Source organism: Paroedura picta, chromosome 1 (assembly GCF_049243985.1).
Source record: "Paroedura picta isolate Pp20150507F chromosome 1, Ppicta_v3.0, whole genome shotgun sequence".
Classification (NCBI taxonomy): domain Eukaryota; kingdom Metazoa; phylum Chordata; class Lepidosauria; order Squamata; family Gekkonidae; genus Paroedura; species Paroedura picta.
Genome location: NC_135369.1, coordinates 8,624,548 through 8,696,636, shown reverse-complemented (window position 1 = coordinate 8,696,636; position 72,089 = coordinate 8,624,548). Strand labels below are relative to the sequence as shown.

General features: G+C 46.0%; 1 long non-coding RNA gene across 1 annotated transcript; it reads right to left on the bottom strand.

The window, feature by feature from the left end:
• Positions 1-29,116: 29,116 nt before the first annotated feature.
• Positions 29,117-49,140, bottom strand: LOC143830630 (uncharacterized). The gene is made up of 3 exons (XR_013228559.1): positions 48,900-49,140; positions 31,800-32,059; positions 29,117-29,657 (listed from the first exon to the last, which is right to left on the bottom strand). It is a non-coding gene; the product is annotated as an uncharacterized LOC143830630 (long non-coding RNA).
• Between the last annotated feature and the right edge of the window lie 22,949 nt (positions 49,141-72,089).

Here is a 72,089-nt window from a genome sequence, read left to right as displayed (position 1 = left end):
GGCTGGAGGCCCCCAGGAAGGGAACTCTCCGGCAGGGGCAGCTCTCACACAGCAGGGATCTGCAGCCTCCGAGCCTCGGAGGGAAGTGGAAGGACGAAGGGGTGGGCAGGGGTGCGGTACAGAAGAATTGTCACCATTTTCAGAAACTTTTCCAGGGTGATCAAGAAACCTGAGGGTTTCATAACACCCTGGTTGAGAAAGCCTGCCAGTGATGTTCAAACTAATTCTTGGAAACGGTGGGAAAAAACCTAGGTAATTTTTTGCATTTGGGTATATTGAAACCCCAAAATATCAGTATTTCCTGATTTTTTAAAATCTGAAAACCCATACTGGTATGGTATTCAGATCCAATAATATTCAGAAATGTTGATTTTTTTTCAGCTCCTTATAGTTTATGGGGGAGAATTCATCTGGGGGCACCTGGGTCTTGTAGGATTATTTTTTTGCATAGCCTTCTGCAAGCTACAGCAGAGCAAGGGGATTCAAAAGACATTTAAAGGTCTCTGGCCATTTAAATGCCTTCTCCAAACAGTGAGTTCACCCTTAAGGGACAGAGAACTCTTTAAACGAACTCAAAACATGTTCAGGATGTTTCAGGCTGGCTATTTGGTTAGCTGGGGGAAAAAAACAATTAATCGGATACAGACCCGTACTACTTTTTCCCCTCACGTAACACACAAATCAGAATGAGTGACTTCATTGTTAGTAACTTTAGGACCTTGTTTCCTCATGTTTCATGGTAAGCAGAACTTGCCTAGGGCTCAAGTGAAGTTTGCCCTCTGGTTTTCTTGTTTGAACTCTATCACTACCTTCTTCTCCTCCCAATTCGATCCAATGATCCCATCCAAGATGTTGAGAATTTTTGAGATATTCTTCTTGATAAAAATCAGTTTTGGAATGCCTACATGGCATCCAGCTTGGAGTAATGGTAAGGTGAGCTGGATTTGAAATCCGTGCTCCCCGACATGCAACCAGGTGGGTGACCTTGGGCTTGCCACAGCACTGACAGAGCTGTTCTGATGAGCATCAGGGCTCTCTCGGCCTCACCCACCTCACAGGGTGTCTGTTGTGGGAAGAGGAAAGGGAAGGCGAATGTAAGCTGCTTTGAGACTCCTTCGGGTACAGAAAAGTGGCATATAAGAACAAACTCTTCTTCTTCTTCAGTGATATCAGGGCTCTCTCAGCCTCACCCACCTCACAGGGTGTCTGTTGTGGGGAGAGGAAAGGGAAGGCATCTGTAAGCCACTTTGAGACTCCTTCGGGCAGGGAAAAGTGGCATATAAGAACCAACTGTTCTTCTTCCAGTGTTTATACTGTTGCTATCACTGATTCCAGAGTGCTGACAGTGGAAAGGGAGGAGGTGACAGGAATGTCTTGCACTGAATGGCACCTCCCTCACCTCTCCTGTTTCCACCCAAGTGGATTAGTATGAGGTTTAGAGTACAGCTAATGCAAGCTGGTCCTTACCTTGAATGTGGCCAATGACAGCTTTTGAGGTGTTGGTAAAACATGGTGAGCCATCCTTGCCTACCTTGGGTGGACCAGTATATATATATATATGTGTGTATATATTTAAAAAAAAAACATAAAACATGCAAGTGAAGGTGCCTCTCCTCAAGTTAAGTGCCCCAGTCGGTCACGTGGATTCAGTGTCACTAAATTCATCTTGTTCTTTCTTGCTGGAGGAAATACCTTTCAGCAGCGTGTTACCAAAACTCATGGCATGACTCAAAGGTTCCGGAAATGTTCCTTCAGTCCATGTTTTATTTTATATTTTATGCGTATGAAACAAAAGAACATTCTTTAAAAAGAAATATTTTATATCACTAAAAAAAGAAAAAAAGGAAGGAAGAAAAGTTGAAACAATAGAATACACCAGGGTTTCACAACCAGGGTTTTTCTGAAACTCTGAGGTTTCTTGAAGACCCTGGAAGGGTTTCCAAAAAGGGTGGGAATTATTGCAGCAAAATAATTGCTAAACATCTGTCAGGTGATATGGTCATATATGGACATATTTTCCCTCACCCCCCACCCAATTGGCCACTGATGGGCCTAATCCCATTAGATTTCAAGAAGGACGTAGATAAAATTGAAAGGGTACAGAGGAGAGCGACGGAGATGATCTGGGGCCAAGGGACCAAGCGCTATGAAGACAGGTTGAGGGACTTGGGAATGTTCAGCCTGGAGAAAAGGAGGTTGAGAGGGGACATGATAGCCCTCTTTAAGTATTTGAAAGGTTGTCACTTGGAGGAGGGCAGGATGCTGTTCCCATTGGCTGCAGAGGAAAGGACACGCAGTAATGGGTTTAAACTTCAAGTACAACGATATAGGCTAGATATCAGGAAAAAAATTTTCACCGTCAGAGTACTTCAGCAGTGGAATAGGCTGCCTAAGGAGGTGGTGAGCTCCCCCTCACTGGCAGTCTTCAAGCAAAGGTTGGATACACACTTTTCGTGGATGCTTTAGGATGCTTACGGCTGATCTTGCGTTGAGCAGGGGGTTGGACTAGATGGCCTGTGTGGCCCCTTCCAGCTCTATGATTCTGTGATTCTATGATTCTGTGAGATCTCAGAACCTCAGCAGGGCTGTCCCGGGATTTGGATCCTGCATTGAGATAGTTGAGGCTGAGAGGCAGTGATCATAGAATTCTAGTGCTGGAAGCAAATTACGCGGTCATCTAATCCAGCCCCCTGCTGAATGCAGGAAACTCACAACTCCCTGCCCACCAGCAGTGTCCCAAATTCCATGCCAAGATGATGCCCCCCCCCCAAAGAAAGACCAGAAACCCAGGCCAGTGTGGCCTGAACGAAATTCTCCTTCTGACCCCAAAGTGGCAATCGAAATTTCTCTGGGCATGCGAGAGAGGGCCACAAGAGCCAGGCTGGGCCATAATCCCTCCTGCCCACCCACTTAAAGGTAAAGGTATCCCCTGTGCAAGCACCGGGTCATGTCTGACCCTTGGGGTGACGCCCTCCAGCGTTTTCATGGCAGACTCAATATGGGGTGGTTTGCCAGTGCCTTCCCCAGTCATTACCGTTTACCCCCCAGCAAACTGGGTATTCATTTTACCGACCTCGGAAGGATGGAAGGCTGAGCCAGCCTTGAGCCGGCTGTTGGGATTGAACCCCCAGCCTCATGGGCAGAGCTTTCAGACTGCATGTCTGCTGCCTTACAACTCTGCTCCACGAGAGGCTTTTCGCTCACCCACTTACAATCTGCCTAAATTCACAGAAGCACCGCGAGAAGAAAATGCACGATCCCAATAACACAACAAGAGAGAGAAAAAGAATCTGTCCAGTGGCTTAATCAAATAATATTCAAAATATAAGTGTCTCTGTTATCTATTATAATTTCCACCTGGAGTCAGCCCAAACTTTCTGTTTTCAGTTCAATATCTTTCATCAGTGGCAGTAATGAGTCCTCCACAAAGTAATATTAATAAATTCAAAGCAATCACAATGTATTCTATCATCTTGCTTATCTTTCTGAGTGTATAATTAGGCCGTAAAAAGCTCACATGGTATGGAGAGCCAAGGGTGTAAGTGAAGTTTGCAGAAACAGCATTTTTGTCAGATTACTATCTAGCCTCTGCTTTAAAACTTGCAAAGTAGGGAAACTGTCCTAATTATCAGGAACTATAAGGAATGCCATTAATTCAAAAGAAATTTCATATCAGCCTCTGGAAGAAGTTCCTGACAGTTAGAGCGGTTCCTCAGTGGAACAGGCTTCCTCGGGAGGTGGTGGGTTCTCCATCTTTGGAGATTTTTAAGCAGAGGCTGGAGAGCCATCTGATGGAGAGGCTGATTCTGTGAAGGCTCAAGGGGATGGCAGGTGACAGTGGATGAGCGAGAAGGTTGTGAGTGTCCTGCATAATGCAGGGGGTTGGACTAGATGGCCCAGGAGGTCCCTTCCAACTCTATGATTCTATGATTCCACCTCTATGATTATTCTGCACTAGTCCAATGTTGCCCCAATATGCTTTATGGTCAAGCAGGCATTATTTATTTATTTGTTTGTAACCTGCAAAAACTATTTTGTCTAACAACACAACCCTGGTATTTTTTTGCCATGCCAAGCCTGGCAACCAGCAAGAGGGTTGGGAGGCCAGGACATGGGGTACATGACATGACCAACATGGCCAACATCATTTCTGGGTGCAACCTGGAAGTAACAGTGAGTAGCTCTAGGAATTAGTGGAAACTCTATGGTAAAAACTCTCGGAGGGGCAGGAAGCGACAGCAGCTCTTATAAGGGCCCTCTGGCCATAATGGGAGCTTGTAAACTCTACATACCGAACAGATACAATCTTCCTGTCTCAAAGATCTCTAGTGCACTAAGCACCAAGCCTCTGGAAGAGCACTAGCATCACTACACCCTTCGAAGTACTACACCCTTCAAAGTTAATTGAAGTCACCAGGAACAGTAGGGTGTAACTTGACTTTCCATTATATTCTTAGGCACCAGTCAATTAAAATCCAGCATAATGTTCTATATGAACAAAAAGCTCTCTCTGTCTGTCACTCCTTGGACTACGTAACTTCACAGAGAATGAAACTTGGACTCTCTACATTGGTCAGTAGCTTCAGGATGGTCATGGAAGGTGCTGGGCCAAACTTGAAGGGATTTCTGGCTCTTCTGCCAGGTCTATGGTTGAGGCCAGAATGGCAAGGAAGATCTGATGGGGCCCTCCCAGTGTTAAGAGCGTAAATATTCGCCGTGTAATCTGCACTCCCTCCCCCCACTCCTGTGCTAGATTTTTTGGGGAGTTAGTGGGTTGTAGTCCGCTATGGTTTTTTAAATGTTTTTAGGAGTCTGTATACGGACGGATGTTTGGAATGGTTTTAATGGGGTTTTAATGGGGCTTTTAACACAGACAAATTGTGGCGGGCAATAAGTCCAAAAAACAATCAATCAAACAATAAATAATTCCAAAGTAATTTCAGAGTTTTGTAGTGGAATCATAGAATCATAGAATCATAGAGTTGGAAGGGGCCATACAGGCCATCAACCCCCTGCTCAACGCAGGATCAGCCCTAAGGATCCTAAAGCATCCAAGAAAAGTGTGTATCCAACCTTTGCTTGAAGACTGCCAGTGAGGGGGAGCTCACCACCTCCTTAGGCAGCCTATTCCACTGCTGAACTACTCTGACTGTGAAAAGTTTTTTCCTGATATCTAGCCTATATCGTTGTACTTGAAGTTTAAACCCGTTACTGCGTGCCCTCTCCTCTGCAGCCAACAGAAATAGCATCCTGCCCTCCTCCAAGTGACAACCTTTCAAATACTTAAAGAGGGCTATCATGTCCCCTCTCAACCTCCTTTTCTCCAGGCTGAACATTCCCAAGTCCCTCAACCTATCTTCATAGGGCTTGGTCCTTTGGCCCCAGATCATCTTCGTCGCTCTCCTCTGAACCCTTTCAATTTTATCTACGTCCTTCTTGAAGTGAGGCCTCCAGAACTCCAGAATGTTCCCTATGGCAACAGTCCTCACCACTGGACTAGTCTGTCACCCCAGTGCTTCTACTATCAAGTCACTCCCGGAACCTGTTTTAGCCCAGGCAAAACCAAGTCAAGCCAATAGCACAACCTGTTATCCAAAATGCTCTGATCAAAAAATGGGAAATCAGCTATGCCAGAGGATATGACCAGCTGGGATCTGTTTTGCACAATTTACAAGGTCATTAAGCCCTTTAGGAACACAAGGCAGACAACAAATGCTCTTAAAAATAAGGTTTGTGGCTATATTTAAGAAATGAGACATACACAAGCATTAAACAATCACACTGCACATGTGACAGGGTCTTGTTTCCATGATTTCCCTTTCCCCCTCTCTTTCTTGTGTCTAGTTCCCAGCACTCATCTATACACTGTAGTCTATTCCCAGGAATAGAATCATAGAAGCATAGAATCATAGAGTTGGAAGGGGCCATACAGGCCATAGAATCATAGAATCACAGAATCATAGAGTTGGAAGGGGCCATACAGGCCATCTAGTCCAACCCCCTGCTCAACGCAGGATCAGCCCAAAGCATCCTAAAGGAAGAAGAAGCCCTTTACAAAGCTATCCCTTCCTCTGCATGTTATGGCTGTTCCACAATGGTTCTCAACCTTCCTAATGCTGCAGCCCTTTAATGCAGTTCCTCATGTTGTGGTGACCCCCAACCAGAAAATGATGCAAGTGTTCTTTCAGAGAAATTAAACCGAAACTGACCAATGACTTTTAGATCCATTGTTTATGATTGTATATAAATTGGGTTTTTCCCCCGGGGTTTCTCAGTTCAGTTCTGCCTCTTGTCCCACCATGCCGATCTCGCTCTTTTCCTCTGCTCCAGACAGACGAACGCTCTATCTCGATCTACCCTGCAAGGCTGTTGTGTAGATGGCGTCCCCCCCCCCAGCCAAGCTGCTTGCCCTGCCATGACCCCTCTGAAAGGGTTGTTTGCCCCCAAAGTGGTCCCGACCCCCAGCTTGAGAACCACTGCTCTAACAAATAGTTTTTGGCCACTAGGTGGAAAACGGTAGGTTTCACTTTATTCTAGCCGTCCTTTGAAGATAAAAGCCTTTCTGCAGTGGGAATAGTGAGGGGAAATGGTGCATTGGTAGAGGAAGGAAGGATGTCTATAAGTACCCCAAGACTGGCCAAGTCTGTTGCTCTTATCATGGGACTTTCATCTGTAACCACTTGGATTTAATAAAATGACTCTGAACTCTTTTCTATATAGAATGTCGCAGTTGCCTTGCCTCTTATTGTCAGAACCCTCTGGTTTCTGCCATGAGTTTTATGAGCTGGGTCCATCAGACTGCTTTTAGCCTTCCTGAAACCATGTTGGAATTTATAACCATTTTTCTATTCTGTCTTTTTGTTAGATTAGGCACCTACCTCAAGGTCAGTGCTTCCTGCCCAGTTATCTGTGCTGGTAGGGTTCCCGGACCTGGGTGTCATAGTATTATGTCTTGCTTGCTTGTTGTTGTAAGGTGTGAAGTCGTGTCCGACCCATCGCGACCCCATGGACAATGATCCTCCAGGCCTTCCTGTCCTCTCCCATTCCCCGGAGTCCATTTAAGTTTGCAGTCTTGCTTGCTATTGTGTATCTAATGGCTGCTGGAGGGCGGGAAACTGGAGATCTTTCTGTACTTTCGTGTTCTGAATTTGCCAGAACTGTCTATGAAGTCCAAAGTGACACAGCTTGAATAAACTTCCATCTTGAAACAAAGTGGGGTCTTATTTACAAATCTGAGATCTTGACACTTATGAGAGAGTAGCCTTGGTTCATGACAGTGGATCAGGCTTCCACGGGAGGTGGTGGATTCTCCATCTTTGGAGATTTTGAAACAGAGGCTGGATAGCCATCTGATGGAGAGGCTGATCCTGTGAAGGCTCAAGGGGGTGTCAGGTGACAGTGGGTGAGTGATAGGGCTGTGAGTGTCCTGCATGGTGCAGGGTGTTGGATTAGATGACCCAAGAGGTGCCTTCCAACTCTATGATTCTATGATTCAGTTTGTTTCTCCTGAGGGAGAATTTTCTCCCTACTCTTCCTGACAGGGCTAATCCTGCGTAGAGCAGGGGGTTGGACTAGATGGCCTGTATGGCCCCTTCCAACTCTATGATTCTATGATTCTATTCTATGACAGTGCTTCCTGCTATTGCTGGCTTCACATGAGGAAATCTTTGCATCTATTGCAAATATCAGAAAAATAACTTTGTATATATTAACTTTATATATATATATAGTGGATTACATACACCTTTCCCCACCTCTCCCCACAATGGATACCCTGTGAGGTAGGTGGAGCTGGGAGAGATCTAGGAGAAACACTCTTCAAGAACACCTCTAAGAACTTTTGTGAATAGACCAAGGTCACCCACCTGGCTGCAAGAGGAGGAGCATGGAATCAAACCCAGTCTCCAGATTAGAGTCTGCCATTCTTAACCGCTATTCCTAAAGGTGCAAAACCAGCCTGGAAGTGTTCCAAGAAAAGATGGAGGTGTAAAGAAATCCATCCATCTTGAAGGGTGCGGGTGGGGGAGAATGGTCCTTGATGCTGATGAGAAAGTTAGAATCATAGAATCATAGAGTTGGAAGGGGCCACACAGGACATCTAGTCCAGCCCCCTGCTCAACGCAGGATCAGCCCTAAGCATCCTAAAGCATCCAAGAAAAGTGTGTATCCAGCCTTTGCTTGAAGATTGCCAGTGAGGGGGAGCTCACCACCTCTTTAGGCAGCCTATTCCACTGCTGAACTACTCTGACTGTGAAAACTTTTTTCCTGATAGCTAGCCTATATCGTTGTACTTGTAGTTTAAACCCATTACTGCGTGTACTTTCCTCTGCAGCCAATTGGAACAGCATCCTGCCCTCCTCCAAGTGACACCCTTTCAAATACTTAAAGAGGGCTATCATGTCCCCTCTCAACCTCCTTTTCTCCAGGCTGAACATTTCCGAGTCCCTCAACCTATCTTCACGGGGCTTGGTCCCTTGGCCCCAGATCATCCTCATCACTCTCCTCTGTACCCTTTCAATTTTATCCACGTCCTTCTTGAAGTGAGGCCTCCAGAACTGCACACAGTACTCCAGGTGTGGTCTGACCAGTGCCGTATACAATGGGACTATGACATCTTGTGATTTTGATGTGATGTCCCTGTTGATACAGCCCAAAATGGTATTCGCCTTTTTTACCGCTGCATCACCGGTAAAAGTTAGACTAAGTTAGACTTAGGCTGTTCAAATAACTGCATAAGCCAACATGGCTCTAGCAACCATTCTCTCAGTCTAAACTACCTCCCAACTGGGTTCCACGGAGGAAGGATGGGATAGAACAGAGATGAATGAATGAATGACTCAGAGGCCAATCAGAGTGGCTCCAGGCCAAGGCAATTCAGAAGAAGGCTTCTTGGATGCTCGTTCTTTGTCCGCCTTCAGGGCGTGACGAAGCCTATGCGTGAGAAGCATTAATTAACGGCCAGCATCACAAGGGTCATTTAAAGTGTTTGAAATTAATGAAGTACTATTCCATAGTGTTCTCGGTAACAAGTCCTTTCCTGTTGATGTTTGGGGAATCAAACGATGTGACACCCCAAGGAATCATTTCCTTTTCGGTCAATTTCGGTCTTCTCGGTTGGCCTGCATCAAAATGTACTCTAGATCAGTGGTCCCCAACCTTTTTATCACCAGGGACCACTCAACGCTTGACAATTTTACTGAGGCCCGGTGTGGGGGGGGGGGTAGTTTACTCCTCTACTCTCAACCACTGCCCTAACGCTCTCTGATCGCTATGGTGATGTTTAAACGTCCCTTCAAAATAAGATACAGACACACCACAACAATGAACATAAGGAACAATTTATTTTCATGGAAATTTTAACTCAGGACAATGACAAATCAATGGGAACCCTGAGCTTGTTTCTCTGCAATGAGATAGTCCCATCTGGGAGTGATGGGAAGCAATGACACCCAAAGTGTGTTGTAAAGGGCCGGGGGGATGAAGTAAAGGGCCGGGGGGGGGAGAAGGTGTCCTTTGGGACCCACCTCCAATTAGTCGATGGACCACATGTGGTCCGCAGCCCACAGGTTGGGAATCGCTACTCTAAATATCCTAAGATTCTCTGTGTTGTGGCTCTTTCCTGAGAAGGAGCTCAGGAAAGGATGAGTCAGTGCTTGACTCTTATAGCTGTTTCCAGAAGTGGTTTATACAAGTAGCAAATTTGACAGGCCCCGCAATTTTGAAAAGAGGGGTATAAAAACCAAACTCCTCCTACTCCTCCTTTTTCTTCTTCTTTCTTCTTCTTGTTCTTCTCATTCTTGTTCTTGAAAGTTGAATAGATGAGTTGGTTCTTATATGCCGCTTTGGAAAATTCGCTTCCGTAATGTTGACAATAAGAAGAAGAGCTGGGTGGTTGATGTTTTTTTAACTCCGCTTTTCAATTCTTGAGGGAGTCTCAATGCTGCTTACAAACACCGTTCCCTTCCTCTCCTCACAAGAGGTGAGGTAGATGAGCCTAAGAGAGACTTGAGATTACTGAAGAAGAAGAAGGGTTGGTTATTCTATGCCACTTTTCTCTACCCGAAGGAGTATCAAAGTGGCTGACATTCACCTTCCCTTTCTGCTCTGCACAATAGACACCCTGTAAGGTAGGGGAGGCTGAGAGAGCCCTGAGATTACTGAAGAAGAAGAGTTGGTTCTTATATGCCACTTTTCTCTACCCAAAGGGGTCTCAAAGCACCTTCCCTTTCCTCTCCTCACAACAGACACCCTGTGAGGGAGGTGAGGCTGAGAGAGCCCTGAGATTGCTGAAGAAGAAGAAGAAGAAGAAGAAGAAGAAGAAGAAGAAGAAGAAGAAGAAGAAGAAGAAGAAGAAGAAGAATTGGTTCTTATATGCTGGTTTTCTCTACCCAAAGGGTCTCAAAGTGGCTTACAATCGCCTTCACTTTCCTCTCTCCTCAACAGACCCCCTGTGAGGTAGGTGAGGCGGAGAGAACCCTGATATCACTGCTCAATCAGAACAGCTTTATCAGTGCTGTGACTAGCCCAAGGTCACCCGGGGGGGGGGTGCGGAATCACTCAGCTCGCCAGATTAGAAGTCCGCACTCCTAACCACTACACCAAACTGGCTTCACCAATAGCAGATGCATTTGTCATTTCCAGAATTTCCCTGAGGTGGCTTAGTGGCCTACTCTACTTGACAGCTAATTTGGCCACCCTGAACTGGCATGTCAGATCCAGATCCTAATGAAGTTTGGAAGGGCTGGGTTCCAATGAAAGAATTTCACCTTGCTTAGTCATGGGTCCTTGACGTGTTCCTTTCGTCTTGCTGTTCTCTGTGAATCGTCAAACCAGAACTAACAGATTTTCTATTCCCATGGAGCCCTGGGACAGAGGTGTTGAGAGCACATGTCCCTGGAGAGACAAGGGAGGGATGCATAGCAGGGTGTGCATGGGCCAGCTGTTGAAGAGAATCATGGGAGTGTGCAATAGCCTCCTTTGATTTAAGATTGACACATGGTTGCAAGAAGGTATCTTACACCGAATCTGACCCCTGGCCCAATATGGGAAGCAGTGTCTATTTTTCCTAACCAGGATTTCGAAAAAAATCCTGGGTTTTCTTGATGGCCTCGGATTAGTTTCTTGAATGGGTGGGATGTAATTTATTTTATATAACATATATTTTTTGTTGTTGTTAGGGGCGAAGTCGTGTCCGACCCATCGCGACCCCATGGACAATGATCCTCCAGGTCTTCCTGTCCTCTACCATTCCCCGGAGTCCATTTAAGTTTGCACCTACTGCTTCAGTGACTCCATCCAGCCACCTCATTCTCTGTCGTCCCCTTCTTCTTTTGCCCTCGATCGCTCCCAGCATTAGGCTCTTCTCCAGGGAGTCCTTTCCTTCTCATGAGGTGGCCAAAGTATTTGAGTTTCATCTTCAGGATCTGGACTTCTAAGGAGCAGTCAGGGCTGATCTCCTCCAGGACTGACTGGTTTGTTCACCTTGCAGTCCAAGGGACTTGCAAGAGTCTTCTCCAGCACCAGAGTTATAATATGTATATACTAGTAGTAAAGCCCACTGTGTGCTGTAATGCAACAGGAGCTAGTTGTTTGTTTGGTGTGGTTTTTGTGCTTCACCTGGAAGCTGGGAACCCTAAGAGAAGGTCTCTGGGTGCAAAGCCATCCTGAGCCAAGTCAGGTTCAAGCACACCTAGGAAGTGTGGAAGTCCAGAACATGAACCTACATCTACCTGGAAACCTTGCCTCCTCCTCTCTGCAATGTTTTCTTGACCTGAAATAGGCAAGGACATGCTATGTGGCTGGTTGGGTCGCCGTGGAGGCATTATTGAGGCCCCACTTTCAAAGTTCAGGGAATATTTCTAACCCAATGGTAGCCAACCTCCAGGTTGGCCCTGGAGATCTCCTGCAATTACTGCTCATCTACAGAATATAAAGATCAGCTCTCCAGGCAAAAATGGTTGCTTTGAAGGCTAGACTCTGATGCATTTTATCCTTTTGAGGCCCTACTTCCAAACCCGGCTTTTAGACTGAAGGGAAAGATCTTCCCCCTCACATGCACCCCTTCCAAAGGATTTCACGTGGCCAGAGACACCCCTTGGCTAGCACAGTCTGTTGCTTGGCTGGTGATGTCTGTCTTTCTGAATCCTGAGACCTACTGCTGGCAATTGAATTTCCTGTTGGCATCCACAAAGCCAAATCGTTGCCTAATAAAACTGGAAAAACTAGTTCCCCCCAAAGTCACACTGTTTACTTTCCTGTAAACCTGTCTACTTTCTTGTAAAGGTATACAAACTACCAAGTTAATTGCACTTGAAATTCTGGGCCAAGGATGCCTTTTATTTCATATTCTATTTCTCTCCAGCCAGTTGCTTGTTCACCATTTATGGTTACAGGATCTAAATATTCCTTATTTAATGCTTCCTGCACTTTCCAAACTCGCAGGACCTTTGGTGTAGTGATTAGGAGTACGGACTTCTAATTTGCTTTGATTCCCCGCTCCTCCACATGCAGACAGCTGGGTGACCTTGGGCTCCCCACAACCCTGATAAAGCTGTTCTGACCGAGCAGGAATCTCAAGGCTCTCTCAGCCTCACCTGCTTCACATCTACCTCTTCCTCACCCTGCATCAGGCACCCTGAGTTGTAGGCAGGGCTGAGAGAGCTCTAGCAGTTCTAACAGGACTGTGACTAGCCCAAGGTGACCTAGTAGGCTGCATGTTGAGGAACGTGGAATGAAACCCAGCTCTCCAGATTGGAGGTTGCCATTCTTAACCACGACACCCATCTGACTCCCACGGGGCATTCCTCGCTCAAGGACTGCCAATGAGGTACATTCAAACACAGTTGGCAGAGAAGACCATTTAATGGCTATTGTCTAACTGGAATCCAACACCCATCTTCCACATGGTTTCCTCCCACCCCAGCAAGTTGAATGGGGTGGACTGGGATATATCAGCTGGGAAGCGATACTCAGTTTGGTTGTAATGGTTAGGAGTGCCAACTTCTAATCGGACGAACCAGGTTTGATTCCCTGCTCCCCCACATGCAGCCAGTTGGATGACGTTGGGCTAACCTCATCGCTGATAAAGCTGTTCTGACCGAGCAGTGATATCAGGGCTCTCTCAGCCTCACCCACCCCACAGGGTGTCTGTTATGGGGAGAGGAATGGGAAGGCGACTGTAAGCCTCTTTGAGACTCCTTCGGGTAGGGAAAAGCGGCATCTAAGAACCAACTCTTCTCCTTCTTCAGTAATCTCAGGGCTCTCTCAGCCTCTCCTCCCTCACAGGGTGTCTGTTGTGGGGAGAGGAAAGGGAAAGGGACTGTGTTAGTTTTATCAGTACTCTCAGGTCCTCCGTGAGCTTATTCCACTGGCAGGGGCCAGGACCGAAATGGCCCTAGCCCTGGTTGAGGCCAGCCTTAGTTCATAAGGCCAAGGGATCACCAACCCATTAGGTCCATTATTGTTGGTTTTATATTATTATTATTATTATTATTATTATTATTATTATTATTATTATTATTATTATTATTATTATTATTATTATCAGCCCACCTCTCTCCCGTACTGGATATGCATTTAAAGTTTTATGGGCATACAAAGTACCCCAGTACATCAGAGGGTTTACAGTGACAAGAGTAAATTCCCAGCACCACGGAAACTGCCTCTGATGACTCTTTCTTGTAACTTAGCAGGATGTAACTCTGCATAGGATTGCTTGTTAGGTGAATCACCCGCTCTGAGATGATAACTGGTTATGTTACATTAGCTGTCGCTCGAGCATCTCTCTCCCCTTCCCTCCCTCCCTGGATCTCAGCCAACAGAACAGCGACAAACATCTTTCTTGGCATATCAAATATCTACAAAATATGTAAAAAGCCAAATCAAGAGGGATTCGAGGGCCCAGTAATATTGTATCTCAATATTGATTGCCAATTAGTAGCAATGCCCATTTTTAAAATGGGCCATAGAAGGGCGGGAGGGTGGAAGGGTCCCAGTCAAGCAAGGCAGCTGAGCTCACAGGCTGGGTTGCTGTACTCTGTAGGAGTCCTGTTGTCCTTTGCCCCCTGTTCTTGTGATCTTTCACTTGAAGAGCCAGGATGGTGTCGGCTGGATGCCCCTTCCAGCTCTCCCAGAAACTAGGAGCCTCGGGTACACAGTGAGGCCACTTTGGAGTATGGCTGAGGGCCTGGCAGTGTGTTGGGTTGGATGCCCACACCCAACCTTCCCCCATGGTCAGGAGGCTTGGGTGCATAGTACAGCCAACACAGAGCATGGTCAAACATACTTCCCTTCCCTCCTGGCAGCCAGGGGGCGAAAAGCATAAGACTGTCATGGCACATCATGGCAGGGCTCAGCTGGACAGCAGTCCTCAGCTTCTGGGCTTATCACCTGGCTGCTCTTCCTCCTAACACCAAGTGTCAGGAAGCGGTATGGGAAAGAAGGAAGAGGAGCAGGGTAGCAGGAAAGAGTCTCTGATTGTCAGGGACTGCCATCATCCTACTGTGGGGCTGTCACCCAGTGAGGGCCAATCAGAGACTTGGGATGTCGTTGGAAGGATGGTGAGTTTTGTATGTGGTATGATGAATTAAAAACACATACAGGGTCAAATGTCTTTTGATCATACGACTTCTTCATTGGTCAAGCCCTTATTTGGGCAATGAACAATGAGTAAGTAAATTCAACTTTCTTGCATACGATCATAGGTCATTGTGAATGCAAAAACCACCAGTAGAAAAGGTGAGCATGTTTTTTTCCTGGGAGGGATGTTTTAACTGCCCTCTCCCAAAGCTGTGGTCCACAAAGAAGAAGAAGAAGAAGAAGAGTTGGTTCTTATATGCCACTTTTCCCTACCCGGAGGAGGCTCAAAGCGGCTTACAGTCGCCTTCCCTTTCCTCTCCCCACAACAAACACCCTGTGGGGTGGGTGAGGCTGAGAGAGCCCTGATATCACTGCCCGGTCAGAACAGTTTTATCAGTGCCGTAGCGAGCCCAAGGTCACCCAGCTGGTTGCATGTGGGGGAGCGCAGAATCGAACCCGGCATGCCAAAGTCCACGCTCCTAACCACTACACCAAACTAGCTCTCCAAAAACCAAAAATACTTCATGCAGCCTTAAACAGAAACAGAAAATTATCCGTGTAAAAAAGGATACTTAGTCCAAAAGCAAAATAATAGTCACCAAAGGGAATTGAAATAAAAGGGCCCAAAGGGAAAGCAAATAGACCACTAAGCATTGTTCACAGAGATGTTTCATTTAAGAACTTAATACGGGTCTTGCCGGGTCTTCCTAGTCAGTGGTCCCCAACCTTTTTGAGGCTGGGGACAGGCAGGGCAACTGCCCGCCTGCGCATGCCGTGCATGCCCACCTGCGCATGCTGTGCATGCACGCCCGCGCATCGCGCATGCGTGGCACTTTCACATATGCACGCATGCATGAAAGTGCCGCACATGTGCGATTTCGGCCATGCATGGCACACGTGCGCATGCACGGCCTGGCCGTGCTTGCGCGATGCGCAAGCGCGGCCCTGATTCCCTCTCCCCCCCTCCCACAGTAAGAAGCTTCCTGGGCCACAAGCTTGCGGCCTGGGAAGTTTTTTACTGTGGGGGGCGGGGAGAGGGAGCCGCGGCCCAGCGCCATGGCCTCCGCGGCCTGGTGCCACGGGTTGGGGACCACTGTTCCTAGTGATATATCAGAATATAAGTAGCATCTGGGAGAACATACAGTAGCCAGCTGGTTCCCCTGGACAACCAAGCAGACAGGATACAAAGGTCAAGGGCTTTCCCTGATGCTGCCTCCTTGCACTAGAATCCAGAAGTTCAAGGTTTTGCATACTGTAGACCAGCCTTTCCCATTGAGAAACATTCTTCAGGCTTCCAGAAACCCCCAAACTGGCGCCGTCATGCAGAATATGGTTGGGAAGCAGAGCTGTGGACATCCCCAACCCTTCCCACCTCCTCCAGGCCCATCACAGGCCTTTTTGGGAGGGGTGGCTGGGTGGACATGATGCTATATGGCCATATCACCCAATAAACGTTTAACAAATTTAACACATGTGAAACAATTAATTAAATCGCACCCACCCGGGAAATCCTTCTAGGACAACCAAAGTACCCTGGGGTTTCATGAAAGCCTGGCTGAGAAAGGTTGCTGTAGATCAGGGGTAGTCAAACTGCGGCCCTCCAGATGTCCATGGACTACAATTCCCAGGAGCTCCCTGCCAGCATTCCCAACTACAGGGAATTGTAGTCCATGGACATCTGGAGGGCCGCAGTTTGACTACCCCTGCTGTAGATCCACTTCCAGTTTCCCAAAGAGGGTCACAGTTGGTGACCATTGTCACTCCCAGATGGTACATTCACGATTTCTCCCCTAGCTCTTTCCTCAAGTATGACTCTAAGGGAAGGACCCTTCAATCACCTTTGGGTTTTGTTTCAGGCGTGTGCCCCAAAACATGTCGAAAGAAAGCAAACCGCCCGCCGAATGACAAATGAGCAAGTCGGGAAGCAGAATTACTAATAGTCCCATCACTCGTGGAAGGAATTTGGGTGTTACAGAAGGGATAACGTTTGCCGAGAGTTAATTAGGATCTTGTGAAAACAAAAGGGTGTCACACGTTCTGGTGGATGGGGCACCTGTATAAAAACCCCAGCCTGCAGAGGCAACACTATCTGCTCTCCACACAGAGAATCTTCACCTGAGTTCCTTTTGTTGGAAAATCGGGTAAGTTTTTTCTTAAGGTACATGTTTTACTATCGGTGGTGGACCAAGGCTTGGGGATTTGTTTCCTTGGCAGTTCTTGGCTCACTAACTAGGCAGATGGTGAAGTTCTCATCCCCAACCTGTTACCTCTTAAACATAGTGCCAAAGCAAAAGATTTTTGTTTGTTTGTTTTGCTCTTGGTACGCATTTTGACGGTGCAGGCCACAAATGACAAAAATGTCATGAAATATTGGGGAATGCTTTGGGAAAATTTGCTCCCGTAATGTTGACAATGAGAAGAACTGGGTGGTTGTTTTTTTAACCCCGCTTTTCATTTCTTGAGGGAGTCTGAAAGCTGCTTACAAACACCTTTCCCTGCCTTTCCTCACAACAGGTGAGGTAGGTGAGGCTGAGAGAGCCCTGAGATTAATGAAGAAGAGTTGGTTCTTATATGCCGCTTTTCTCTACCTGAAGGAGTCTCAAAGCAGCTTACAATTACCTTCCCTTTCCTCTCCCTACAACAGACACCTTATGAGGCGGGTGAGGATGAGAAAACCTTGAGATTTCTGAAGAAGTAGAAGATTTGGTTCTTAGATGCCACTTTTCTCTACCTGAAGAAGTTTTAAAGCCACTCACAAACACCTTTCCCTTCCTCTCCTCCCCACAGACACCCTGTGAGGGAGGTGAGGCTGAGAGAACTCGAACAGAACTGCTCTGCAAAAGCAGAATTGTGAGTAACCCAAAGTCACCCAACAGGCTGCAAGCAGAGGAGTGGGGAACCAAAATCAGTTCTCCAGATTAGAGGCTGCCACCCATGACTACTATGCTAAACTGGCTCTCAAGAAAGATGGTGAGAAGAGCCCATCTCAGGGAGATGTTCCCAACCTCTTTGGACAAGGAGTCTTTGTGGAGAGGAAGACACTTTCCCTGAGAACAAATATAAGTTTTCAAGAGTCACAGGTCCATCATACCAGTTGTGAAGGGAACTTTGACTGTGAATAGCTCATGCCGTGAACTTCGGGCTCCTTTCTATGGTACATGCAGAAGTGGTTAAGAATGGCAGCCTCTAATCTGGAGATCTGGGTTTGTTTCCCCCCTCCTCTATGCACAGCCAGCTGGGGGGCCTTGAGCTGGTCACAGTCCTGTTAGGGCTGTTCTCTCAGAGCTCGCTCAGACCTACCTACCTCACAGAGTGACTGTTGTGAGGAGAGGAAGGGAAGGTGATTTTAAGCTCCTTTTTATGGTGAAACCACTACTACTACTACTAAACTACTACTAAACTTGAATTCAGTCATAAGTATAACAATTTAAAAAAAAACTGTAACTAATTCCAGCAGCAGACAAACCATTGAGACCAGTGGCACCTTTAAGACAAACCACACTGGCCTGAATGTTGTAATTCAGCAATTTCCCATCCTAGTCTGTCCTTCAAACAACTACTTCAAAATTCCTCATTGAATGCCCTGGGAGGCTGGAATATTCTCCTCCAGGTTTCTAAGCCTCGTGATTTCTTGATGTCAGATTTTTGTCCAGTAACATTTCAAAGGTGAACAAGAGATTCAGGCCTTCAGCTTCGAAGTATCCTTTGTCAGTGACTTATGACTCTCAAAAGCTTAAAAGGTAAAGGTATCCCCTGTGCAAGCACTGGGTCATGTCTGACCCTCTAGCGTTTTCATGGCAGACTCAATACAGGGTGGTTTGCCAGTGCTGTCCCCAAAAGCGCACACTTCCCAAAATCTGTGGCTTTCTAAATTGCTATTAGGATCTAGTTGTAAGTTGCCAAACCACCAATGAATATTTTCTGTATCGTTCAGCGCTTCCTCTACACCTCCTGATGACTATTGGCTCGGAAACAGCTGTTGGGAGATGGATCCCGGGTTCTTTAGAGATTCATACTGAAATGATCGTTTTGCACTGTATCTATTCCCCAACCTGCTGTGTTCCTTTAGATATACACCAGCCGGAAAGATGTCTCAGGCACCCAGCCAGTGCTTTGCAAGCTGTCCCCCCATGACCGTGACGATTCAGCCGCCGCCCTTCACGCTAAGCATCCCGGGACCGACCCTCTGCTGCCCTGACCAACCTCTCTGCATTGAGCAGTACAACCCCTGTGCTCCAGCCCCCCAGGCAATCACCAGTGGCAGCTCTGTGTTCCACTCTGCAGGGGGAGTCTCCAATTCCAAGGTGACCCGAGTTTATTCTCAGGCCATGCAAAGAAGCGGGCGTGACTTCAACGGCTACTGAGGCGGAAGAGAACCGTCCACACACGGGCCAACGAAGAGTGGGAAATCAGACAGCAAAGTCCATTCTAGAAACACATTCTTAAAAAGTCCACGATTCGGGTCATAGAGAAAGCCAGCGCTTTCTCAAAAATCTTTCTTACTTTCTTTGTGACCTCAAGCTGTGGAATTGTGCCCATCTTCTGTTGCAAGAATAAAACCTAAACTTCATCAAAGTCTTTGTTTCCTCTTCATGTTATCGAGGGATGAGTCAAGGAAAGTAACCAGATATAAATTAAATACGGTCAAAGGGAGGAGAAGTTCTGCCCTAGAACAGCTTTCGTCAACATTCATTCATTCATTCATTCATTCATTCATTCATTCATTCATTCATTCATTCATTCATTCATTCATTCATTCATTCATTCATTACTGCCCGCCATTTCCAAACTGGTTTGTGGCAGGTTACAATTGTCCGTATGAAAAACCCCATTAAAACCCCATTAAAACAATTTCGGACATCCATCCTTATACAGTAACAGACTTGTAAAAACTTTAAGAAAACGATGATGGTCTACAAAACTCTACGACCCACCCACAGAAATCTAGTACAGGAGTTGAGAAACCAGTAAAATATTCATCAGCATTCTAGAACCCCCGGAAGTGGAGTGGTCATGCAAGATATGGCCAGGAAGCATAGTTGTGTACATGCCCACCAAGGGCCCCTTCCCTTCCCATCCCCTCCAGGCCCATCATAGACAATTGAGGAGGGGAGAGTCAACATGGTCATAGCATCATGGAATCATAGAGTTGGAAGGGACCTCCTGGGCCATCTAGTCAAACACTCTGTACCATACAGCAGTGGTCCCCAACTCCCGGTCTGGAGACTGGTCCCGGTCCGTAGATCAGTTGGTACTGGGCTGCGGCTACTCCTCGTCCTCCTCCCTGGCTGCTGCCTCGGGGGCTGCCCTGCCATTCTGCCACCAGCTCACCTTAGGTGCTCTCCAGCGGCCAGCATGGCTGGGGCTTCCTCTCATCATGGCACTATGCAGCTGCTGCTGGCAGTGCCCCCCAGCGGGCAGTGGGAAGTCAGGGGCGCTGACGGGAAAGCAAGTGGAGCAGGCAGAGGCAACGTCCATTGGCAAAAGACTACCCCCCCTCCCCGGGCCTCAGTAAAATTGTCAAGAGTTGACCGATCCCCAGTGATAAAAAGGTTGGGGACTACTGCCATACAGGACACTCACAACCCTATCGCTCATCCACTGTCACCTGCCAACCCCTTGAACCCACCACCTCCCGAGGAAGCCTGTTCCACTGAGAAACTGCTCTGTCAGGAACCTCTTCCTGAGGTTAAGAGGGAATTTCCTTTGCATTAATTTCATCCCATTGGTTCTGGTCTGTCCCTCTGGGGCAAGAGAGAACAACTCTGCTCCATCCTCCATATGGCAGCCTTTTAAATACTTGAAGATGGTTATCAGATCCCTTCTCAGTTGTCTCCTCTCCAGGCTAAACAGACCAAGCTCTGGCAACCTAAACATCTATATGTTTAACAAATAACTCCCACCCTTGTGGGAAACCCTTCCAAGGCCATCAAGAAGCCCTGGTTGAGAAAGGCTAATTACACTTTCATGTACAAGTGGCCTTACAAACAGCAGGCAGTTCTTGTCAGGGAGAAAGAGAAGGAATTTTGTTTTTTAATTAAACTTAGGACTTAATGAATCCTATACACCCCCCCCCCCCGCTATACACTCCCTGGAAAACCCAACCAGTATCCACCTGGATCTACAGGGGGTTGACCCATAGAGTGTGTGCCTGTGATGCCTAAGGAGGTGTGGACCTCCCTTGGCCCACCCCAGGTCACCCACTCTTCGGGCCCCAGATTGCTACCCACCTGGGTAAGCTGAACCCTATTTTTGCCCCTCAATCCTGAGGCAGCATCCCATTCTGGGAGTCCCTTCCTCCATCCGGACTCCCTGAACCTTCTATAGCCTCCATCCCCTTGTTATCCCCATAAGCTGTGACAAATATGTAATACCCCGCCCATAACTGCCAACATGGCATACCACCAAAAACCCACAGAAGTAAGGTGGGCAGGTGCTCACTCTGCCACCGGGAGAGAAAGGCCGGGCTCGAGGCACATGGTGCTTATAAAGGCGCCACATGCCCGCATCTCCCATGTGATGTGGCTCCTCCAAGCCACGCATGCTCTCCCCTCTACCCAATGCTATCCTGGGAGTGTCCTCCTTTCTGCCCGCTGTGCTACCACATCAATGGTGGCTTCTGGTGAGACTTTGGCTCCTCTATATCAAGGTCTGTCTTTTTTTATTCCAGCTCCTAATGGGCAAAGAGGAGCAAGGCCCAAGCTAGATAGTAGATCTGAGTGTGTTGATGGCCCTGGCATCACCCGTAGACTTGGTTTGAAGGGCTCCATCGTGCGGGCCCTACAGAACTGGAGTATTGTGTGCAGTTCTGGAGGCCTCAGTTCAAGAAGGACGTAGATAAAATTGAAAGGGTACAGAGGAGAGCGACAAGGATGATCTGGGGCCAAGGGACCAAGCCCTAGGTGTCAAGTGCTAAAAGAACTCACAACAAAACTTCTATAGTAAGAAAGTTTTAATGGAAGTTTACTTCAGTCACTATAACTAGCGAAGTCAAATCTAACCTACAATGAAAATGCAAGTCCTTTTCAATACAATTCTCCCGCCCAAAACTTGAATGTTCCCAGGGGGAGGATTCCCTCCTTCCCAGGTGCCAGCCCAGGCATCTGGCCAGGAGTGTTACATTTAGCGCGTCCTTGGACTGGCCGGCGCCTATTGACCAGATACAATGTTATTGTTACACATAGCAGAGCTAGCTTCCAGGGATCAAAAGACAAACAGTTCAGAGCGGGCACTACAAATCATGATAACATGGGAACAGCAGACAGGTTTCGGTTACAAGCAAATAGAAGAAAATAGTGGGCTTGGGTTACACAGAAAGCCCGGAGTTAATACAAGATTACAGTCAAGATGGAGGGACCCCTGTTCATGACCAAACTATGGCAGAGATAGGTTGAGGGACTTGGGAATGTTCAGCCTGGAGAAAAGGAGATTGAGAGGGAACATGATAGCCCTCTTTAAGTATTTGAAAGGTTGTCACTTGGAGGAGGGCAGAATGCTGTTTCTGCTGGCTGCAGAGGAGAGGACACACGGTAATGGGTTTAAACTTCAAGTACAATGATATAGGCTAGATATCATGGGAAAAAATTCTCACATTCAGAGTAGTTCAGCAGTGGAATAGGCTGCCTAAGGAGGTGGTGAGCTCCCCCTCACTGGCAGTCTTCAAGCAAAGGCTGGATACACACTTTTCTTGGATGCTTTGGGATGCTTTGGGCTGATCCTGCATTGAGCAGGGGGTTGGACTAGATGGTCTGTATGGCCCCTTCCAACTCTATCATTCTGTGATTCTATTATTCTAACTCTGTGATTGTGAGCATGTATGAATATGGACGTAATAAAAACAGCCAATTTAATCTGTCCTGCAGAAAGAACAGAATGTGCTATAATTATGTAAAAGACAAATGGAAACGAGAAAAGTACAGGCTCTAATCACTTCTACTGTAAATATCTCCCTAGGAGGTTGAAACCTGTAATTGCTGAAAAATCCCGAATACTTCTTCAGAATCAGAATCAGAGTACCTTTATTGGCATAAAATCCTTCTTCATTCTGCCATGTGTCAGTCTCACATTTGGTTGAGGCTGGGCTACCAATAACATCCAAGAACCCCTCTCCCCTCCTCATAACACCCTTTTAACATCTGGGTATCAATATGGGAGCATAATGTGGGAGAGGCCTAGAAGCTAAGGATACCGGTGCTATTTTAGATATTTTAATAGATACTAATCCATGTGGTTTTACGGCTCCCTAAGACAGCTGGGCTGAGAGGGATGTCTTATAAAGCCAATAATTATTTGCATAAAGAGTGATTGATACTTCTGACAACATGCTGAAGGTTCCAAAGACTCCTATTGGTGGAATCTCCCCTCCACCAGGGCCAATGGCTGCTGTTGCTCAGGATTCCGCACCCCCTTCCTCCCTTCAGGCCTGCTTTGAAGGGAGCCTCTAACAGCCCCAGAGTCAGAGGAGTCTGTGGGCATTGGGGTGCTTTCCTTTTGAGAGGGAAAATCTTTCAATTCTGCCTAACCACAGGCTGAGAGAGGTCACAGAAAAGCCAGTTCTCAATTGGTGTAGTGGTTAGGAATGCAGGGGAAGCTAGGTTTGATTCCACGCTCTTCTTCCACATGCCTTAAAATGGTACAATGCTTCAGAGTCCACCCCCCCCCCCCCAAAGTAGCTATTTTTGCAGGAAGAGCTGATTGTTATAATTTAGATAGTAGAAATGATGGCAGAACCTTGCAGACTGATGTTGGGGTGGTGTGGTGCAGGTGTGTCCCACCTGGGCTAGGGGCTTTGGCCAACCCTTACCATAAGGTGACCAGATTTTAACATTGGTAAAGCAGGACACTATTGCCCGGGGTGGGTTCTTGTTTATAAATTTGGTCTAGATGGAGCAAGAAAAAGTTTCATAGAATGCATAGAACGCAAAAACAATATTGGAATATATATATTTTAATTTCAACATAAGTACAATTTGTCAGGTATCCCCAGATGTCCCTCCAAAAGTGGGACAATCTGGTCACCTTATCTTACCAGCAACTGTTTGTATTTTGAGGCGCAAACAGACAGACAGACAGACAGACAGACCAGCATACATCCTGTGGGTCTGGAAAGTGCAGAAAGATCTAAATAAAGAATATTTACAGCCTGAAACTGTGAATGGTGAAAAAGTAAATGGCTGGAGACACATGGGAACTGAAGTGATTGTTCTCAAGCTTGGCCTGGTAAATAAAAATCAGTATTTGCCCAGAAGGTCCTATAAATCAAAGGCATAAGTAGGCCAGAATTTCAAGTGGACTTAGCTTTACAGGAAAGCAGACAATGACACTTTGGGGAAAACTAGGTGATCCACTTTTATTAGGCAATGACTTGGCCCTGCGGACAAGAAGAAGAAGAAGAAGAAGAGTTGGTTCTTATATGCCGCTTTTCCCTACCCGAAGGAGGCTCAAAGCAGCTTACAGTCGCCTTCCCATTCCTCTCCCCACAACAGACACCCTGTGGGGTGGGTGAGGCTGAAAGAGCCCTGATATCACTGCCCGGTCAGAACAGTTTTATCAGTGCCGTGACGAGCCCAAGGTCACCCAGCTGGCTGCATGTGGAGGAGCGCAGAATCGAACCCGGCATGCCAGATTAGAAGTCTGCGCTCTTAACCACTACACCAAACTGGCACCAAACTGAAAAGGGACTCCAGTTGCCAGCAGTAGGCCTCAGGCTTCAGAAGGGCAGACATCACCAGCCAAGAAACAGACTATGCTAGCCAAGGGGTGTCTCTGGCCATGTGAAATCCTCTGGAAGGGGTGCATGTGAGGGGGAAGAGCTTTCCCTTCAGTCTAACTCCCTGGAGATAAACTGTATTTCCAGGGGATCCTGAGACCCCAGCTGGGGGCTGGCATCTATTAACCTCAATGCTATAGAGTCCACCCCCCAAAGCAGCCATTTCTGCCTGGGGAGCTGATCTTTATAGTCTGAAGATAAGCAGCAGTTCCGGGAGATCTCCAGGCCCCACCTGGAAGTTGGCTGTTTGAAAGTGGGGCCTCAAATGGAAATAATGCCTTTGTAGCCACCCAACCAGCCACGTAGTGCCCCTTGAGCTATTTCAGATCAAGAAAACATTGCAGAGAGGAGGTAAGGTTGCCAGATGGGTGGAGGTTCATGTTCTGGAATTCCGCATTTCCTAGGTGTGCATAAATCTGACTAAAGTCAAGACTGCTGTGCACAGAAAGACCTCATCTTAGAGTTGCTAGCTTCCAAGTGAGGCACTAAAACCATAACAAACTATGAGCTAGTGTCCATTGCATTACAGCAAGTTATAGTTATAAAATTAAGTTTTATATTAAGTTTAAAAAGTTATAAAATCTGGTTCAAATACTCACTCTTGCCTTCCTTCCTTCCTTCCTTCCTTCCTTCCTTCCTTCCTTCCTTCCTTCCTTCCTTCCTTCCTTCCTTCCTTCCTTTCTTTCTTTCTTTCTTTCCCTTCCCTTCCCTTCCCTTCCCTTCCCATCCATCCATCCATCCATCCATCCATCCATCCATCCATCCATCTATTATTATTATTATTATTATTATTATTATTATTATTATTATTATTATTATTATTATTATTATTATTATTATTCGATTTATTACCCGCCACTCCCTTGCGGCTCGTGGCGGGTTACAACATTATAAACCCCAATAAAATCCATTAAAATCCATTAACAACCGCTACAGTTCCTTATTGGTTAGCAAGCTAACCTGGCAAGATCGGCTAACTAATCAACTTCCCCCTCCTCCTACTAGCAGGTGGGGAGGGGATACTGATGGTACCAATCCTCAATCCCAATCCCAGGTCCCAGGTCCTGGGGGGGCCTAGATGTTAGACCTGGCCTCAACCATAAACCTGGCGGAAGAGCTCCGTCTTGCAGGCCCTGCGAAACGATGGAAGATCCCGCAGGGTCCGCAGCTCTCCCGGGAGCTCATTCCACCAGGCAGGGGCCAGGACCAAAAAGGCCCTGGCCCTGGTCGAGGCCAGGCATGCTTCCCTAGGGCCAGGAACAACATACATACATACATAAAGGTAAAGGTAAAGGTATCCCCTGTGCAAGCACCGAGTCATGTCTGACCCTTGGGGTGACGCCCTCTAGCGTTTTCTTGGCAGACTCAATACGGGGTGGTTTGCCAGTGCCTTCCCCAGTCATTACCGTTTACCCCCCAGCAAGCTGGGTACTCATTTTACCGACCTCGGAAGGATGGAAGGCTGAGTCAACCTTGAGCCGGCTGCTGGGATTGAACTCCCAGCCTCATGGGCAAAGCTGTCAGACGGCTGCCTTACCACTCTGCGCCACAAGAGGCTCTACATACATACATACATACATACATACATACATACATACATACATACATACATACATACATACATACATACATCACACTCCCTTTTGGCTCAGGGAATAATCAATCAGTCAATCAGAGAATGAAAGGTAGATTCAGGTGGCCATGTTGGTCTGAAGCAGCAGAACAAAGTTTGGGTCCAGTGCTATGTTGAAGACCAACAATTTTTTTATTCTGTGTATAAGCTTTCGCCTTCCCTTTCCTCTCCCTACAACAGACCCCCTGTGAGGGAGGTGAAGCTGAGAGAGCCCTGAGATTACTGAATAAGAAGAAGAGTTGGTTCTTATATGCCGCTTTCCTCTACCCAAAGGAGTCTAAAAGCAGCTTACATTCGCCTTCCCTTTCCTCTTCCCACAACAAACCCCTTGTGAAGGAGAGGAGGCTGAGAGAGCCCTGATATTACTGAAGAAGAAGAGTTGGTCCTTATCTCTACCTGAAGGAATCTCAAAGCAGCTTACAATCCCCTTCCCTTTCCTCTCCCCACATCAGACACCCTGTGGAGTGGGTGAGGCTGAGATAGCCCTGATATCACTGCTCTGTCAGAACAGCTTTATCAGTGCTGCGGTGAACCCAATGTCACCCAGCTCTCTGCATTTGGAGGAGGAATCAAACCCAACACGCTAGTTTGGAAGTCCACACTCCTAACCACTACACCAAGGGTCCTGAGAGTTGGAAGTTGCTGCACTTAACCACTGTTCCAAGCTGGCTGCAGGATGTGTTCTTTCTTTGTTCCCATTGACGATGTGATAAAGTCTTTGCATGAGAACTATTAATTAATGAGCACCATTAGAAAGGTCATTTTGAATGCCTGAAATTAAAATGGGGTGTTCCATGGGAATTTCTGTAAAAATGATTTTCTTCTTGGTGTTTTCTATTCGTTGGAGGGCTGCATCAAAATCTGCTGTAAATCGTCTAGTTACAAATCAGGCTTCTGGTATTTCCAGAATGATTTTGAGAAGGTTTTGCCAGGTGCTTTACATAAGAGCTATTTTAGGCACCTCCACATGGTTGGGAAGGTGCAAAAGAAGTTTAGAAGGGCTGGGGACGGATGCAAGAATTTTTGCCTTGATTAGTCAGTGGCCTTTGACGTATTCTCCCTTTTTTGTTTGCTTTGGCTTGTCATGTCAGAATTGCTTCAGGCCAGATCACGCTAACATCAACAGAACTAATGGGCCTCCCTCCATTCATTTCTACATTTCTCACCCCGGACTAAAATCTAGTCCAACCCCCTGCACTATTCAGGACACTCCCAACCCTCTCGCTCATCTACTGTAACCTGTTGTATACAGCACTGGTCAGACCACACCTGGAGTACTGTGTGCAGTTCTGGAGGCCTCACTTCAAGAAGGATGTCGATAAAATTGAAAGGGTACAGAGGAGAGCGACGAAGATGATCTGGGGCCAAGGGACCAAGCCCTATGAAGATAGGTTGAGGGACTTGGGAATGTTCAGCCTGGAGAAAAGGAGGTTGAGAGGGGACACGATAGCCCTCTTTAAGTATTTGAAAGGTTGTCATTTGGAGGAGGGCAGGATGCTGTTTCTGTTGGCTGCAGAGGAGAGGACATGCAGTAATGGGTTTAAACTTCAAGTACAATGATATAGGCTAGATATCAGGAAAAAGTTTTTCACAGTCAGAGTAGTTCAGCAGTGGAATAGGCTGCCTAAGGAGGTGGTGAGCTCCCCCTCACTGGAAGTCTTCAAGCAAAGGTTGGATACAAACTTTTCTTGGATGCTTTAGGATGCTTTGGGCTGATCCTGCGTTGAGCAGGGGGTTGGACTAGATGGCCTGTATGGCCCCTTCCAACTGTATGATTCTATGATTCTATGATTCTGTCATCCTCTTGAGCCTTCACAGAATCAGCCTCTCTGTCAAATGGCTATCTAGCCTCTGTTTAAAAATTTCCGCGAGGAGTCCCAGAAACGGGAAGAATCTTTGTAACCTTTTCACAGTCAGAGTAGTTCAGCAGTGGAATAGGCTGCCTAAGGAGGTGGTGAGCTTCCCCTCACTGGCAGTCTTCAAGCAAAGGTTGGATACACACTTTTCTTGGATGCTTTAGGATGCTTTGGGCTGATCCTGCATTGAGCAGGGGGTTGTACTAGATGGCCTGTATGGCCCCTTCCAACTCTATGATTCTATCATTCTATGATTCTATGTAATCCAGGAGGAGGCCATAGGGGAGGGGTAGTGCCCCTGAGCTCGGCCAAAGTGCCAGAGCCTGGAGGGAGTCTTCGGGAACAGCTGGGAAGCAGAGAAGCAACAAGATTGTAAACTGTAAAAGAGGTTCATGACACTACCACTGAGCCACAGCAATTTTCACAAATGTGTTAGCTTTTTTCTGACACATGTGAGATGCACTCTCTACGCAGAGTAAAACAATAGCTGAGAGTGGTCATAGAATCATAGAATCATAGAGTTGGAAGGGACCTCATGGGTCATCTAGTCCAACCCCCTGCTCAACGCAGGACACTCACATCCCAATCGCTCATCTACTGTAACCTGGTGTTCCTAGATATTACATATCTTAGAAGGTGGGGCTTCCAAAAGAAACACTATTCCAGTATTTGTTGGGGCTACACCAAACAGATTTCCCTTGACCACCCAGCTGTACTTCATAATTGGTTTTAGATAAGAGTGCATTATTTAATAGTATTGACCACTGAGGAAGACCCAGTAGGGTCAAAATGTGTTTGGTCTATTCGTATGCAGTTAGATCTGCATGGTTTTTATATAGTTTTTACTTTGTTTTTAACCTAATATCGGTGCACTTGGATAAATAATTGTTAAATTGTTATATTGTTTTATAGCTCAACTTTTGAATTCATGACTTTGTGAAGGTTGGGGTTTTGTTCCCTTTTGGGTTTTCCACCACCTGGAAATTGTCCGTCCTTCCTCTAATCAGCCGACCACCCAACCCAAAACTCCCAGGCTGAAAGCTGAAGATGCCTTCCATCACCCCATTCCCAACCAAAGAGAAGAGGCCGCCCATGAGAGAAACTCCTGTGAGAGGCAAATTTAAATTTTAGGCAGTCTGATAGATTCTACTGCTGTGTGATAGGCTGTAGGATGCCCTTGTCCTTTCCCAGGTGTGTTTCCATGTAGGAAAGCAAGAAATAACAGGAAATAAGAGAAATAGGAAACTGGGGTGATGATGAAGAAGGTGTTTTTAATGTTGTTATTTTTCAAGAGGAAAAAAAAAGCACAGTTCCTTTTAAGGTCACTTTGGGTCCGAAATCAAACACATTCCACAATTTAAATCATGCTAGCAGGAAGGCTGAATCAAAAAGGAAAACAGAAAGCTCTAAACATTGTACAGATGGCTATGCAGAAGAACTAATTAATTCCCCAAAAGTGGGACAAATCAGACAGGGTTTGCTGGAGTTGAACTTGATTTTTTGAAACTTGGCTCTTCTGTGGACTGAAGCTCCTGGGATCAGCTTTCCTGGGAGGTGTCCTGCTGGCTGTTTTGTTGTGACTGTTGATACCAGCAGCTTCCTCTCTTGGCGACGGATGAGTAGGCCACACTGCTAATGGCTGGACAGCGTGGAGCACATGGGTTGCACTGCTCAATGCACAGGGGTTGGTCAGCACAGAACATGGATGGCCCTGGGACGGTCACCACGAAGGGGGGTGGCTGGATAGACACGATCATGGGGGGACAGGTGGAGGAGCACTGGTTCCACTGAGAAGACATCTTTCTTCCGCTGGTGGGTGGACCTGAAGGAATATAGCAGGGTAGGAGTCAACTTTATGAAGGTCAACAAAATAGGAATCTCAAAGAACCTGTTCCATATTTCAGGCAAAGGTTCTCTTGAACACAGTGCTCTTTCATCTGCACTACCCGTCAGATGTCATGGTGGGCAAAAGTCCCACAGTTCATCCAGCGGAACCTGGGCTTCATTGATGTGTGCATACGGGGAGGTAGGAAGTCATGTTCCCCTGGATGAACTGTTGGACTTTTGTCTACCAAGACATCTGACAGGTGGTGCAGATTAAAGAGAATTGTGTTCAAGAGAGCCTTTGCCTGAAATGTTGAACAGGTCTGAATAAAATTACCTATAACCCCATTTTGTGATTGGGTCCACCACAAGACCTCGGAGTTCCCAACATGTTCACAAGTCCCAAAAAAAAACCCATCCGAGAACATTGACGCAGCGGAGGGCTTGCTGGGAGGAAGAAACAACCACCCAGAAGCCCTCTGATGGAACGCAGCACACACAGCATCAAGGGCAGGGTGGGACCATGTCCGTGCATCTCTCCCTCTTCGCCAGCAACGTCACGGGAGTTGTTTCCCTTCCCTATGTAGATGTATACATCACTTATGTTCAGAGTTTTGAAGTGGATGTTTTGTGGTCAATATTGTCACAGCTCTGGGTTTGCATGGGGTGGAGCCTGTTGGCAGGGAGTCCGGTGTCCGGACTCCCTGGGGTTCAGGGCCTTCCTATGAGGTGGCGCATATACAAGCGCGGCTTACTCAGATGGGAGGTCAGGGGCTCATTTTGCCAGGCAACCTGGAGACAGAAAAATGACATGGATGCCCATTGGCTCACCCACATTGGTCACTTCCCTTAGGGCAAGGGGGTCTGCTATCCCAGCTGGGAATGGTGCAGGTCCCCAAGGATGCCTCTGGTCTCTGTGGGTCATTGGTGCAGTCTTCTGACTGCTAGGTCAGGCTCCCTCTCCCATGCTGGGCCAACCCTCCCATGGGAAGGTAATAAAGTTGTAGCCTTGTTTATCCCAAGATTGGTGTTGCATCTTATTCCAACGCATAATGCTCCCTTGCAAATCAATCGCAGACCCCTGGGTTACTGGAAAACTAAAGGTGGCAGGAATAGAGTTGGTAGCTTCATATCATTGGGGTAAATCATTCAGCATTCTGAAACATCCTTGGATGAAAGACTGGTCCTGATTGGGTGGGATGGAAATGCCCATGGAATGAAGTTGCACTGACTAAGCCCTTGGTTGTTTGTGGAGCATCAATAAGCTAAGTTAGAGGTACTTAATATGTATCATCCATTACAAAAAATTAGTCTAATCTGATGCTTTGCTGTCTTTTGTTATTCTTGGGGGTGGGACGGACACAATCCAGCCCACCCACTTAAGAAGATTTAAGCTACCTGACACAATGGTCTTTTATCGCTGTATCCTTCCTGTCCAAAAGAATGTTACGTTACCTGTTCACAGATATTTTGTGGGTTTGCCAACCTCTTCTAGTCACAGGGCTCTCAGTGTCTATATTCTGTTACCAAAACTTTCCCCAGGACAGTTGGAATGCTCCAAAATGTCCCATGTCACTTCAGCCCCTTCCCAGAAATCAATAGGGCATTGCAAACCACATTTGAAGTGAACAAGAAGAGTATCAAAAATTGCTTAGCTTTTCTTCTGGTTCTACATTCTCAGTCAAATGAAGTAAATATTCATGCTGAAAACTTGGTAAGCCCAGACAAGGATATAAGAAGAGGCCTACTGGTTCAGATCAGTGGTCCTTCTAGTCTAGCATCCTCCCTCAACCTGTGGCCAGCCCGTTCCTTTGGAGGGCCAGCTACACGGCATAGAAGCTGAGGCCTTCCCCTTTCAAGAACTTGGTAAGCCCAACATAAGAAGAGGCCTACTAAGTCAGATCAGTGTTCCATCTAGTTCAGCATCATCTCTCATAGAGCAACCACCCAGTTCCTCTGGAGGGCCAACAAGAAGGCACAGAGGCCTTCCCCTGATGTTGCCTCTGACTCTGGGATTGATGTGGAGGTTCCCTTCATTTACAAAGAAAGAAAGAAATATACAGCAAGCAAAAATGATTCTGTGGAAAGATAATCAAGAACAATTTGCAGACCAGCCAGTTAGTATCTCAGCACAACTTACCTGGATCTCCAATGGAATGAACTCAAGGGAAGAGTCTTTGTCAAGAAATTCTGGTGTAGAAGGCTCAGTACAAAGCAGGTTTATATACAGTCCCTCAAGTTCTTTGAGCCTATCATGTGCTTTGTTTGCAGAAGTCTTCTCTATAATTTCTGATGTTTTTTCACCTTACATAACACGCAATTTTCAACCCATGATTTCCCTCTTAGTAACTCTTCATCATGATGGCTCACCTACAGGCTGGCTCCTTTTCTTGGAGCAGTCTATGGGATAAGAGTTAAAACATCTTAAAACATTTTCCCAAATCTTATCTGAACTGAATTTTGAAACATAATTATTTCATTAGTTAGTTATTTGACAAAATTTGTTTCCTGCCTTTTTGTACTCACATGGACCACCTAGGTGGATCAGAACAGTGATCCATCTAGTCCGGCATCCTGCCTCACACAGTGGCTAACCAGCTCCTCTGGAGGGTCAACAGAAGGGCAGAGTGGCTGACGCCTTCCACTCACAAGAACACAGAAGAGTCCTGCAGGGTCAGACCACTGAAAGTCCATCTAGTCCAGCATCCTGCCTCATTAGGGGTCAGCCAGTTCCTCTGGAGGGCCAGCAACAGGGGAGAGGCTGAGACCTTCCCCTCACAAGAACACAGAAGAGTCCTGCAGGGTCAGACCATTGAAGGTCCATCTAGTCCAGCATCCTGCCTCACACAGGGGCCAGCCAGTTCCTCTGGAGGGCCAGCAACAGGGCAGAGAGGCTGAGGCCTTCCCCTCACAAGAACGCAGAAGAGTCCTGCAGGGTCAGACCATTGAAGGTCCATCTAGTCCAGCATCCTGCCTCACACAGGGGCCAGCCAGTCCCTCTGCAGGTCCAGCAACAGGGCAGGGAGGCCGAGGCCTTCCCCTCATAAGGACACAGGAGAGCCCTGCTGGGTCAGACCAGGGAGGGTTCCTCCAGTCCAGCCTCCTGCCTCACACGGGGCCAGCCAGTCCCTCTGCAGGGCCAGCAACAGGGCAGGGAGGCCGAGGCCTTCCCCTCATAAGGACACAGGAGAGCCCTGCTGGGTCAGACCAGGGAGGGTTCCTCCAGTCCAGCCTCCTGCCTCACACGGGGCCAGCCAGTCCCTCTGCAGGGCCAGCAACAGGTGGGGAGGCCAAGGCCTTCCCCTCATAAGAACACAGAAGAGCCCTGCTGGGTCAAACCAGTGAGGGTCCATCCAGTTCAGCCTTCTGCATTCCACCAGGGGGCCAACAACAGGGCATGGAAGCCAAAGCTTTCCCTTCATGTTTCCTCTTGGCTCTGGGATTCAGAGGCTTAGTTCTTCTGAACCTGGAGATTCCCTTCACTCACTATAGCTAGGAGTCATTGAGAGACTTATCCTCCATGAATCTATCCGATCCCTTTGTAAAGCTGTTCATTTCCTCGGGAAGTTAATTCCACATTTAAGCAACTCTCTGCGTAAAATATTATTTTCTTTTCTACATCCAGAACCTACTGCCTATCATATTTTTGGGATACCCTCGCATTTGGTCATTTTAGGAGAGAGTGAAAAAAAATTCCTATTTATCATGGTTCTTGTGGCCATTTCTAGCATTCTGCAGGGGGTTGGACTCGATGGCCCTGGAGGTGCATTGCAACGCTATGATCCCATGATTCTATCAACCCTTCCCATGCATAACTTTATAAAACTCTGTCGTGCCCATAATAAAACTGCATTTTAAAAATCATTCAACCAAAACAGGGGGGAAAAAAACTACACACATATAAAACCAGAACTGAAATGCATATGAAGACATATAACCACCACCCCTGAAAAAAAATCTAACACATTGGTCAGGAAGCAAGAGTCACTGAGGAAATGACAAAGAAAATGAAACAAAATGTTCTTCATCTGCAGGAGAATAATAGCTCACATGGGGAAAGGCACGTGTTCCTGGGGAGAGAATTTCAGACCATTAATGCCATATGGTCGTCTTATGCCCCCCCCCCCCCCCCGCAGGGCTTACACTCTGCCGGTACTAATTTGTTGGTCATTCCCGGAGCCAGGGAAGTGCGCCTGGCCTCGACTAGGGCCAGGGACGTTTTGGTCCTGGCCCCTACCTGGTGGAATGAGCTCCCAGAGGAGCTGCGGGCCCTGGGAAAGCTTTCAGCTTTCCGCAGGGCCTGCAAAACGGAGCTCTTCCGCCAGGTCTATGGTTGAGGCCGGTACGATAAGGAAGTTCTTTTTTTTTAAAATAATTTTATTATTTATTATTATATGAAGCGTTTACAGAAAAGTAAAGAGAAAAAAAGCGACCAGCTGATATGGTTTGCCATCCTCTTTTAACATACATGTTCAGTTCCCATCACATATTATTCCTAATCTAGAAGTTTTTACCATTTTTCTTAGCAAAATGATTGTTAATACATATGAGAATATGATCTGTTATAAGAATATATTCTATTATTATCTTAAGTGATATAAGGTCAGTCCCCTTCATGAATTGGCCCTGACCTAAGAGTTACTGTTGCTGTCTTGTTAATACCTATGAAGTATAGTTTGTCATCCTCTTTTAGCATACATATTGGCATACATATTCAGTTCCCATCACATATTGATCCTGATCTAGAAGTTATTACCATCTTTCTTAGCAGAATAGTTGTTGATACATATGAGAGTATAATCTATTATAAGAATATATTCTATTATTGTCTTAGATGATATAAAGTCAGTTCCCTTCATATATTGGTCATGTCCTAAAAGTTACTGCTGCTGTCTTCCCCACAGGAAACCAGGAGAATACTCCACTGTTCAACTCATCCTTCAGGTGGTCGCAGAAAATGAAATTGTGTTTTTTTCCATAGTAGAGTGTTTCTGATTGTTCTTCTGTCAGGGCCAAAGAGATCTCTTACTTGATTCTTGCTTGCAACAATAAGGAAGTTCTGTATTGCCCCCCTTCCAGGATAGAACAATGTGTATGGTGGCTACAGGTCACATCTGCCCCCCTCTTCCCTCCTATCTCTATGAGATTTCTAGTGGGGGGAATGGATTGTGGTTGAATTGTTTTTTCCCCCATATCTTTTTTAAAATTTGTGATTATGGATCTGTGTGTTTTTATGTCTGGGGTTTTAATGGTTAATGGAGTTTTTATTGGGGATTGTATTCAGATTATTGTAACCGGCCATGAGCCACTTGGGAGTGGTGGTGGGTAATAAATTGAAATAACAACAACAACAACAACAACAACAACAACAGAGCAGACCCACTCCAGGTTTCGAACCACCTAAACTCAGAAAGCAGGGAAACTTGAAGGAGGGGTTCCAGACATGATTGAAGTGATTGGATAGGCTTATAAGGGAGCACAGTAGAAAGTCCTTCAGGGATGTTGGTCAGAAACCCTATGAAGCTTTAAAGGTCTACATTGGCTTCTTAGGTGGGCTGGAGTGATATTATTCAGAATCAGAAACCTAGAACTGGAAGAGACCACAGAAAGCCACCCACTCCAGCTCCCCACCTTTTCATGAAGTTCAAAACCACATACTCCTGCCATGAGCTCATCTCCTCCTAAAAACTTCCCATGAAGGAGACACCACCACCCTCTGAGGCAGCATATTCCATCTACAAACAGCCCGCATTGTCAGAAAAGACTTCCTAATATTTAAGTGGAACTTCCTTTCCTGTAATTTGAATCTTTCGTTCTACTCACGTCAACATTCTGGAGTCCAAACACCTCTCAAGAGAAGTCCTTGTGTACCACACTTTGCAGTAAGGTATTTGAGATATAACCGCAATGGCCAGATGTTTTCTTCTGTCCTTGGAACTTTGTAGCTGGATAACCAGACAAAGCTGGTAAAACACACTCCAGTGTAAAGCAGCCACCTGCTTATTTAGGAGTAGGTCCACAGTCCTATTTGTTCAAGGGGAGGGAAATCCATCCAGACATCTTCAATCCTGGGTCATACGTTTCACCCACCAGCAGCATTGGGAGATTAAGCTTCCTTTTGTTACTCCATGTTCTCTCCAAAACTATCTCCATGGACCAGCACAGGGTTTCTACAGCCTCCCTGGGGCCAGTCAGAAATGTTAAAGAGACCTGAGTGTCACCTGCACATTGGTGACCAAGACCAAGACACCTGACCAAGACCCAGACCAAGACACCTGATGACCTCACCAGAAGTTTCATGTATATGTTGAAGAGCATAGGAAATAAATTGGAACCTTGAAGGACTCTACTGGGCAAAGGTCATCAGGTTCTTCACAATCTAACCCCAGACAGGTGTTCCAGAAGAATCTCATGATCAACGGTATTAAAAGTCTTGGAGTGATCCAAAAGAATCAACAGAATGGTACTTTCTCTGTTCATATCTTGGTACACGTCATTTACTAGGGGAACTCCAAGGTTGTTTCAACCCTATAACCAGGTCTAGAACCAGATTGGAAAGGATCTAAGCAATTTACCTCATCCAGGAATGCTTAAAGTTGTCCGGCCACCATGGTTTAATTAATCTTACTCAGGAATGGAGCATTTGAGGCTGGTTGAGCGTTATTGTGGGAACCTACTTTCCCAGAAACATGATTGCTTCAAGCTACCATGTATGAATCTCACTGTCTGGTTTAAAGTCAACTGTGGTCCAACTGTGTTGGGGAAAAGGAAAGGAAAGACCTTGGTTAAGCTGTTGTGAGCCAAATCTGTATGGGTACAAAGTATCTGGGTGAGGCCACATGATTAACAACATCTAGCTGGGTTGAAGTGAGCCAGATGTGCGTTGACACAAAAGTTTGTGTGAGTCAAGATAGCTCCGGAAACAGGATGGAGAGTAAAGTAATGACTTATGTGCCTTCCTCGAGTGAGCACAAAAAAGGGAAATGGTGACCGGAAATCGTGAAATGGGGTTGCATTTCCCTTGGCCTGAGCAAAAATCTCTGATGTATGCTAGAATGTTCCAGAGTGGAGAGCCTTTTGTTATTGAGGACCCTGAGCTGGGAGTGATTGCGGTTAATCAGTCAACAATGCCAGCACACCGGTGCTCTTTTCTGGGTTTACTTGGCTGTACCCAGTTGCCCTTATGAGATTCTCCAGGTTTCAGGTCTCCTAGCACTTAGACTACAAAAGAAGGCACCGCTTAAAACAGCTAAGTCCAAAATAAGACGGAGACCCTCTAACCCAGTGGTTCTCAACCTTCCTAATGCTGTGACCCTTTAACACAGTTCCTCCTGTTGTGGTGACCCCCAACCGTAACATTATGCAAGGGTTCTTTCACAGAAATTAAACCAAAACTGACCAATGGCATGAAGATCCATTATTCAGGCTGCTCCAGACAGAAGAATGCTCTTTGATCCACCCCAAAAAGCTGTTGTGTGGATGGTGTACCCCCCAGCCAAGCTTGCCCTGCCGCGACCCCTGTGAAAGGGTAGTTCGACACCCAAAGGGGTCCCGACACCCAGGTTGAGAACCACTGCTAACCAAAGGGGTCTCTGCTGGGATAAGAGGTTGGATACCTACAGTTTGTATGGCCAGGACTGCCGTCATCTATGTGGAAAAAATGGCAGCAAACCATTTGATGCAAAGAAACCTTAGAAGTCTCCCATGGGAAAACAGATTTAAATCTTCCATTTGAACTACAGATTTATTCTCCCTCGAAGCAATGAGACATGGATATATTTCATCAGTTTCTTTGAGATAGGGTTCTTTAATTATAGTCAAAATAAGAAAAAGAATACGGACATGGTATGGCTGTGAAAGTTGGACCATAAGGAAGACCGAGCATCAAAGAATTGAGGTTTTTGAACTCTGGTGCTGGAGAAGACTCTTGCGAGTCCCTTGGACTGCAAGGCGAACCAACCGGTCAGTCCTAGAGGAGATCAACCCTGACTGCTCTTTAAAAGGCCAGATCCTGAAGATGAAACTAAAATCCTTTGGCCACCTCATGAGAAGGAAGGACTTCCTGGAGAAGAGCCTAATGCTGGGAGCGATCGAGGGCAAAAGAAGAAGGGGACGACAGAGAATGAGGTGGCTGGATGGAGTCACTGAAGCAGTCGGTGAGAACTTAAATGGAATCCAGGGAATGGTAGAGGACAGGACGGCCTGGAGGATCATTGTCCATGGGGTCACGATGGGTCGGACACAACTTCACACCTAACAACAACAAGAAAAACAACAGGACCTGAATCTGAAGAGAAGTCTGGCTACTAGCATTAAGTTCTAGGTAACTTTCAGTGACCATTCAGGGGTGGTTTGCCAGTGCCATGTATCTATCTAACAGTCTTTCACTTGTGCTGGGCACCATATTACCGATCCCTAACAGTGAATTTCACAGGTTAGTTGCTCATTAAGACCGGAATCCTTTTGTCAGCCCACCTAGTTAATTTCCTGTTTTTAACAGTGGTCAACAAGCTGTCCTAGAGAGACAAAGAAATAAGAAATACAAAGTGAAGCCTTCCCCAGTGGCTACTTTCTTGCACTTCTAATCGGAGGTTCACTTCCTCTGGATCTAGAAATTTATGGCCTTAGTCTGCTGCAATCATCATGGTGATTCTCTGTTCGCTGTATTTAGTGGAGAAGCTGTGCCTCACTGTTCTTGGAATGAAAAGGTCCAAAATTCAATCCCTGGCATCTCTACTTAAAAGGAACTGGTACTAGGTGATGTAGTACCATTGAACACAATGGAAAAATGGGCAAATGAGAACAAGATGCAATTTAATAAAGATAAGTGTAAAGTTCTGCATCTGGGTCAGAAAAATGAAAAGCATGCCTACTGGATGGGGGATACGCTTCTAGGTAGCACTGTGTGTGAACGAGACCTTGGGGTACTTGTGGATTGTAAACTAAACATGAGCAGGCAGTGTGATGCAGCGGTTAAAAAGGCAAATGCCATTTTGGGCTGTATCAACAGAGGCATCACATCAAAATCACAAGATGTCATAGTCCCATTGTATACGGCACTGGTCAGACCACACCTGGAGTACTGTGTGCAGTTCTGGAGACCTCACTTCAAGAAGGACGTCGATAAAATTGAAAGGGTACAGAGAAGAGCGACGAAGATGATCTGGGGCCAAGGGACCAAGCCCTATGAAGATAGGTTGAGGGACTTGGGAATGTTCAGCCTGGAGAAAAGGAGGTTGAGAGGGGACATGATAGCCCTCTTTAAGTATTTGAAAGGTTGTCACTTGGAGGAGGGCAGGATGCTGTTTCTGCTGGCTGCAGAGGAGAGGACACGCAGTAATGGGTTTAAACTTCAAGTACAACACTATAGGCTAGATATCAGGAAAAGGTTTTTCACAGTCAGAGTAGTTCAGCAGTGGAATAGGCTGCCTAAGGAGGTGGTGAGCTCCCCCTCACTGGCAGTCTTCAAGCAAAGGCTGGATACACACTTTTCTTGGATGCTTTAAGATGCTTAGGGCTGATCCTGCGTTGAGCAGGGGGTTGGACTAGATGGCCTGTATGGCCCCTTCCAACTCTATGATTCTATGTCAAAACTACTGCTTGAGAATCCTGGAGAGCCACTGCCTGTACAGGTTGACAATGTAGCTTTTGAAGGAAGATACATGTAACCATGTTTATGTGTACTCTCCAGAACAAAATCACAATGCCGAGAAATGAATGCCAGCCCAGAAGTCCCCAGATATTTACTTATCATCATAGAATCATAACGCTGGCTGTGAACTCCCGGGTCATCTAGTCCAACCTCCAGCCTCTGTTTAAAAGTCTCCACAGATGGAGAACCCACCACCTCCCGAGGAAGCCTGTTCCACTGAGAAACAGCTCTAACTGTCCCACCTGGAGAAAGAGAATAATATGTATTTTAAAAACAATAGTTCAGAAAAGTGACAAGGCGTTACAGAAATAAAGAGATTTGCAAATATTTCAGCTATTCCGTCCAGTGTTCGTGAACGTTTTCCAGCGGTCCGTGGTAAACCGAATCAGTTCAGACATTACCACTAGTTGTCTAACTTTCTTGCTCTGTGAGTTTATGTGGGAAGCCTGCTGTTGCTTCCAACTGGCAGCAGTGATGAGTCTTGCTGCTTTTGTTGCATGGAAGAAGAATTCAGCACCCTGTTTAGGTATACCTGTGGGCATAATGCTTAACAACATGTATTTGGGGTCTAATACAAACTTATTTGGGGTCTAATGCAAACTAAGAGCCTCTTGTGGCGCAGAGTGGTAAGGCAGCAGTCTGAGAGCTCTGCCCATGAGGCTGGGAGTTCAATCCCAGCAGCTGGCTCAAGGTTGACTCAGCCTTCCATCCTTCCAAGGTCGGTAAAATGAGGACCCAGCTTGCTGGGGGGTAAATGGTAATGACTGAGGAAGGCACTGGCCAACCACCCCATATTGAGTCTGCCATGAAAACGCTAGAGGGCGTCACCCCAAGGGTCAGACATGACTTGGTGGTTGCACAGGGGATACCTTTACCTTTACTTATATTTAAACACAGTCTGCAATTGATCATGAGCTTTGGTGTGCTCTTAAACATTTACAAAGAAAGGAAACTGTGAGATGTGAGGAAATGAGGAAGACAAATTACTAATAGTTAAATCACTTATGGAAGGAACTTGGGTGTTCCAGAAGGGATAACATTCCTATGTGTTAATTCAAATCTCGTGGAAACGAAAGAGGGTCACTTGAGTTCTTTGGAAACTAAGGTAGGTTTCCTTACAATATATTTTAATATCAACAGAGGTCAGCCAACTAGTTAACAAAATGCTGCCTTTGTCAGATACTAGTAAGGATGGAAGTCCTTGATTGATAAAGGCAGTTTGGACCCCTGAAATATTATGCCATGAAAAACTTTCCGTTCACATGACATGTCCTTATACTGAATCAGATATTTAGTCAATCAAGGCCAGTACAGTCTACAGAGGTCTTTCATGCCACCAAGTACCTGATGGTCCTGAAGATTGAGCTTGGGATGTACGCCTTGCAGAGATTCGACCAGTGAGGAATAACTTCATCTAATTGATCTCTAAGGTTCTACTGGGCTTGATTGCAGATGAACATAGGTGCCCTCTGATACTTTTCCTGAATTAAGGCAAACCAATGTTTGGGGACAGAATCCCCCCCCTCTAAATTTGATTAGAAGGTAAAGAAAAGTCACCTTGGTGGTAAGAAGGGCTGGATTTTAAAGTAATGGGTTTAAACTACAAGTACAATGATATAGGCTAGATATCAGGAAAACAAAAATTCAGAGTCAGAGTAGTTCAGCAGTGGAGTAGGCTGCCTAAGGAGGTGGTGAGCTCCCCCTCACTGGCAGTCTTCAAGCAAAGGCTGGATACACACTTTTCTTGGATGCTTTAGGATGCTTTGGGCTGATCCTGCGTTGAGCAGGGGGTTGGACTAGATGGCCTGTATGGCCCCTTCCAACTCTTTGATTCTATGATTCTATGATTCTATGATTTTAACATATGTTTTCTTTTTTTTTCTTCCCTTGCTTTAGTTTAATTCATGGTTCTGAATTTTAGCCCTAATTTATGCTTAGAATCATAGAGTTGGAAGGAACCATCCCTTCTTCTCCCCGCAAAAGACACCGTGTGAGGGAGATGGGGCTGAGAGCTTTAATGGAACTGGGATTGGCTCACAGTCACCCAGTATTTGGAGGAGATGGAAGAAGCTGGCTTCACACTGATTGGCCCATATCCAAGCACGGACACCCTGGACATGCTCCTCCCACTGGGGCATTTCACAAATATATAGAGGAACCATGGATAAGGATTGTTGTAAACTGCCATGGGCTGGCTGGTCTGGGAGCTGGCAGTATAAAAATTAAATAAATAAATAAATAAATAAATAAATAAATAAATAAATAAAGGTGTCTGATACTTTTTTTCTCCACCTGGGGAAGCCTCAGCATCTCACTATACTTTTAGTTGTTTCCCATATTTCTGTCACTTCCTCAAGCCCTATCAGAAGTGGCAACAGATTTACCTAAACCTAGCTTCCTTTCCCCTCTCTTCCCGAGGGTCCACAGCTTCTTGCTGTCTGAGGCTACTACGGATCTTCATATTTTCTCTGTAATCAGGGCCTTGTGATGCCTAGAGGGTGGAACTAGAGAGAGTCACAATTTAACAAGATCAGGAAATTTTGGAGAGGTTGGGAAAAGATCTCACCTTAGTATTTAAGGCAGTGGACAAGGCTGGGGGAATGGCCATTTTGGACTGACAACCGTTGCCTAACAATCAGTTTTATGAGATGTTGAATACTAACACTTCCTCCCATATAATTTCCACTAAAATTGTTCTGAATATGGGACTGTCACTTGATTATATTTTTGGAAGAACTTATCTTTCCTTACTTAATTTCCCAGGGTTCCTATCATTCATATTTTGCCCAAAGTACATAAAGTGAAGCCTGCTGATGGGATTCCCCCCAGCAGACCAATCTTGTCTGGGGTTAATTTTTTATTTGTAACCCTAGATAAATTTGTGGACCATTATATTAAAGCCCTAGATAAATGGGTAGACCATTATATTAAATTATTTAAAATATATCTTCATAGATAAGGGATTCCACAGACTTCCTACAACAAACAGAAGGGTTGCAAGTTTCTCCAGAATTAATCCTTGTTCATAGAAACAGCAGGGTGTTATACACCAACATTCCAATAGATGGTGCCCTAGCAATAATTGAACAGGCTTCCCTCGAACTCACTTCTTATTGGAATTGCTAGATATATACAGTATTTGCTGGCGTACAAGACTACTTTCCCCCCCTGAAAAACATGCCTCCTAGTGGGGGGGGGGGGTTGTCCTATACGCCGGGTGCACTTCAGCTGGGATAGACATAGCTGCCCATAGTGGCCCATAGTACTGTAATGTAATGTAACAAACTCTATATTTTGAGTGGAAATGTTGGGGGGTTGTCTTATACGCTTGCTAATGACTCACAACCAAGGTCCAATTGACTAGTATTTTGGCACCCTTCCTACAGAGTGGTAAGAGACTGAACTAACCTAAACACTTGGGCTAGGCAAGAGCTTGTGGGTGCAATTTCTGTGGCAAAAAACTCCCTCTTTGCCACCTTCACTGCCATCTCATATGCCATCATAAGCATGAAATAAGATGTTCTTGTAGCTTCATTGCGAGTCTTTTGACACACTCAATCCAGCCATCTCACCTCCCTCTTCTTCTCCTGAAGCACTCCAATAAACCAAGGAGTTGAGGTCAGAGAGGACACCTGGGGGCAATCTTGTAAGGTAGGCTGGAGGTTATTTTGGGAGTGGCAAATTTGTCTTGGTGGCTTGAATCTCCAGTCGGAACATGACCCGGGACCCTGTAATATGGGACTGCCAGTCCCTCACTAATCTTGCCAGTGAGACCCCAAGAGGCATCGGGTCCCACAGAGAATTCTGGGAACCAAGTGGATCCATGAGTCCCCATGGGAGGACAAAAATATGTCTGGTGCCCAATCAGGAAGTATCCTGAGCCAGGCCCGTAGAGCATAGTGGTATGACCATGGAACAGCCAAGGCTGCATCCAGACCTACTTCTATCCCAGCCCCAAAGATCAACTCATAGGTGTGGCTGGCCTGATGGGTAGGCCTGGCAACAAATTTCAAGAACCCCAGTGTCACCATGGATGACACCATGTCCGAGCCAAAACCTAAGGGTGACATGTCCACATGAACACTGAAGTCCCCAAGTATCAGAAGCTTGGGGAAACTGCAATGCCCAGGTGGTTTCCACCTCCAGGAGGCTTGAAAGGTCTTCTGGTGGGGCATTGGGCAGGCGGTAAACCAGCCAGATGGCCAAGCACTCAACTGAGTCCAATCTGATACTGACACACTCCACTCCACTGATCACTGGCTCCAGGAGAGCCCTGTAGAAGAAAGCATTCTGGACTAGGATAGCCACCCCTTCCCCTCTTTTGGTTCCAAGATTGATGCAGAACCGAGTACCCAGGTGGGGCCAGTTCTTTTAAGACGAATGTCTCACTTTCCTGCACCCAAGTCTCAGTCAAGCAAGGAAGGTCTGCCCCTGTGTCCACGAAGACCCATGGAGTTATTGTTAATTGATCTTGCATTGCACAGGATCAAGGTTAGATCCACCCTAGCCTCCATCTCCGCATGTCTGGGGATGGGACAAAGGTTAGAAGAGTATCAGGCATGAACTCCAGTGCTCCCAACTCTTTTATTGTCTAAACTTGTCCCCCTACCATACCATCCCTGACCCATAAGCATTGGGATCCCGACCCCCCAGTGGGCCCCCCCAAATGATGGCACCCCTCTCTCCATACTCTTGCAGAGAGGAACTCTTCCTACCTAACTCTACACTATTCCCAGCTGCAATAGTTCCCCACCCTAACACTCCCAAACCTACCCACCATCCAAACACCACCCTATCCACCCCTCCCCCCACCCAGGACTAACCCAGCAGTTGGCTAATATCTTACTAACCAATTAAGCTGGAGGAGAGGGGCTGAGCGAGATCCCATGTCTACAGGGGCTCTCTCTGCTCCCCTCCGTCCACCTGACTACCAAAACTAACCTAACCCCTCTGCAGATCTTACAAGCACTCCCCACAGCACCCCCCCCCAGTCCAAGCCAAAGTCTGTTAAGCAGGAATTCCCAGATGGAACAAGCCAATCCAACTCTCCTTGGCACCACCAGATGGCACTGGAGATACGTCTCCAATCCTGGAATTAAAAGCTCCACACTATCGTCAAGTCACCAGCAGGTGGCACTGGAGAACAGGCTGACTTCTCTTTCCACTCCAAATATCCAGGTCTTAAAGGGGAAGTCCCACTTCCTCTCCCCAAGCTACCACTCAACCAGATATCTCTGCACAGAGCCTCAACAGACTTCGGGCTGGGTAGAAGGGACTCCTAGGAGCTCTCAACTACCGACCTGATGATCTTCTATGCCCACAAAGAGCCAGCAGTCTCACAATCCTGGGTCTTGGGTCATGTTCTGACTGGAGATTCAAGCCACCGAGCCAAATTCACCACTCCCAAAATAACCTCCAGCCTACCTTACATATTTACTAGTGACTATGTCATCAAGTGAATGTAAGGAAGTTTCTATAAGCAAAAAGTATTTTGGCCATTATTATGCTATGTCATCCAAATATAAATTATAAAGCCCTATATCAATCCAGCATTACCTTATAATATCACTTGGGCCAGATATCTATGTTGGAGAATCCCGTGTACGTGTCCATCAAAATAGGATCTCAAACCTATTCCTAAACATTCCCAATTTAATGCACCATTTCTCAGAACAGGTGCAAAGCAGATGCAATGAATTAACAAAACTGAAGGACGCTCATGCCTTACAACAAATTTAAAATTGCAGAATTTACAACATTTCCAAAAAACAGCATTAATCCCAAGAAACATTTAAACCATTCGGTGTAATGGTGCCCATACAGAAAGTAAAGAAGAATTATCTCTGGAAGTCATCTTTGATTAATGTCCATCCTCTGATGTTGGTGGGGCATCAGTTTAATGCAAGGAAGAAAAAAATAAAGACAAACTGTCCAAAGAGTAGTTGCATCTGTTCCTAGATCGGGCAATGGAGTTTCTTTAATACCATTTTTATTCCTGGAAAATGTTCCATGATACAGATATGAAGTGGTCTTGTAGAATTACCAACATATAATCTGTCACATGGACATTTAATCATATGAATTAGTGGTCCCCAACCTTCTTGTGGTCGGGGACCGCCTTCGGGAGTGGGGGAGAGCCCACGGCCCGGCCGCTGCAGCTGCGCGTAAACACACATGCGCAGTTACCGTGCATGCACGTTTTCGCCACCAGGTGGTGCTAACGCACATGCACAGAGTTGCCGCACATGCACGTTTTCGCCAGCAGGGGGGTGCAAATGTGCATGTGCGGCAGCTCCACACGTGCGCGCTTGCGTCCCTGGCATGCCAGTGGCCACGCCTGCCTCTTTCCCCCCCTCTCACTGCGGGGGGGGGAGGCAGGCGCGGCCGCTGGTGGCCCGGTACTATAGCCTTCGCAGTCTGGTACCGGGCCGCAGACCATGGGTTGAGGACCCCCGCTATAAATCACATTTTGACAAATAATTGATTATCATATTGATGATTAGAATGAGTTATTAGAATGTATATATTCAGACATTCCTAACATCAATTTGCACGCCGAATAGCGGCCATATTTATGGTTATCCTTAGGTAATCCTCTGCAGGAAGCATCCCACCTTTTGCTCTCATATTGTAACTAATTCACCTATATTGTGGCCATGTCACCACACTAATAAAGGTTTGTGTTCACAGATACCAGTGGTGAAAAATAATAATTTTAATAGGTTAGCAAATAGAGAATATTCAAAAGAATATGTGGATCTATTAACAGGACCTCATTGTTTATATGTCAAAATAATGTCTTGTTCAGTCCCAAGGTGCCATCTCATTCCAGAGAAGGTATCCTTGTATTGTCTCTGAATTCTGTTTCACGTGCACTCAAAAATATTTTCAAAGAAAGCAAACTGTGAAATAAGAGGAAATGCAGAAGGAGAATTACTAATAGTTAAATCACTCATGGAAGGAATTCAGGCATTACAGAAGGGAAAATATTGCTAGGTATTCATTAAAATCTTGTTAAAACGAAAGGGTGTCATACTCTCCAGTGCCTGAGGGACATGTTTAAAATCCTGAGGAAACAGAATTACATCAGAATCTCCTGCTCACAAATACGCTTCATTTGAATTCTTTCATTTGGATATTAAGACAGATTTTGTTAGGATATATTTTTAAATGGGCAGCAGTTCAAGCCCTATGAAGAGACCAAGCCCTATGAAGATAGGTTGAGGGACTTGGGAATGTTCAGCCTGGAGAAAAGGAGGTTGAGAGGGGACATGATAGCCCTCTTTAAGTATTTGAAAGGTTGTCACTTGGAGGAGGGCAGGATGCTGTTCCCGTTGGCTGCAGAGGAGAGGATGCGCAGTAATGGGTTTAAACTACAAGTACAATGATATAGGCTAGATATGAGGAAATTTTTTTTCACAGAGTAGTTCAGCAGTAGAATAGGCAGCCTAAGGAGGTGGTGAGCTCCCCCTCACTGGCAGTCTTCAAGCAAAGGTTGGATACACACTTTTCTTGGATGCTTTAGGATGCTTTGGGCTGATCCTGCGTTGAGCAGGGGGTTGGACTAGATGGCCTGTATGGCCCCTACCAACTCTGCGATTCTGTGATTCACTAACTAGCCAGGCACAGAGGTTTACTGGAAAAAAATTGCTATATCTTTATTCTTAGCACATGGATACAAACTGAAAGCTAAACTTTTTCCCTTTCTATCTTATACTTGGCATGCATTTCAAATGTGCATTAAACTAAAATACACATACTCCAGAACTGGTTGAGGTGAATGTGCCTGCTCTGTTTCTGAATCTTGGCACTCCTGTGAGCCATATCTTCACTAAAGATGTTGGACACTTTTTTCTCTACCAGGTGAACCTTCAGCTCCTCACTTTTTTCCTGGTTGGTCTTCATCTTCCTCTATTGCTTCCCCAAGCCCTGTCTGAAGTGATAGCAGATAGAACTCCACTAAGCCACCCTCCAGGTGGGACCTAGAGAGGTGGGAATTAATCAACAATCCTGTCTGAGCTAAGAAATAATTTATTTCTTAAAAGAATAGCAACAAGCTTCTTTACTTCATAATCAAATGCATTTTCAGGAATATTTTCTTCAACTGGAACGATTGTTTCTCACAAAATACTTGAAAAAGTCACCTTCATGACCACCATGGTTTCCCTTGAGAAAGTAACAAAGAACTCCTCACAGAGTGCTTACAAAAAAACAAAAACAAAAAAGCAATGCTTTATTAGACAATTGTTTCCCTAGAAGAAAATAAGCATTTCAGTAGGTTGCTGGCTATATTCCTATTTTCAGTCATTTCCTCAGAATTCCGTTTCTGGCCATGCCACAGGGCTGAGTTTGAAAAGATGTTTTTTGTTGTTGTTGTTTCTCCCAAAGCACTCATTTTGGAGAAGCTTTGTCTTTGCAAAGAGAACTCCATGAAGGTGAAGTTACGTTTTCAAGTGTTTTGTAAAGAACCATCGTATTTGAAGAAAATACTCAGAAAATATATCCACTTACTAAGTAAAGTAGCTTGTTGCTATAACTTTAAGAAATACATTATTTTTTGCCTCACGGGATCGTTTATTTTATTTATTTATTGTTCAATTTATATATCGCCCCTCTCTGAAAGTTCTCACGGCGATTTACATCATAAAACATTAAAATACAAAAAACAAAACAAAACAATAAAATCTTTCCAAGTTTAACAACAACTAAGCAGCAGTGGTCTCATTCTCTTAGCCCAATCTATACCATTTTATCAATTTCCATTTGACCATGTAGCCAACTATCGAGTAGAGCCTCCAGGTTGGACCAAGGAATGCCACCCTCCAGGTGGGACCTGGGGATCCACAAAAATTACAGCTCATCCTAACAGTAGAGATCAGTTTCCCTGTAGAGAAGGGAAGGGATGCTTGTAAGGAGGGGTGTTGCGCCAATGTGCCCCACTGAGCCTCAGGGATGCCAGTCTACAGGTAGGACCTGGAGATCAATAGGCTTATCCCTGCCCCCACCAGCAAAACCACAACCACAAATCAAGTAAACCACTATAAAAAACCAGGCCAGATTTTTTAAAAATCAATAGGAAAGAAAACCAGAGAGTCACAAACCACCCCAATCCTGCAACAACAGCACCCCCAAGCAAAGAAACCACAACACAGGCAAACCCTCAAAAAAACTCAAAAAGGAGACCCAAATGGTAAAACAAAAGTGTTCTAAGCAAAATTCAGTAGAGAAAAAATATAATGTCCTCTAAAACAATTGACCTTTCTCTGCCCCTACCAAAAAAACCACACCACAATCCAGAAAAGTGGGATGGGGGAGAAACAAGACAATCACAAAACACAGCATCCACACACGTGTCACCCACCAAAGTCAGGACAACCAAAAGATAAAAGAAAAGGCTTTTAACAAGATCCAAAACAGGGGGGGGGGAACAGAAAAAAAGAATCACGATCCCCATACATAGCACAAACTCCCCCACCCACAAAAAACCCAAAGCATGAGTTAAAGGTGGAAAGTGAGTTTAAAAATAAGAAGACAAGAGAAAAAAAAGTTGAGGGAAAATAGATTTAAGGAGAATCCCTCAAGCCAAACCATTTGAAGTCTTCTCCAGCGCGGATCCTCCAGGTCTAGAATCAGCAACAGAATCTAGCCAGCCAGCTAGCAAAATCTCTAGGAATGACAATAGATCTCCTTTCCACCACGACAGGTCAGCCAAACAAGTAAGTAGCAATGGAGTCAGGTAAGACCCCCCTGTCCCTGCCCAGCTTCTTATAGCCTCTCTGGCCATGCACAGATTTTTTTAAAAAAAATGATCACCTGTGTTTGATGAAGAGTTGCCCCTCCCAAGAGATATCCCTGCTTCCCAATTGGATAAAACTTCCCCCTCCCATGCCTCCCTCCCCCCTCTTAGCTTGGCTTAGGCATGCAAAAAGCTTTGCATGTTGCAAGACCTCATTGCAATGCATTTGCAAAAATGCATCGCAATGATTGGCTGAGCTCTACTAGGGAGTTTAGCCATTGGTCTGCCTCCTCCCTTCCTGGGAAACAGGGCAAAGGTGGTAAAGACAGAGTAGGAAAGTAAAAAAAAAATACTCCCTACTCTCACTGTCCCTTTAAAGTTTAAAAGGACACCTCTGAAGTGCAGCAAATCAACCATACTAATCAATGGAGGTGATTGAAATGGACAGTTTTCAGATGATCCGTGCCCAAATCAAACCTGATTCATAGACTTTTTTGTCCAAAGCTATCCAAGCAGCACATGTCTACTGCTTTTAACTACCAAACTCTGCGGAAGAAAGTACAGAGAGAGCTGTAATTATTTAACATGCAAGTGCAAGCAAGAAAAGCACAAATGCTATTAGAGTGAATGTGTCCTTTGTTGATTGAAAATTGTAGGGACTCATACAAATTAAGTGCGGCGTAATTTGGCATAAGAATTATTGCTGAACTCTAATTGACTTTCTCTCTCTCTCTCTCTCTCTCTCTCTCTCCCCCACCCTCCCACCCGCCTTCCTTCCTTCTTTCCTTACCCCTGGGTTCTATTCCCCTTCCTTCCTTCCTTCCTTCCTTCCTTCCTTCCTTCCTTCCTTCCTTCCTTCCTTCCTTCCTTCCTTCCTTCCTTCCTTCCTTCCTTCCTTCTCTTTCTCTCTCTCTCTTTCTTTCTGCCAGAAAGGCTAGCAATTTACTATGACACTTCATATGACAGCCTGAGCATTATAAGGCATAGAGCAGGGGTAGTCAAACTGCGTCCCTCCAGAGCTCCATGGACTACAATTCCCAGAAGCCCCTGCCAGCGAATGCTCCTGGGAACTGTAGTCCATGGACATCTGGAGGGCCGCAGTTTGACTACCCCTGGCATAGAGTATTGCATTAGGTTACTAGAGACCCAAGTTCACATCCTAATGCAGCCCAATAAGTTTGCTGGGTGACCTTAGGCCAGTCACACTATATCCAAGAGACCTGCTGTCATGACAGAGATCACCTTATAGGAAAATTCTGATCTGCTGTGGTTAGGATTGAGCACAAAGCAGTTCATGAGTCCAATTCATCATGAATTTGGGCTGGTTCATGTTCCTCAAATCTAGGTTCATATGAAACACCTTCCCTATCCTTTCCCAAATTTTTGTCTGTTCCTGTTAGTGCGTTCGAGCCTTTCAGAACAAGGAATTGAGGAGAGCAGTTCTCCCATCAGCTTTGAGTTTTCCTTTTGTATCTTCAAGTTTTTATCCCGGACTTGCCCTGCCCCTTTCTCCTCCCACAGTGCCCTTACCGCATTATTCTTACCACTCCCGCGGAGCAGTTTACCGGATGTCATCCATATATAAATTATAAAGCACTATATCAATCCAGCATTACCTTATAATATCACTTGGGCCCTAAGCTCATCAGATACCTATGCTGGAGAATCCCGTGTATGTGTTCATCAAAACAGGATCTGCTCAGGGTCTTGACTGGGTGCCACTTCAATAATAGAAGCCCGAGTGTTTCACAACTGACTACCATTTTTCCAATGAACTTCCCCAATTTCTCAAATTCTCCTTGACGACCAGCTAGGATTTCCAGACTGGGAAATGGGCCAGCGATGAGGAGAAAGGATATTATAGATGGGAATGTGTAATTGTCATGCTTGATGCTCCCAAAGTCACCTGGAAGTAAGGTCACTGTGCAGATTCATTATCAGAACAACCCTATGAGGTCAGCTAGGAAGGTCAAGCCCAAAGAGTATAATGGCTGTGTGAGACATGCAATATGGAGGTAACAAATCCTAGTCCAGGATTCTAATTGGGTTTACCAGTTCAATGTTCATAGAATCATAGAATCATAGAATCATAGAGTTGGAAGGGGCCATACAGGCCATCTAGTCCAGCCCCCTGCTCAACGCAGGATTAGCCCTAAGTATCCTAAAGCATCCAAGAAAAGTGTGCATCCAACCTTTGCTTGAAGACTGCCAGTGAGGGGGAGCTCACCACCTCCTTAGGCAGCCTATTCCACTGCTGAACTATGTTGGGGAAGACTAGGAGATCTGGGAGTTGGTGCCTGGGGTTTGGACATTATAATGTCATAGAATCCATCTTCCAGAGCAATTATTGTCCCCAGGGGAACAGATCAATTGTAATAGCAAGAGACCTTCTCATGCCACCTGGAAACTGAGCACCCTTCCCCTAGCCAGCAGATTACCCAGCCCAGTCTGAAAGCCATGAAACTCCCAGTCTGAAATCCATGAAAATCCAGCACTGTTTCCATCTAGGAAGGCAAGAAATAACAGCCTATGATAGAAACAAGGAAACAGAGGAGAGGATGCAAAGAGGGTTTTATTATGATATCTCAAGAGAGAAAAAAACCACACAGTTACAAAGTGTGTCATTTCAGGAACTAAGTCTAACAAATCCCATCAATGAAAGCCGGCTAAATAGAAGGGAAAGCTCTATCGCTATGCAGAGGGCTACACAGAAGCACCAATGAAACCCTGAGAAAGGGAGACAAAATGGACAGGTATTGCAAAACTTGATGGTTGTAACTTGGCTGTTGATTCTTTCTTCAGCGGATTGCAGCTCCTGGGCTCAGCTTTACAGGCAAGGGTGGCAGTCACGCAGGAGTCTTTGTTGATAATACTGATGCAGGCTGCTTCCTACCCTTGCACTGGGAGCAGGAGCAGGAGCAGGAGCTGGAGCAGGAGGAGGTGGGCAGGTGATGCTGCTGAGTGGAGGACAGCGAGGAGCACAAGGGTTGCACTGCTCAATGCACAGGGGTCGGTCAGCGCAGAACATGGATGGCCCTGGGACGGTCACCATGAATGGTGGTGGCTGGATGGACACGGTCATGGTTGGGCAGGTGGAGGAGCAGGTGGAGGAACATGGGTTTGGCAGGCAAGACATCTTTCTTCTGCTGGTGGGTGGACCTGAAGGGACATAGCAGGGGAGGAGACAGAGTTTATAAAGGTCAACGAAGCAGGAACCGCCAAGAACCTCTTGTCAACCTCTTCTAGCCTTAGATCACTTATTATTTTTATTCTGTTTCTAGGAGCAGTTGGAATGCTGATGAATATCACATGTCACTTCTGCCCTTACACAGAACTCAGCAAACCACTTTGTAAATGCATGAGAGCAGCAAACATTTAGTAAATATTGAGGCTGAGAACTTCGGAAGCCCAGTTATGAACAGAAGAATAGCTCTGCTGGGTCAGACCAGTGAAGGTCCATCTTGTCCAGCCTCCTGCCTCATACAGGGGCCAGCCAGTCCTTCTGCAGGGCCAGCAACAGGGCAGGCAGGCCGAGGCCTTCCCCTCATAAGCTAACACAGGAGAGTCCTGCTGGGTCAGACCAGGGAGGGTCCCTCCAGTCCAGCCTCCTGTCTCACCCAGGGGCCAGCCAGTTCCTCTGCAGGGCCAGCAACAGGGCAGAGAGGCCAAGGCCTTCCCCTGAGAAGACCCTCAGAAGAGCCCTGCTGGGTCAGACCAGGGAGGGTCCCTCCAGTCCAGCCTCCTGCCTCACTCAGGGGCCAGCCAGTCCCTCTGCAGGGCCAGCCACAGGGCAGGGAGGCCGAGGCCTTCCCCTCATAAGGACATAGGAGAGCCCTGCTTGGTCAGACCAGGGAGGCTTTCCCAGGACAATAAAAATTATTATTATTAGAAGAAGCCCTGCTGGATCAGACCCATGGTCCATCTCGTTCAACATACCATGGCCAACCAGTTCCTCTGGTGGGCCTTCCCCCGGTTCTGGGATTCAGAGGCTTAGCTCCTTTGAATATGGAGGTCCCCTTCATTTACAAACATAGAATTATAGAATCAAAGAGTTGGAAGGGGCCATACAGGCCATCTAGTCCAACCCCCTGCTCAATGCAGGATCAGCCCTAAGCATCCTAAAGCATCCAAGAAAAGTGTGTATCCAACCTTTGCTTGAAGACGGCCAGTGAGGGGGAGCTCACCACCTCCCTAGGCAGCCTATTCCACTGCTGAACTACTCTGACTGTGAAAAACTTTTTCCTGATATCTAGCCTATATCGTTGTACTTGAAGTTTAAACCCATTACTGCGTGTCCTCTCCTCTGCAGCCAGCAGGAACAGCGTCCTGCCCTCCTCCAAGTGACAACCTTTCAAATACTTAAAGAGGGCTATCATGTCCCCTCTCAACCTCCTTTTCTCCAGGCTGAACATTCCCAAGTCCCTCAACCTATCTTCATAGGGCTTGGTCCCTTGGCCCCAGATCATCCTCGTCGCTCTCCTCTGTACCCAAACAAACAAAGAACTATACAGCAAGCAGAAATAATTCTGTGGAAAGATAGGTCAAGGACAATTTCCAAGCCTTTGCATGCCAGCGAGTTAAAATCTATCTCAGCAAACCTTACCTGGATCTCCAATGGAAAGAAGTCAAGGGAAGAGTCAGGAGCTGCTGGTGTAGGAGGCTCAGTCTGGTGTAGGTTTTTATACAGTCCCTCAAGTTCTTTGAGCCAATGAGGTGCTTTGCTTTCATAAGATTTCTATATAATTAATGACATTTTTTTGTATCTCACTCAACATCAAATTTGCAGCCCATGATTTCACTCTTAATCACTCTTCTTCATAATTGCTCCTTCTCTTAGATTTGTCAGCAGGGAAAGTGTTTTGGACCATCTACTCTTCCAATGTTTTCCCAAACCTTCCCTCAAACGAACTATGAAGGAGATCTTCTTTATTATCTGACCAAATTGGTTTTCCTCATTTCTCACGAGGAGGAATGATGAAAACATTGAAATACCCATAAAAAGACTGGATCAGGTCAGTGGTCCATCTTGTCTAGCATTTGCCTTACATTAAGGTGACCAGATTGTCCCATTTTTGGAGGGACATCTGGGGGTACCTGGCTAATTGTATATATGTTGAAATTAAAAATATATATATATTACAATACTATTTTTGCATTCTATGCATTCTATGAAACTTTTTGTTGCTCCATATAAACCAAAGTTTTAATCAAGAACACCCCCCCCCTCCGCCGCCCCGGTCAATGGTGTCCTGCTTTACCATTGTTAAAATCTGGTCACCTTATCTTACATAGACAAATCATGAATGGGACAGAATGCCTGAGATGGTGGTACAGGGCTTTGGGTAAAATCCCTATGCCCGATGTCGCCACCATCCCGGGCGCCACCAAGCCCTGGTGGAACCCAGGCCCTCGAAAAGCCTGCGTTAAGGAAACCTGGAGTCTTCCGTGTTCCTGGGTCTTCCGTGGTCAACGGTGAGGTCTAGGTCAAGCTTTCATAGTGCATAATCAGAGGGTCACTCAGGATCCAGCCAGTCCCTCTGCAGGGCCAGCAACAGGGCAGGGAGGCCGAGGCCTTCCCCTCATAAGGACACAGGAGAGCCCTGCTGGGTCACACCAGGGAGGGTCCCTCCAGTCCAGCCTCCTGCCTCACACAGGGGCCAGCCAGTCCCTCTGCAGGGCCAGCCGCAGGGCAGGGAGGCCGAGGCCTTCCCCTCATAAGGACACAGGAGAGCCCTGCTGGGTCAGACCAAGGAGGGTCCCTCCAGTCCAGCCTCCTGCCTCACACACTGGTCATCCAGTTCCTCAGGAGGAACAAGAACAGAACAGGGAGGCTGAGGCCTTCCCTTGATTTTACCTTTTGGTTCTGGGATTCAGAAGCTTGGTGCCTCTATATCTGGAACTTCCCCATAGTCACCATGGCTTTTAACCACTGATGGACTCATTCTCCATGAATCTATCGAATCCACTTTTAAAGCAGTTCATTCCTCTGTCCCTCTGTATATAGTCTAGCAGTGAATACCACTGTTTAAAGACTCGTAGTATTTCCTCTTTTCCATTCAGAACCTCCTGACAATGAGCTTCAATAAAGGACTTTCTTTTCCCAAGACAAAATCAGATTATTAGGAGTGCTATGGATTCTTAGAGAATGACAGCAAGACAAACATACTCCCTTTGTTTTGAATAAGCCATCCACCGGTTTTACCCTTATTCTAGGTACTGGGACCCTGGGGTTGGGGGTCTCAATAAGAGAATGGCTAACACCAAGCACGGCCTGGCCCAGCTAGGAAGGTCAGGGGCTCGGAGCCAGGAGGAAGGGATGGTTGGACGAGGTGGACGACTGGCAACCATTTAACTGACCTCCTCCCTGAGGAGGGTATCAAGGGTCAAGGGATCCTTCCTCCTGGCTGGGAGGAAGGGCGACACAGGGTGCCCCTTGAGCCCACGTTAGCATCATTCAAAAGACTGAGGGAGTCTTGGGTCTATCTTGAAATGGCTCACAACTGTTTCATCCTAACAGCTGACAAGTATACCTGGGATGGAAGCAAGGGGAAGCAAAACCATTGGGTGAAAGAGCTTCCAGCCGTTTAAATCTAATAGTGAGGCTGGTCCGCCCCTGAGTTTTTAAGTTTAAATGGCTGCAAGCCATTTCACCCATCCATTTCATTTCCTCCCTACCTTCATCCCTACTTCCAAGCTTGGGGAAGTGAAATGGATTGCTGAAATGGCTCACAGGTTTTATTAATTTATTCTTACACTCACTCACTCACTCACTCACTCACTGACTTATTTATTTATTTATTGGCCTCCCTGAAGGGTCAGGGTGGTTTACATCAAACAGAAACAATACAAATAACTTAACTTATAATAATATAGTAACATTATGGAACAATAGAATACTGGGGTGGACAATGTCCAAGCATACTGATGGCCCGGTGGGGTGGGTGAGTCTATAGTGGTGGTTGAAGGAGGGAGGCTGGGGTTTTGCTTCCAAAGCAGTGTATAGAGACATCAATGCTTCACATTGCCTCAATAATACATATATACTAATCATGTTAGTCTTTTTACTGCTGTGGCACACAGCTGGCTCATCTTAGTGACCTGATCCACTAGAACCCCGAATCGTTTTACCAACCATTGAAATGGCTGCAAGCCATTTAAACCTAACAACTTGGTGCTTCCACCCATCAGCAGTTAAGCTTCAATGGCTATGAACCATTTAACCCATCCATTTTTCTCCCCCTCTCCGCTGCCAAGTGGTGGGAAGCGAAATGGACCAGTCAATTAGGGCATGAACTTTCATGACTCACTGTTCTTGCTACAAATTTTGTTAGTTTACAAGGTGCTATGGGACCCTTGCTCTCTTCTACTAAAAGTAGAATGCAAAGATTCCCTTCCCGACCTTTTGCTCTCCACAGATGTATCATTGGTCCCTTGCTCACTCATATGCCCCAGACGGGCTGGAGCAGTCTCTCTTTATGGGTTGGCGAAGAGAAATTGCCAGGAATGTCTGGAACATTGGGCTGAAAAGCAAATCCATCAATTAAATTGCGAACGCTTTGCGCTTAACAGTGTGTGCCTGTCTTGCATTCCAAAAGTGTGCCAATGGGGATGACCAGCACTAAAGTAATGTGGATCACAGTGTGGCAAGCATCCAAGAATTAACACACGGTGAATCGGCTATAAAGAATGTAATACGCACCTCACTTATAATAGTACCTAACTTTACAGAGGACACTTGAAAGGTATACAATATCGTACACAGCTGAACCACAGGTGGGTAGCCGTGTTGGTCTGAAGTAGCAGAACAAAATTCTAGTCCAATGGCACCTTTAAGGCCAACAAAGATTTATTCAAGGTGTGAGCTTTCATGTGCAGGCACACTTCCTGATGGTTTTGCCCTGATGATGATGATGGTAGCCATCCAGCCGAGTCTGACTTTTTAATATCCTATGGGTCAGCTGTTGCTACCATTTTCGATCTTGCACCAGTTCTTTTAGTTGAGGAATTCTCTGGCCAGTGTCCATTTTGAACCACCATGTTCTTAGTCGGCCTGGTTTCCTTTCTCCACTGACCAGATCAAGCATAATTGCTGTAGCCATTGAGTTGGATCGCATGATACGGCCAAAGTCAGTGAGCTGGGGTTTCGTGAATTTGCCTTCCGGTGATACATTAGACTTTATATGCTCTAGTATTTCCTTATTAGTGACTTTTGCTGACCACAGTGGTAGAAGACAGGAAGGCCTGGAGGAGCATTGTCCATGGGGTTGCGATGGGTCGAACATAACTTTGCATCTAACAGCAACTGCAAGTGACTACAGAATATGCAGAAGCCTTCCCCAACACCAGAGTTTGCCACATTTATCCATCACTCATCAGTTCAGTTCTCACCAGTTGTTAGTTGTGGTTGTAAAAACAATTTTGAGCTGTCGATGCATGTAAGATCAAAATGAATCATAGAATCATAGAATCATAGAGTTGGAAGGGGCCATACAGGCCATCTAGTCCAACCCCCTGCTCTACGCAGGATCAGCCCTAAGCATCCTAAAGCATCCAAGAAAAGTGTGTATCCAACCTTTGCTTGAAGACTGCCAGTGAGGGGGAGCTCACCACCTCCTTAGGCATCCTATTCCACTGCTGAACTACTCTGACTGTGAAAAACTTTTTCCTGATATCTAGCCTATATCGTTGTACTTGTAGTTTAAACCCATTACTGCACATCCTTTCCTCTGCAGATATGAATTCCCCTCTCTATGAATTCTAATACCAGTGGAATGAGTCTCAAATCCCGGTCTCTGCTGTTATACCTTGGAATACACAACTTGTATGAAAGGAGGGCATCATTGATGCCTTGAATTGCTTGAGGTTAAGAGGCAGACAAAAACATGAAAAACTTGGGAGCTGGAAATCCAGATGCTCACTCCAAGTCGCAATCTGCTCTGAGCCTCCAAGTAAGGGTGAAATAGAAGAAGAACAACAAAAAATCATAAAAATAAATGAGAGAGGAAGGATCTGAGCAAGTAGAATGGAAAGGATGTTATATGTCCTGTTGAAGCAGCACAACACTGGCTTCCATGACCTGGGGGGAAATTTGAGATGAGCATCTCCCATGAGCAGGACCTGATTTGGGGGGTTTTGCAAGGAGCAATAATCTTCAGGTCATCAGTATGCAGATAACACACAGAGAGCCAGCTTGGTGTAGTTGTTAGAAGTGGGGACTTCTAATCTGTCAAGCCAGGTTTGATTCCTCATCCCTTCCCCACATGCAACCAGCTGGGAGACCCTGGGCTTGCCACAGCGCTGATAAAGCTGTTCTGACCGAGCAGAGATATCAGGCCTCCCTCAGCCTCACCCACCTCACAGGGTGTCTGTTGTGGGGAGAGGAAGGGAAGGCAAATGTAAGCCACTTTGAGACTCCTTTTGGTAAAGAAAAGTGGCATATAAGAATCAATTCTTCTTCTTCAGTAATCTCAGGGCTCTCTCAGCCTCCCCTCCCTCACAGGGTGTCTGTTACGATGAGAGGAGGGAAGGTGAACATAAGCTGTTTTGAGTAAAGAAAAGCAGCATATAAGAACCAACTCTTCTTCTTCTTCTTCTTCTTCTTCTTCTTCTTCTTCTTCTTCTTCTTCTTCTTCTGTTAATGGATGTACTAGAATCATAGAATCATAGAGTTGAAAGGGGCCATACAGGCCATCTAGTCCAACCCCCTGCTTAACGCAGGATCAGCCCTAAGCATCCTAAAGCATCCAAGAAAAGTGTGTATCCAACCTTTGCTTGAAGACTGCCAGTAAGGGGGAGCTCACAACCTCCTTAGGCAGCCTATTCCACTGATGAACTACTCTGACTGTGAAAAAATTTTTTCCTGATATACTAGCTCAAGTGAAGATCACTGAAGCTGAATCCTGTCAAGATTGAGGTCCTTTGCTTGGGCCAGCATGTGAAAAGGCATATGGCGAAGTTCTTAGCTCACCAAGGTTGCAAATGTGTTCCACCTGGCATTTTTCCTCCTGTGCCAGGCATGACAATTACTCCTGACCTATCCAGAGTGATTCATGCAATACTCACCTCCAGGCTAGACTTTTACAACTCACTGTATGCTGGCCTTCCCTTGAGACTCCAACTGGTCCAGAATCCAGAAGTTCAGGTCCTTACATGGACCCAGTGGAGAGCGTACATGACCCTGGTTCTTGTCCAGCTGCATTTGCTCCAGATTAGGGATTCAATTAGATTAATAGTTTTGATACTGACATTCAAAGCACTAAATGTTCTGGGACCAGTATATAAGTTTGACCACATCTCTCATTATTCTCCCCAAAACAACACTATGATCAAAATCTTTCCAAGGTCCCTGCCTCATCTGGCCTTATCTGGCCTCAACAAAGGCCAAAGCATCATGACCTCCCAGCCTGAAGAGTATTGCTCCTTGCAGGACTCCACAGATCAGGTCCAGCTGTCGGGAGATTTTCCCATCTAGCACCACCCTCTAACTCCAACCATGAAGAAAGGACTGAAGCCACATAAGAGCTATTCCTCAGATCCTCACGTTGGCTAGATCATGAGCCAGATGCATATATCAACTATGTTGAATGCCGCCATCAGATCTATTAAAATCAATAGCATTGACCTGCCTAGATTCAGCTTCTTTCAGACATTGTCTGTAAAAGTGACCAGAGCTATCTCCACCCCATAGCCAGGATGCAAGCTGGACCAGGCGCTGATATATCTTCCAAGAAACTTTGCAGCTGTCCTGCAACCACAAAGCAAAAGGCCTACAATACGGAGTTTGGTTTAATATTGAAAGCACGGCAGAAATACTGCCCGGAGATGACTGGTTTGAGAGGGAGCAGTAGATAACATGAAAGATAGATAAATGATGGCTGGCTGGCTGGCTGGCTGGCTGGCTGGCTGGCTGGCTGGCTGGCTGGCTGGCTGGATGGATGGATGGATGGATGGATGGATGGATGGATGGATGGCCGGCTGGACAGACAGACATACAGACATACAGACAGACAATAGACAGACGGACGGACAGATGGATGGCCGGCTGGACAGACAGACAGACAGACAGACGGACAGACAGACAGACAGACAGACAATGGACGGCTGGATGGATGGCCAGCTGGACAGACAGACAGACGGATGGACGGACGGATGGCCAGCTGGACAGACAGACAGACAGACAGACAGACAATAGACAGACAGACAGACGAACGGACGGACGGATGGACGGACGGACAGACAAACAGACAGATAGATAGATGAATGCATTGGTCTCCATGCCCTTTGTTGCCCTTCCATAGGAGCTGGCTGGCTGATGTGAGACAGAATGCTGGGCTAGATGGACCTCTGGTCTGATCCAACAGGGCCCTTCTTATGTACACTTTAATCTCTTCCCTGACTTGGTGGCCATGGTATGAGAAGAAAGGTGGACTACAAATTTTGGCAAATGGAAAAAAAAATCTGCTTCAAAGTTCAGTTCAGGCCCAAGTCAGGGAAATGTTTCTAGAATGGATGCTCAAAACACTTTCTCCCTTGACGACTCCTAGGAAAGGAGCCAAGCTGTGGGGTGAGCAATTATGATGAAGAGTTATTAATCATGGGTTGCAAACTGAAAGTTAAGTGAGGTAAAAAATGTCATTAATTATATAGAAATCTTAAGAAAACAAAGAACCTCATTGGCTCAAAGAACTTGAGGGACTGTATATAAACCTACACCGGACTGAGACTCCTGCACCAGCAGCTCCTGACTCTTCCCTTGAGTTCTTTCCATTGGAGATCCAGGTAAGGTTTGCTGAGATAGATTTAGACTTGGAAATTGTCTTAATTATCTTTCTATGCTATTCTTGTTATTTATTAATTTGTTGAGTTATTCATTTGATTGTGTGTAACTGAAGAGAACCTTCACATTCAGAGGCACTAAACCTCTGAATCCCACATCTGAAGGAAAAATCCAGGAAGACCTCCACCTCCACCTCTCTGACCTGTTGTTGGCCTCTCATAGGAATTGGTTGACCGTTTTCTGAGATAGGATACAGGAACAGATGGACCACTGGGCTAATCCAGCAGGGCTCTTCTTAAATTCCTATCAGAGGAAGACCTCTATGCCCTGCTATTGTCCCAGCAGAAGAACTGGTTGACTACTGAGTAAGATAGGATGTTGGACTAGATAGTCTGACCCAGCAGGGCTCGTTTGATATTCTTCTGTTCTTAACTGTGTTTACCAAGACCTCAGCCTCTATATTTACTTCATTGGACTGATAATCAGAAAAAAAAGTCAATCTATTTTTGGTACTCTTCTTATATACTTAAAATTGGTTTGGGATGTCCTTCTGAGTACTGTGAAGCATCTGGAATGGCATGGGATATCCATGATACACACAAATGTCATATAGAGAATAGCAATCAGGAGTCAGGATCATGGTCTTTGAAAAATATGCATGTGAGTAATCCTGTAGTAAGTCTGTTAATGGAAGGATTTTGGCCAATGGAACATGTTTTCCTATCCCCCTACCTCCCCAACCCACGCAAACACCACTGCATCCTAGGCTTCTTAATGATGATGATGTTACCCGTTCAATCGTGTCCGACTCTCGGTGATTCTATAGGAAAGTTTTTGCCATACATTTCTGTCAATGACCGCTTCTTTTAGTTGGTTCATGGTCATCCGTGTGTCGGCTTTGATCCTATTGAGCCAGCGGATCCTTTGGCTACCACGTTTCCTTTTGCCGCTGACCATACTGAGCATTAATGATTTTTCTAGCGTGTTTGATCGCATGATGTGTCCAAAGTAAGTGAGCTTTAGCCGTAATATCTTGCCTTCTGATGACATAATTAGTTTGCTCCTCTCTAAACCTGTCTTGTTGGCAACTTTGGCTGTGCATGGGATTCGCAGCATTTGTCAACAACACCATAATTCGAAGGCATCTGTTCTCCTCCTGTCTTCCTTCTTCAGGGTCCAGCTTTCACATCCATAGCTTTTTATGGAGAAGACAACAGGGTTGACTAGCCAGAACTTTGTATTAAGGCTGATATCTCTATTTTTCCATATGAGGTTCATGCTTAACATTGTATTCCAGCCCAGTGTTATTCGCCATTGGATTTCCCAGGCTTCTTAGGGATCCCCTTATTGTTCATAAACTCTGTCTCCTATCCTCCTGTTTTTCTTCAGATCTACCCACCAACAGAAGAAGCATGTCTTACTTGTCGAACCAGTGCTCCTCAACCTGTCCTCCCATGTCTGTGTCCATCCAGCCACCCCCCTTCATGGTGACCGTCCCAGGGCCATCCATGTTCTGTGCTGACCGCCCCCTGTGCATTGAGCAGTGCAACCCTTGTGCTCCACGTTGTCCACCCATCAGCAGCATCACCTGCCCTCCTCCTCCTCCTCCTCCTGCTCCCACTGCCAGGGGAGGAAGCAGCTTGCATCAGTATTATCAACAAAGGCTCCAGCGTGACTGCCACCCTTGCCTGTAAAGCTGAGCCCAGGAGCTACAATGCAACGAAGAGTCAAGAGCCAAGTTTCAGAGATCAAGTTCAACTCTAGCAATGCCTGTTCAGTTAGCCATACTTCCCCAAGAGTTTAATTGGTCCTTCTGTGTTTCCATCTGCATAACTGTAGGGCTTTCCCTTTTTATGTTTTGGTTGAACCTTCTAGTTTGCTTGCTTTAAGTTATGCCATTTGTTTGATTGGGTACCCCAAGTGTCACATTGTGGGATTATGCTTTCTTTGCTTTGGAACAAACTAATAAAACCCTTTCTTTAGCATAACCTCAGTTTCCTGTTTCTATCATTTCCTGCTATAGATGGAAACATTCCTAGATAGGCAGAATGCAGTTTATACTCAGCAGTGGAATTTATCTGACTGCCTCCAATTCACATATTCCTGTTGCAAGAGTTTCTCTCATGAGCTGCAGCATCCCTTAGGGTGGGAATGGGTTCATGGTGGGCAGCTCAGGATTTGTTCAAGAGTGTTGAATTTCAGACTGGGAGTTCTGGGATTGGGTAGTCTGCTAGACAGAGGAAGAGGGGTCAATTTCCAAGTAGCATTGGAAGGTCTCCTGCTGTTACAATTGATCTGTTTCCTTGGATAAAATGGCTGCTTAGGAACATTGATTGTATGGCTCCATAGCCTATTGGGGTGACTCCCCTTCTGAAATCTCACACTCCATAGCCCTCCAACCCCCAAATATCCGAGTATTTTCCAACCCACAAAAAGAAAAAGGGAAGGGAAAAGATACAAATCCAGTCCATGAAACAAGCTAGGAACAAAAAGGTTGAGAAATCTACATAATATATTATTATAAAAATAGATAAAATACATATTATGTTATTATACAGTGCTAAACAAGGTCAATTTAAAACAATACATTAAAATCTCAGTAGAAAATATGCAAAAATCCTTTGATGAACATATGCAACAAAAACAAATATGTCTCACCTAACTCACAGGGTGTCTATTTGGGGAGAAGGGGTGGCGGATGTAAGCTGCTTTGAGACTCCTTTGGGTAGAGAAAAGTGGCATATAAGAACCAACTCTTCTTCTTCTTCAGTAATCTCAAGGCTCTCTCAGCCTCACCCACCTCACAGGGTGTCTGTTGTGGGGAGAGGAAAGGGAAGGTGATTGTAAGCTGCTTTGAGTCTCCTCCCGGTAGAGAAAAGCGTCATATTAGAACCAACTCTTCTTCGTCATCTTCTCTAAAGAATTCATGGTCACCAGGTTGATTTCTCCAAAATACACTATTTTGTAAAACTCACCTTATAAGTAAATGCTTATAACAACACTAAATGTATCCAGACATTATTTATTACATTTTTATACTGGCCCTCCTGAACTGACATGAAATCAGCCGCGTGTGGCTATGTGCATATAGCAAAGGAGTAAGGTCAGAGAGCATGGAAATATTGAATTACAATTCACGATGAAATGAAAAAGACAGTGGAAACCAGATTGACAATAGATCCAAGATGTACCAGACAATATCAATATGTTCAGTGAACTTGTTGAATATATGGTAAGAGCTGCCAGGCTCGTATATGCATTAAGATGGGTGGATCTAAACAGGATCTTGCAGAGTGGTTAAATAAATTTATTTTTATTTGTTTGTTTATGATTTGATTTGTATAGTGCTGTTCTTGGACTAGCCAGATCAGGCCTGTGAACATCAATAAAAAACAAACATTTCAGTTAAAACCATACATCAACAGGAAGCGCACTAATAGTTCATTGTCCGGAAATGCGCTTACCCACCCTTGCACGGATGCAACTTATGACCGCTCTCCAGGCCAGGAATCTGGGTGTGACGTTTGATGCCTTACTAACTAGGAAAGCACAGGTCAAGAAGGCAGCTTGCCAGGCATTTTTCCATCTTTGCCAGGCTCGGCTACTAAAGCCCTACCTGTCCCCTAAACACGTGGCCATGGTTATCCATGTGATAGTCACCTCCATAATAGATTTCTGTAACTTGCTCCATGAAGGCCTGCCCTTGTCCTTGATCCAGAAACTGCAACTGGTGCAAAATGCAGCTGCAAGTGTCCTCACAAGAACATCGTGGAGGGCCCATATCCAGCTTGTGCTGGTTGCTACCTGGATCCGGTTCAAGGTTTTGATTTTGACCTTTAAAGCCCTCCATGGTCTGGGACCACCTGTCGCCCTATGCCCCCCAAAGAGCCCTATGCTCTACAGCAGCGGTCCCCAACCCCCGGGCCAAGGATGGTACCGGTCTGTGGATCAGTCGGTACTGGGCCATGGTTCCTCCTCGTCCTCCTCCCCAGCTGCTTCCTCGGGGGCTGCCCTGCCACTCTGCCACCAGATCACCTTTGGTTCTCTCCAGTGGCTGCCATGGCTGGGGCTCCCCCTTGGCGTGACACTGTGCAGCTGCTTCTGGCAGCGCCCCCCAGTGGGTGGCGGGAAGTCAGGAGCACCGGCGGGAAAGCAAGTGGAGCGGTGACTCAGGCAGCTGCAAGATCCCTCGGCAAAAGAGTACCCCCCCAAGGCCTCAGTAAAATTTTCAAGCGTTGACTGGTCCACGGTGATAAAAAGGTTGAGGACCACTGCTCTACAGGATCAAACTTATGGGTCATTCCAGGCTCCAGGGAAGTACACCTGGCCTCAACCAGGGCTAGAGCCTTCTCGGTCCTGGCCCCTACCTGGTGGAATGAGCTACTGGGAGAGCTGTGGACCCTGCGGGAGCTTCTGACATTCCGCAGGTTGGGGGGGGGGTCAGATTGAGGGATTTCTGCCATGTTTCTTCAGTTTGTTCTTGAGTATTTTCCTGTTTTAATGGGGGGGTTGTGTTGTTTTTTTTACGCGATTTTGTATCCCGCCATGAGCCCGTCTCGGGTGTGGTGGGAATTATTTTTATTTTTTATTTTTATTAGAATTGATGGCAAAACTTGCATATTTGATACAAAACCAATCAATATTTGTTTTTAATAGAAAATGGAGTCCAATATTAGACTATCTCAACTGTCATGATTAGATGGAAATAAATAATTGATTTATATGAAGTGTATGCATACCGAAAGCACGAATTTGTGTGTGGGGGGGGGGAGGGGAATGATAGTTCTGTAAATGTAGGGGGGAAAACTGTTCTTTTCATTATTCTGCATTATTTTTCCTAATAAAATTTTAACCAGAACTCTCCCCAGCAGCAACTCTCCCCAGTAGCTCTCTCCACGTGCTCTCAACATGACAAGTCAGTTTACCCCGCTAAGTTATTAATACCTACTAATACATATCTATCTATCTAGCTAGATATTTTGAGAAGTACCCCCCCCCCCCCATGTTCTTCTAATTCTTCTGCTGGTCTTCCATTAACTAGATTGGTGAGCTTTTCTGCATCTTCTTGTGATCACACTCCTTGCTGCAGTTGTCGCATGAAAGAAAAAAAACACCCGCTTTACATGGGAGATTGTCTGGGGGCACACTCAACAATATGTAAAAGGTAAAGGTAAAGGTATGCCCTGTGCAAGCACCGAGTCATGTCTGACCCTTGGGGTGACGCCCTCCAGCGATTTCATGGCAGACTCAATACGGGGTGGTTTGCCAGTGCCTTCCCCAGTCATTACCGTTGACCCCCCAGCAAGCTGGGTACTCATTTTACCAACCTCGGGAGGATGGAAGGCTGAGTCAACCTTGAGCCGGCTACTGGGATTGAACTCCCAGCCTCATGGGCAGAGCTTCAGACTGCATGTTGCTGCCTTACCACTCTGCGCCACAAGAGGCTCTCTTGGTTTGCACTTAAATATCCATTAAAACCGGAATGTATGTTGTTAAGTGTTCCATCCCAGTGCATTCCTTTGCAAGCAAGAAATCTATTTTTCTACGCTACAACAGCAGCAAGATTAGTAATTGCTATGAACTGGAAAACCCAGGACATACCAACAGTAGATGACTGGCTGGACAAACTTCCTGACCTGGCCAAAATGGCTACAGTCACAGCCTCATGGGCAGAGCTTTCAGACTGCATGTCTGCTGCCTTACCACTCTGCGCCACAAGAGGCTCTTCAACAACATGTATCCCTGTTTATGAATTTAGCATTTAACATTTGTTCTAATACATCATGTACTTTCACCCAAAATCGTTGTATATTTTTACATTGCCACCACATACTAATAACTAGATTTCATTTCCCAACCGAGGGCCCATTCCCCACACCTAGGATAATGCACTTTCAATGCACTGTACAGAATAGGATAATCTACTTCTAAAGTGCATTGAAAGTGCATTATCTATTGTGAGCAGAATAGGCCCAGCTCTGTCAATCCCAGTCCAAAGTGAAAGCAACACGCTTCCACGATGCTTTCTGGACTGGATTGACTTTGCAATCCTTACCCACCTTGCAGGGTTGCGAGCCATTTATGAACATCAGTGAGCAACTAAGATGACAGTTGGGGGGAAATGTGGGAAAAAAGCCTGTTATTTTCTTTATTCTGCATTCTTTTTCTGAGTAAATAAAACTTTAACCAAAAAGAAAAAAAAATGCTCCAAAACACCACAGTGGGATGCTAGGTAAATTTCCTCCAGGATGGGCTGGATTATGGAAATTTTTGGTGGGGGGGGATCACTTGGGCATGATATTTTGGGCATGATACAACTACAGGCCAGGTAGTTGTGAGTTCCTGCATTGTCTAGGAGTTGTACTAGATGGTCCTGGAGGTCCCTTCTAACTCTATGATTCCATGATTCAATATTTCCTGGCTCTCTGACAAGTCCACCACATATGATAAAATATTTAAAACATTAATTCATCATTACCCTCGCCCCTGCAGCTGAGGGAAGCTGCAGCTAGTAACAAAAACTCTTGTGGCAGGTAAAAGAATTGTTTTTTGAAGCCACAGACTACCTAAAGGAGTCTCAAAGCAACTTACAATCACCTTCCTTTCCTCTCCCCACAACAGACACCCAATGAGACAGCTGAGAGAAAATGTTCAGTGAGAACAGTTCTCACAGGTCTGTGATTAGCCAAAATTCAACAAGCTGGATGCATGTGGAGGAATGGGGAATTAAACCTGGCTCTCTGCAAAAGTTAACTACTACACCCAGCTGGATACATGTGAATTTGAGACAGTCAGATAAATTAATTGACCTTGTTTAGCACTGTGCAAAAATATTGGTATTGAATATATTTTTATACTTTTAATAATAAGGTTTAGATTTCCCAACCTTTTAAATTTACTGGCTTGTTTTACAGGTTTTGTTTCTCTCTTTTCCTTTCTCTTTTATATTTCCTGAGTTTGGAAATATCTGGAGATTGGGGGGGAGGGGCGGGGAGGGTTGGAGGTTGTGGAGGTTGCAGTTTGGGGAGGGAAGTAAAGTCGACAGGTTATAATGTTATAGGATCACTCCCCCAAAGCAGTCATCCCTTCAAGGGAAACAGATCAATTTTAAAGGCAGGAGACAATCTGATGCCACCTGGAAATGGACTGCCCTTCTTCTAACTAGCAGACTAGCCAGCCCAGAACTCCTAGGCAGAAATCCAGGACTCCTGCAAAAAGTCGGAGTTGCCCGCCATCATCCCATTCCCACCTAGAGGGAAGATGCAGCTCTTGAGAGAAGCTGTCATATAAATTCCACTCCTGAGTGGTAAACACCAACCTACCCTTCTAGGAACATTTCCTTCCAGAAAGGCAAGTAAACACAGGGAATGATAGAGACAGGAAACAGAGGCGATGATGCAGAAAGGGTTTTATTTCATCTTTTTTTCATCAACCCAAAGAAAGCACAATTCATTTTGGGGTTCGTTTTGACGAGCAAATCAAACAAATTCCACAATTTCAAGCATGCTAAATAGAAGGGTTCAACCGAAAAGGAAAAGGGAAAGCTCTGTAATTAAGCAGGGAGCTACCTCGAAGCGCCAATTCAGCCCTGACAAATTGGGACTAGTTGAGCAAGCATTGCTGCAGCTGAAGTTGATCATTTGAAACTTGGCTCTTGACTCTTTGGTGGATTGTAGGTCCTAGGTTCAGCTTTACAGGCAAGGGTGGCAGTTGCGCAGGAATCTTTGTTTTGAGTACTGATACAAGTTGCTTCCTCCTCCGGCACAGGGAGCAGGAGGGCAGGGCGTGCAGCTGAGTGGGGGACAGCATGGAGCACAAGGGTTGCACTGGTCAATGCACAGGGGTTGGTCAGCGCAGAACAGGGATGGCCCTGGGACGGTCACCATGAAGGGGGGTGGCTGGATGGACACGGTCATGGTAGGGCAGGTGGAGGAGCAGGTGGTGGAGCACGAGTTCGGCAGGCAAGACATCTTTCTTCTGCTGGTGGGTGGACCTGAAGGAACATAGCAGGGGAGGAGACACAGGTTATGAAGGTCAATATAATAGGGATCCCTATGAACCCTAGGCTGCAGCGGTGTGTGTACGTAGGAAGAACATAGCAAGGGAGAAGACAGACATTATGTAGGTCAACAAAACAGGGATCTGTAAGAACACTTTGTCTAGGTAGGAAGTCATGTCGTACTGGCTGTAATCTTTCCGTCAGCAGACTTGTCTGCAGGATCCAAGCCAGGAACATTCATTTACTCATATGTGTATTTTTTTCCCCCAAGAGACCATGGGCCTGACTTCTTCTAAATATTGACTGCGAGATTTCCATTTATCATGAATATTCCATGTCATTTTAGCCACTTCACAGAACTCAGTAGGGCAATTTCAGAGAGCATTTGAAATATATCAGAAGAGTAACAAAAATTGGTTAATCCTCTTTTCTGGTTGTACAATTTCATTCGGATGAAGTATATATCGAGGCTGAACTTGATAAACACCGGTAAGAATAGAAGAACATAAGAAGAGTCCTGCTGGATCAGGACTGTGTTCCATTTAGTCCAGCATCCTGTCTCACACTGTGGTTAACCAATTATTTGGGAAGGCAAACAACAGGGCCAAAACCCTGAGGCCTTCCTCTAGCATAAGAAGGGCCCTGCTGGATCAGATCACTGGTCCATATTGTTCAGCATCCTGTCTCACACAGAAGAAAACCAGTTCCTTGGAAGGGTCATCAACAGGCTATAGGGGCTGAGGTCTCCCTGTCCTAAGAAAACAAGAAGATCCCTGCTGGATCAAACCAGTGGTCCTTCTAGTCCGGCATCTAGTCTCACAAAGTGGCCAAGAGGTCCATCTGTAAGACCACCAACAGATCAGGGAGATTGTGGCTTTCTTTAGCGGTTCACTCCTGGGCCCATTCTGCACACATTGGATAATGCACTTTCAATGCACTTTAGAAGCAGATTATCCTGTTCTGCATAGGAAAATCCAGCTGCAAAAGCACTTTGAAAATGCATTACCCAACGTGTGCCCTGGATGAAGGATTCAGAGGCTTAATACCTCTGAATGTCAAGATTCCCTTCAGTTAAAGACAGATAAATAACAAATAAACAAATCAAAACAGTATTATGGAAAGACAGTCAAGAACAACTTCCAAGTCTTTGCATATTATCAAGTCTCGGCAAACCATACCTGGATCTCAAGGGAATAGTCTCTGTCTCAGGAGCTTCTGGTGTAGGAGGTTCTGAGCAGTGCAGGTTTTTATACAGTCCCTCAGGTTCTTTGAGCCTATCCTGTGCTTTGTTTTCATAAGCCTTCTCTATAATTTCTGATATTGTCTCACTTAACATCTAATTTGCAACCCATGATTTCACTCCTTGTAATTCTTCATCATGATTGCTCACTCCACAGCCTGGCTCCTTTCCTTGGAGTAGCCTCTGGGGAATGTGTTTTGGACTATCCACTCTGAAAAGTGACCTGAAGTTTGAAGCAGAATTGTTTTTAATTTATTTGATTGAAAAATTTGCAGACCACATTTCATTCCTCACCTGGTCACCAAGGCAGTGGTAAGATTGAAAGATACGTAAGTCGAGGTCTGATGGAAACCCCGGAAACATTCTTTAGGCTTCTAGAAACCCCAGAAGTGGTTCAATTGTGCAGAATATACACAGGGCCCCTCCCCTTTCCCTTCCCACTAGGCTCACCATTAGTATGGGGGGGGGTCTATATGAACATATGTGGTCATAACTCCAGATAACTAACACATTTCAAAAATATATTTCAAGGTCATCAAGAAACCATAGTTGAGAAAGCCTGGTTTAGGTATTAGGTCTTAGTACCAACAAGCAGCATGAGTAGCCCCTGTAAATGATGGTCCTTCTGGAATTTGTGTACTCAGCGAGCCTCTTTCTAGTCAGGAAGGCCCATATTATTTTTCACGGGCCCCAACCAAACAATTGGTGGAAGACCTCCACTTTGCAGGCTCTTCAGAACTTTGCCAGTTCTGTCAAGGCCCAGATGTGTTCCAGTTGCTTGTTCCACCAGATTGGGGCCAGAACAGAAAATGTTCCAGCCCTGGTCGAGACAAGAGATACCTCTTTGGAGCCAGGGACCACCAACTGATTGGTGTTTGCGGAGCAGAATGTTCTCCCGGCTCCCTGAGGGAACTTTCGGCATTCCACAGGGCCTGTAAGACAAAGCATCTTGCTGATGATGAGTAGAAGGTATAAAACAGGGTATAAGATGTCAGCCAGTCTTGATGGATTTCACTCACTTTAAAGGGCAGGTCAATAGTGTAGAGCAGGGGTAGCCAACCTGTGGTCCTCCAGGTGTTCATGGACTACAATTCCCATGAACCCCTGCCAGAATTTGCTGGCAGGGGTTCATGGGAATTGTAGTCCATGAACTTCTGGAGGACCACAGGTTGACTATCCCTGGTGTAGAGTATTCATGGACTCTCAGGGTGCTGCTGGATCTGTGTCGGGAACCCGCTTGCTAACTGAAAAACAGGGTGCCCCTTTGAAGAAAACGTCACGCCAGGCCTGGTGAACGATACAACAGGAACAAGCTTTATTTCAGCAACGTGGAGTCCGCTGGTATGGAGTAAGAGCTTCCACCGAACTCCAGGTGGAAGCTCCCTTTTATACAAAACCCACCTCCTTAGGCTGTATTGCCCCACCCAGTACTTGCGGAGGGAACATGCTGATACAATCATGACTCATGCACATATGCGAGGTTTTCCGGGGTTCCTGATGGCCCATTTTCCTGGAACAAAGGGCCATCTCCGGGCCCTTGTCAAAAGGTGGAGGGGGACATTGAGGTTCTTTAGCGGCCATTGCCACCTCAACGATCGGGTGGGGCGCCCAGCTGCCGGCTTGCCTATGATCACCATGCCCTACCTCCGTGATCGCGGGCGCCTCTGATGGCGGGGTTCGGTCCCGTTCCCAAGCCACCAAGGACCGAACCACGACATTCTGCCCCCCCAAAGGTCCATCCTCCAACCCCCCGGGGCGGCCAGGATACCGCTTGTGGAAACATTCAGTGAGTCGGGGCGCAAGGACGTCCGCTGCCCAGACCCATTCCCGGTCCCCCAAAGCGAAGTCCTTCCATTCCACGAGGTACTGCAACTTCCCCCTGTGGAGTCTAGAGTCCAGGATATCCGCCACCTCGTGGTGCTCCCCCCCCGGCAGGACCTCGGGCGCTGGCGGGGAAAACACGGGGTGCCAAACGTCACCGTCCGGAGTTTTTTTTAGAAGGCTCACGTGAAAGACGGGATGGATGT